At 40.1% G+C, this 72,089-nt stretch overlaps 1 protein-coding gene across 1 annotated transcript; it reads left to right on the top strand.

Annotated features, from left to right (window-relative positions):
- Positions 1-17,412: 17,412 nt before the first annotated feature.
- mmp2 (matrix metallopeptidase 2) lies at positions 17,413-48,137 on the top strand. Its single transcript, XM_043707012.1, has 13 exons — positions 17,413-17,792; positions 18,790-19,016; positions 21,113-21,261; positions 30,455-30,583; positions 31,001-31,174; positions 33,083-33,256; positions 34,697-34,870; positions 38,149-38,304; positions 38,863-38,989; positions 45,475-45,611; positions 46,208-46,367; positions 46,614-46,723; positions 47,180-48,137. The coding sequence occupies exons 1-13, from the start codon at positions 17,640-17,642 to the stop codon at positions 47,281-47,283; spliced, it is 1,974 nt and encodes a 657-aa protein (XP_043562947.1). The 5' UTR covers positions 17,413-17,639; the 3' UTR covers positions 47,284-48,137.
- The last annotated feature ends 23,952 nt before the right edge of the window (positions 48,138-72,089 follow it).

Genomic DNA, 72,089 nt, shown 5'->3' on the forward strand with positions numbered 1-72,089 from the left:
GGCAGTTAAATAGTTGATTTGGAGACTCTTGGCTTTGTAGATTGATTGGTACTTCTTTTGTCCCTAATATTTTTGGTCGTGACTGATTGGCAGCATGATGAGTGAGACAGAGTCGTTTTCACTTTACATGTGTGCCGGGCTGTTTAAATGACTGTGCTCGGAGCTGTACCCTCACAGCACACTGGTGCACATACTAGGGTGTCAGGCCATGAACACATACAGACTAGTGTTGCAGAATATTTTTAACCTCTCTTATGTAATGTTTTGGAAGTGAAACACAAAGGTTCTGTAAGAGGTGGTGTTCTGTGACAGTAGGATGATGAAGCCCCTCATTATCTCTTTCTTTATATTTCTCTCTCTTGTTGAACTTTCCCTGATACTCTACAGGTGTGACATTCTATGGATGCAACATGGGTTTTTGCCAGACAGTGGCTGAATTTATATTAGATTAGATTAGATTAGATTACTTACAGTGTGGAAACAGACCCTTTGGCCCAACAAGTCCACACCGACCCGCTGAAGCGCACCCACCAAGATCTATTCCCCTACATTTACCCCTTTACCTAACACTACCGGCAATGTAGCATGGCCAATTCACCTAACCTGCACATTTTTGGGAGGAAACCGGAGCACCCGGAGGAAACCCACGCAGACACGGGAAGAATGTGCAAACTCCACACAGACAGTCGCCTGAGGCGGGAATTGACCCGGGTCTGGCGCTGTGAGGCAGCAGTGCTAACCACTGTGCCACCATGCCGCCCACCATATCTGTAGTCATTTAAAAAGATATCTTTTTAAAAATAAAAGTTAACAATGTCCACAGTACTTCGGGGGTTCTGAACTTTCGTCATAAGAGGTTTCATATATAGACATATGGCGTATAGGTAGAAAAACCAGAAAGTTATGTTAAACCTACATAAATACATTAAATTGTTGGAAGCATTATGTCCAAATCTGTAGTCCATTAATTCAGTTGATATTTTATTTTCCCGCAGCTAAGCTCTAGCAATCAGTTTCATAGATATACTTACTGTAATACTTAGAATTCATTCTCAACCAGCATGCTGACCACTTAACACAGGGAGATGTATTTTCCTGTTACTATGTCCTAGAATATTGGATCATTTGGGCAGAGGAACAGGAAGAAACTGGTCTCGGGTGAAGCACCAATGTATAAGTTACCCTGCTGATTTTATATCTATCAATTTAAATGGAGGAAAATTGAGTGGATTTCCTTAATGGTTCACCCTAAAGTCACTCTTCTGAGTCCTTGTTCCCACAGTATTATATACTTGGATATAGCATCACATCAATCAGTTAAAGATCTAAGTCTAGTGAAGGGGGTTCCTTGTTCTTCACGATGTGCTCAGCCTTTGAGTTTGGTCAGACGAGCAATCTGTCATAAAGAAGAAAATCAGTGTCAAGATAATTTAAGTTTTGAAGCTGACATACTTGAAGTGTTGGTGGATATTTAATGAAATAACAAAATATCTAATCAAAACTGAAGTCTTCAAATATAATTCAGCTTGAAGGCTGTGTTGCATAACCATTTATACCTTGGAATATGGCTATGCTTATTGTTAATCATTGTCTTTAATTGATTAATTATAAATGAATTTAGAACATTTTGATAACAAACTAAGATCTATTTTCTCTGATAATTGCAGCCTTGAAGCATGTCTTAAGTATAAATGAGAAGGCTCAATACTAACTGATACCATCATGTTTTTTTCTTCCAGTGTAGTTTTCTTTAAAGCTGGTTAATCACCAGTGTATTATTTCTCAACAGAATCAATTAAAAGTTTGAACATGGATAGTAAGTTTCCACACAATCTCAAAGTGTCCACTTACCAATTAAAAGACTGTCATTTGGCATCACATATTATTGTGTAATATTTGCAACTTCCATAAATACTGGGTCATAATGTTCTGTGCCAGGCCATCCAATGGCATCTGCCCCAAGAAATAGAAAGAGGGCATCTGGGAACTCAGTGAAAAGGGTAAACATACCTCCTTCAATAATTATATCAAATGATCATTCCCAGTCTGAGAAGGAAATGAGTGAGAGCAATTTTGAATCAGGTAGTAAAGAGAAATATATGGAAGAAAAGAAGCATTGGATTGATAAATAAAATTAAGCAAAAAGTAAAAGTGACAGTAATTTTTAAAATTTTATATTATAATTTTTTAAATCTCCAGAACTGAGAAAAGTCTGAATGAATGCTTTTAATAGTTAATTTTTAGTGGCAGACTGGTAGTAATCAACTTTTAGCACATTGTTAGCAAAGGATTAATACTGAAATGGACAAGAGTTAACTTTCTGTGGTAGTTCCAACTTGTGCCTACCATGCAAATATAGCAACTTTACACAATTCAATTTCAATGATGATGCAGCAAAAAGATCAACTTTTGCAAAGAGTAGAGCAGTACAACTTGTACGAACAGTTTGGACATTTGAGTTTCATCATACATCTGCCCTCAACTAAAACGTACAATATTGTGTGCATATAAATAATACAGTGCATCATTAGCCTGACTTATTTTTCATAGAAGACTATAGACAATTTCAAAATCATCATTTTTATCATTGTACAAAATTGCAGCAAATCAGAACAGTAGAAGTTGGTAAAATGTAAATTAAATCTGTAATTCCTGGTGTAAAATAGCCCAACTACTCTCAGACACTCAAATTTCATTCTGTAGTGTTCCAAGACTTGAGGATCGTTTACCAGTGAACTGAACTTTTGCACATCCTTCTCTTTGCCTCCTGACAGCCACTGTTTCTTTTAGCTACTCATCCTAAAAACTTCTATTCCACGTATCTTTTTTACTGATTGTATCTCTGTGAAACACTTTGGGATTTTATTCACATGAAAAGCATTGTGTGAATGCAGGTTGTTCTTTGAAAACTGCTACTTTGCATTCTTATCCTGTTACATCTTAAGTAGACCATGCAAGTCAGCAAAGCAAGCCTTCAAAATTAACTGCTACACACGTAGGCTTACTGTTCACATCTCCATCTAATAAGCTTCAGAAGTAACATAAAAATATCTCCATTCATTTACATCTGTGTGATGATGATTCAATCGAGACCCTCACAACACAGTTTACCTCAACAGTATTTTCAAGGGCTCCATTGCATGAACATATAAGTATGCAAAATGAGAACAGAAGGAGAGCATGTGGCCCCATGAGTCTGCTCTGCCATTGAATAAGGTTGTGATTGATCTGTGTGTATTCCAATTTCCACATGCCCATCTACGCACCAATAACTCTTGATTTCCTTGCCTAACAAGAATCTATTCACCTTGGCCTTAAGATTATTTAACAATCCTCTATTTAACAGGCCTCTACTGCCTTCTGAGGCTGAGTTCAAAAGTTGCACTACCCTCAGAGAAATAACACTCTCTGTCCTAAAAGAATGATTCTTAACTTTAAAGCAGTGCCCCCCAGATCTGGATTCACTATAAGAGGAACATACCTTCCATGTCCACCCTGTTAAGATCATTGAGTTCTTATACACTTCAATCATGTCATTTCTCACTGTTCTAAACTCCAGGGAAAATAAGCCCAACTGTCCAACTTATCAGATACTCATTCCAGGTATCATTCTTGCAAACATCCTCTGAACCATTTCCAAAAGATTTACATTTGCCCTTAAATAAGAAGACCAAAACTGGATACAGTAATTCAGCCAAGCACAGAATATGTTCAAGAAACTCAGTAGGTCTGGCAGCATCTATGGAGATTGGAAAAGAGCTAATATTTCGTGTCCAGTAAGACTCTTCTTCAGAACTTCTTACCGGACTCAAACCATTAACTCTGCTTCTCTGTCCAGATGCTGCCAAACCTGCTGAATTTCTTCGACTGTGTTTGTTTCAGATTTTCAGCATCTGCAATATTTTGCTTCTATTCACAATATTTGTGATGCAGTCTCACCAATGTCCTGTATAACTGAAGCACAGTGGGACAGTGGTTAGCACTGCCGCCTCACAGCGCCAGAGACCTGGGTTCAATTCCCGCCTCAGGCGACTGACTGTGTGGAGTTTGCACGTTCTCCCCGTGTCTGCGTGGGTTTCCTCCGGGTGCTCCGGTTTCCTCCCACAGTCACAAAGATGTGCAGGGCCAGGTGAATTGGCCATGCTAAATTGCCCGTAGTGTTAGGTAAGGGGTAAATGTAGGGGTATGTGTGGGTTTCGCTTCGGCGGATCGGTGTGGACTTGTTGGGCCGAAGGGCCTGTTTCCACACTGTAATGTAATGTAATCTAATCTAATCATAATAACTCATAGTAAAGGATCATATTAGCTTCTTGACTCTGTGTTGTACCTGCATGCAGTCTTACGGTCCGTGCACACCAATCAGACTTGGATGCCTGTACAGTGGCTTGGGAAATTAGAGTCAAAATGTGTGGTTTTGTAAAAGCACAGCGGATCAGGCAGCATCCAAGGAGCAGGAGAGTCAACGTTTTGAGCATAGGCCCTTCGTCAGGAATGAAGAGCTTATGCTCGAAACGTCAACTCTCCTGATCCACAGATGCTGCCTCTCCCCGCTTTGCTTTTCTAGCACCATATTTTTTGACTTTGATCTCCAGCATCTGCGGAAAATTAGAGGCAACATAGCCTGCATGCTAATTTACTGTGACTCGAGCACCTGAATACCTTGATCTCTCTGTACCTCAGAATTCTGCAGTCATTCTCCATTTAAGTAATACTTCAATTTTTCATTCTTCCTGCCAATGTGAAAAAGTTGCATTTTACGACATGATGTTCTATCTGCCAGATTTTTGCCCACTCACTCAACTTATCTATATCCATCTGTAACATCTTCTTGACAACATACCTGCCTTGATGTCATCACTCTCCTCATCTAAGTCATTGATATAAATTGTAAAAGGTTGAAGCCTCAGCACAGACACCTGTGGGACCACACTCATCACATCCTGCCAATCAGACACACACCCATACTGTTTTCTGACAACCAGCCAAACTTCCATGTTAGTTTGTTACCCTCATACCAAACATTTTTATTTTTTACTAAAACATTGTTGTGTTGCCTTATGAAATGCCTTCTGGTAATCCAAGTACAGTACATCTACAGGTTCTCTCTTTATCCACAGCACATATTACTCCTTCAAAGAACTCCGATAAATTGGTTAAATTTGATTTCCTTTCGATGAAACCCATTCTGACACTTCATGATTACCTCAGGTTTTTCTTACACACAGCTATAATCTCTTTAATGATCAATTTGAATACCTTCCCCATGACAAATAACTAGATAACTGGCCTATAGTTGCCAATTTTCTGCCCCCTTCTCTTCATGAGTACAGAGATTATGTTTGCTACCTTCCAGTCAGCTATAACCTCGGTCAAAGAGACAATACACAACCACCTGGACAAACAGAGCAGATGACTCAATGAGGAACTAACCAACAAGGACTGCATACTGAAACTATTGGATCTGTGCTTGTTGACGCACTTCATATTCAGCAGCCAGACATATGAACAAATCAATGGGACACCTATGGGCTCATAGCAGAAGCAGTGATACATAGAGTAGAACAATCATTGGATCAGATATGTGGATGACACTTTTGTAATAATTAACAGAACAGAGATTGAGAGCACACACCAGATTATCAACACCATGCTCACAGGGATCAAATTTGCAAGAGAGGAGAAAATTAACAACCAATTCCCATTCCTAGACGTGATGGTAGAAAGAACACAGAACGGGGAATACACAACAAAAGCCACACACGGACCAGATCCTGAATTCCAACAGCAATCCCCTCAAACACACACAAGAGAAGCTGCATTAGAAACCTGTTCAAAAAGGCTACCACACACACAGCATACCCGACTTGCGAAGAGAAGAGGAACACCTCTACAAAGTCTTTGCTCGGAATGAATATCCACACAACTTCTTCCGCAGATGCCTGGCAGATGAACAATGCGACGAGAACATGCCATGATCCAACAGACTAACCACTCTATCTTGCATAAAAAAAGTCTCGGAACTAACAGCTAGACTGCTCCAACCACTCGGATTTATGAGAGCACATAAACCGACAACCACGCTCAGACAACAATTCACCAGAACAAATGACCCACTGAGAGTCAGTTAGACTCAAAACGTCAGCTCTTTTCTCTCCTTACAGATGCTGCCAGATCTGCTGAGATTTTCCAGCATTTTCTCTTTTGGACCCACTACCCACCATGTGCAAGACAAACGTTGTGTACAAGATTTCATATAGAGACAGCACGAAACACTATACAGGACAAACAGACATACAATTAGCAATCCACATTCATAAACATTAACTAGCCACTAAACACCATGACCAGCTGTCCCTAGTATCTATATACACGGGCGACAAGGGCCACAAACTCAACTTGGACACATAACAATAACAGGACAAACCAAACAGAGGATAGCCAGAGAATTCCTAGAAGCTTGGCGTTCATCCAAGGACTCCATCAATAAACATGTTGAGCAATATACTGACCGCTGCAATAAACAACTGGAACCAGCAATCAGAAGCAGTGGGAATGAAACCAAATAAATTCCAACCATCACTGTACATCAGCACTTCAGAGGAGGCTCCACAGTACTGAGGATGTCACCTAGAAAGGGGACGAAATGTCTGCAAACCAAATTCCCAGCTCAGCAAACATACCCAGAACAACTGCAGGTATAACCTCTCCTGAATCTAGAGCATTTTGGAAACTTAACACTGATGCATCAATAACTTCATTAGCAACCTCTTTCACAACTCTAGGCTGAATTCCATCTGGACCCAAAGACTTGTCAGACTGCAGCCCTATCAGTTTGCTTTGTATTACATCCCTGATTATTGTAATTGCATCAAATTTCTCTTTCCTTACCATGTCCTGAACTATAATCATTATTGGAATGCTTTTGTATCCTCTGTAATTAGGACAGGAGAAAGATACATGTTTATTTTACCAGCTATTTTCTCATTCTATTCTATTTACACTCTGTTCTCACTCTCTAGAGGACCAAGACTCAACTTCCTCCTTCTTCTTCCTTATAATACCTGTAGAAGCTCTCTGTGTATATATACACATTCCGAGATAGCTTCCTCTCACATTCTAATGTCTTCCTCCTGGTAGTTTCTACCATCAGCATTCTTTTTATTCAAAAGTTAAAGTGAGTTTGTATTGGAAGAACAGAGGATTCCACAAATGCGAAAATGTGAAAAATTAATAGTTGATGCTTCTTTCTTAAAGTTTTATCTCACTATTGTGGTGGCATGGTGGCTCAGTGGTTAGCACTGCTGCCTCACAGCAGCAGGGTCCCATGTTTGATTCCAGCCTTGGGCGACTGTCTGTGTGGAGTTTGCACATTCTCCCTGTGGCTGCGTGGGTTTCATCCAGGTGCTCCGATTTCCTCCCACAGTCCAAAGATGTGCAGGTCAGGTGAATTGGCCATGCTAAGAATTGGCCATGCTAAATTGCCCATAGTGTTAGGTGCATTAGTCAGAAGGAAATGAGTCTGGGTGAGTTACTCTTCAGAGGGTCGGTTTGGACCTGTTGGGTCAAAGGGCCTCTTTCCACACTGTAGAGAATCTAAATGACAGGGGGTAAATGAGTGGTCTTTGTCAATTCTACTCTGTACACAATGTGAGAAGTTACATGAAGTTATAGCTTTGAAAATTCTTTCGTTGGTAAAAACGAGAGTGTGACTTCCTGTCTCTGTATTCTCTGAATAGCCACCCTGAGACTAGCAAGTCAAAAATAGCAAGTCTAATCATATGCTTTACTACTTCATGGAGCAGTTGGATGTCACTTTTACTGTTGGCTATTCAACACTGGTGATTGTGTCACTTTGTCCATATATTATAAGAACAAATGCCATAGTTGGCAAATTTATAATTGCATATGTTTTTGCAACAAAATTTAACTGTCAATTTTTACCTTGTGTGACATCTGGTAATGAGTTGATTAAATTGTTTTTCTTAAGAAAATCATGAAGTGTCATGTCATTAACTTTCTGAACAGTATTTCAAAATTAGAGGACAGGCAGCAAGATATTAGTGGAGCTTAGGGACCAAAAGGGCATCCAACAAAATGTTACTATCACTTAGATTTTAAAGTTTTACTTGAAAATAACACATTGGAGTATTTAGAATGTTGAATGAATGATTTTGTTGTTGTGTGTACTTTACAGTGAGGGAAACAGTAGGAGTCATAGAGCATGGAAATGGACCGTTCAACCCAACCAGTCCATGCCGACCATAATTCCAAACTAAACTCGTCCCACCTGCCTGCTTTTGGTGCATATCACTCCAAACATTTCTCATTCATATACTTATCCAAATGTCTTTTAAATGTAACTCTAAGTGGTAAATGTAACTGTATCTGCATCCACCACTTCCTCTGTAAATTCATTCACATAAGAACTACTTTCTATATAAAAATGATGCCCCTCATGTCTTTTAAATATGTCTCTTCTCACCTTAAATATGCTGCCTAGTTTTGAAATCACCAACTCCAGGGAAAAGACGGCTGCTATTCATCCTATCTATACCCCTCTTGATTTTATAATCCTCTATAAGATCAAGCCTCAACCTCCTGTACTCCAGTTAAAAAGGTCCCAACCTCTCCGGACTCTCCTTATAACTCAAACGCTCCATATCTGGAACATCTTGGTAAAGCTTTTCTGAGCCTTCACTAGCTTAATAATATCCTTCCTTTAACAGAATGACCGGAACTGGGCACAGTATTCTAGAGCAGGCATCATCAACAAACTGTACATGATAGCTCAATTCCTATACTCAAAGATGTGAGCAATGAAGGCAAGCATGCTAAATGCCTTCTTAACCACATGTCTACAGGTGATGCAAATTTCAAAGAATTATGTACTTAAACTCCTCAATCTCTTTGTTTAACAGTATTTCCCAAGGCCCTGGTTTTAATTGTATAAGTCCTGCCTTTGTTTGTTTTACCAAAATGCAATACCTCATAGTTATGCAAATTAAACTGCATCTGCCACTCCTCAGCCCGTAGATCCAATTGGTCAAGATCTTTTTGTAATCTCAGACATCCTTCTTTACTGTATACTATGTCTTCAATTTAGGTGTCATCCATAAACTTACTAACCATTTTCATCTAAATAACTTATACAAATGGGAAACAAAAGTGGACCCAACACCAATTTGTAGAACATCGTTGGTCACAGGCCTCCAGTCCGAAAAACAACCCTCCACCACCACTCTGTCTCCTGCCACTAAGCCCATTTTGTATCCAATTGGCAAGCTCACCTTGAATTCCATTTGATCTAACTTTACTTATTAGTCTACCAAGTGGTGGTAGATTAGTCTACAATGTGGTCAAGTTATAAACATAAACAAATCCTGGGATCAGCCTTCTGCAGGCTCTTTAAGGGTATGCCTGGTACCTAATAGTGAAGAGTGCACAGCACATATACTATCTATTTGTAACTCTAAATTACTATTTGAGACCTACGTACATCATACAACCATATGCCTGCTGCACATGGCAACTGCTTGAATCAGGTGGACAGATACTTCAGATATATATTTAACTGAGAATCATATACAAGGTGCTTGCACCTAGAGTGCCAGGATGACTAAATGGTCAGTATTGGTCCATAAAAGTTCTAAATTACTTTCTGAGTCATTAATACACTTTTACATCATCAGAACAAGTAACATTAATCCCGATCATTCAACACTTTATACTGAATGTTACGATAAAGTGAGAAAAGTTATTTGTTACTCTATGTGCATATGTGTTAAAACATATTTTCTTTTCCTTTGCTATACTTCCATACACATCGAGACTGTTCAGTCAGGTCTGTTGGTTTACTCACCTATTCATTATTCTGGCTACAATTGATTAACAAAACAGAACTTTGGCTACTAATACAAATCAAACAAAGTAAAGCACAGGGCTCACAGCCTAGCTTCAGTATCACCCAGGAATGGTGAATCCAGCCAAAGGAGTTTCTAATCACTGGGTCCTGGAGACAAGGGCTGGTCACTTTTACAATGATTGTTCTCAGGAGTGGTTACTGCCTGTGCTCACTTTGTTCCCTTCTTTTGTAGGGTTTCAATCAACACAGCATCTGCAGTCATTGTTTTTACCATCAACTAACTGCCAGCTCAAAGTGGAGAGGATCTCCAAGAAAATTGCGCATATTGACACAGACATCTTTATAGGGTGGTTGTTTACTTCTTTTCCTTTGAATACTCTGTAAACCTTGAAGCATTGTATATTATCTCTCCTGTGTCCCTGATGTCTTCACTGCTGACTGCCCATGTGAGCTGCTACTAATTAGCCCACTGTGCAAAGCCTGTCATGTTGCTTATCACTTGAATCCACAGCATCTTGTCAATTGCTACAGTCAGCAAACTTCAAGATTCTTCACTACCAGATTTCATATAGTTTTTCAGAGTCTGGGATCCACACCTTTTTAACACTGAACCATCACATATTAATTAAACTTAGTCACCCCAATCAAAAATAAACAAGAGCCAGTTTCAGGGTTTTCTTGACTGAATGAGAGTGGTGATTTGTTACCAAACATAAGTGACAATAAACACCTGCACAAAACACACGTTTCAAAGAAACTGTTGGGAGAGATATCTGGTGTGGATAGCAAGGTAAAAGCTGATGCAATTTACAGTTTTTTCAAGAGTTGTCGTGTTGAATGACTGACAGCTGAATCCAACTGTTTAGCTGCTATCTTGTTCCCTCTATAATGACAATGCTGCAGATATCCCAAAATTCTCAGTTAACTGCTGCTGTTCTTCCAAGTTGCTGTTCATCAACTAGTTCATCTGAATTTGAGATTGAGAGACAGTGTCTTCCAGTTCTTGTTCACAAATCCATTTTCCTAATCTTTCCTTTACCAGCTGCTGATAAAGGTCCACTTGTATATTCTTATGTCTGCTCATTTTGTTTTCAAATTCTGCAGGTAGCTTTTCATCTCCAACTGTGATATTATCATTCCAAATGTGAGTAAAGCAAGGCATGCAAAATTCTTGACACTTCGTTAAGTTTCAATACCTCTGGTTAAAAATGGCAATTCTCACACAATCCATTTAATATATATTCCATTGAGTTACCTAGACTCGTTAAGGAATCACAGCAGCCATTTTGAATCCTTTTTAAAACCAGTTTCGTCCATTCAAGTTTCAGGTATTGAAATCAAATGATGAATGTTGAGTATTGATAGGCCATTTTCACTATGATCATATCACAAAGTAAGCAACAAATAAGTTGTAGGAGCATCACCTGTGGTTCAATTGTAATACAGCGAAGGAAAAAGAGACTGATTAAGAGAGAAAAAAAAAGACAAAAAGGAACCATAAGAAAGAAAATAAATTTTCAATTTCAGTCATCTCTAACAACAATTCTTTACTGACAGGACTGACTCCTCAGAGGAGTTTGTTCTCTTTCTTGGCTAAATCTCATTTGTTAAAAAAATGTTTTTGCTGTTAGTTCCTAAATTCCTAGAGTTCAGCTGATAATCAAAGTGCAAACAGAGCAGTTTCATGAAACTTGCAAAGAAATACAGATCAAGTTGTAGTTCCTCTCTCTGGAGTGACCATAACAACTGATATGATTCTCGATTCACAGCATCTGTCCTCCTCGTCAAAAGGTATTCCCCACTTTATACATTAATCGTGCCATGTGTGTATTAATTTCACCACTATTTTGACAACAAAATCTGAGCCATTATTTGCTTAAACACAGCAATGTCCTTAAAACTCATAATGGCCCGTTTGTTCTGATGGTCAGATAGTCATAGGAGCAGCACAGGCAGGAGTTGTAAATCCATGCAAGCTCCTGTCTGTGCCTAGAGGAATCCAACATGCAACAGAGTCTGTGAGGATTGTTCAGGAAATTGACAATTCAAATAGACAATTCACCATGTATTTGGAACCTCCAAAAGAAACTATTAAAGACGGAGAATTTGGAGGCTTCCACTTCAGTTAAGAAGCATAGAATCTCTACAGTGTGGAAGCAGGCCATTTTTCCACTTTTAATCCTGCCTACACCTCCAATTCCTCCTTACTCTTCAATCTGCTCAAGAACCTCACCGTTTTAAAAAAAAATTAACTGAGGGATGTGGGTGTCGCTGGATGGCCAGCATTTATTGCCCATCCATAGTTGCTTTTGTGAAGGTGGTGGTGAGCTATCTCTTTTTAATAGAAACCCTACAGTGTGGAAACAGGCCATTCAGCCCAACAAGTCCACACCAATCCTCTGAAGAGCATCCCACCCAGACCCATCCCCTTACCACATCCCTGTAACCCTGCATTTCTATTGGCTAAAACATCTAGCCTACATATCCCTAAACACTATGGGCAATTTAGCATGACCAGTCCATCTAACTTGCACATCTTTGGACTGTGGAAGCTCTGGGGAGTCAGGAGGTGAGTTACTCTCCGTAGTATTCCTTGCATCTGACCTGCTCGTGTAGTCACTGTGTTTTTCCAGTGAGTCCAGTTGAGTTTCTGGTCAATGGTAATCCACAGGATGTTGATAATGGGGGATTTAGTGATGGTAACACCACTGAATGTCAAGGTACAGTGGTTATATTGTCTCTAATTGGTGATTGAACTGAATCATTTATTGTTACATGTATTTAATATACAGTGCAAAGTTAATCCCGAGGCCATGCATTGGCACAGTTCTTTTGACTAAAATCAAACCAAAAATAAAGAAAGACAACTTAAACAGAATCCAGTTTTTCCTTTTCTGCCGCTAGAATCCCACTCCAGCTTCTCCAGCCCACGCCATGTCACTGCCAGTATCCCACTCCGGGTTTCACTCGCCCATGCCATGTCATGCCAGTATCCCACTCCGGCTTCACCAGCCCATGCCATGTCACTGCCAGTATCCCACTCCGGGTTTCACTAGTCCATGCCATGCTGCCGCTAGAATCCTGCTCTGAGCTTTACCAGCCCACACCATGCAATCGCCAATATCCCACTCCAGGTTTCACCAGCTCATGCCATGTCACCACCAGAGTCCCGCTAGAGTCCAGCTTATGCCATTGCTCAGCCAGTATCCCACCCCAGGCTTCTCCAGCTCTTGCCATGCCGCCTCTAGAATCCCACTCTGGGCTTCACCAGCCTACGCCATGTCACTGCCAAAATCCCACTCCTGGCTTCACCAACCTATGCCATGCTGCCGCTCAAATCCTGCTCTGGTCATTACCAGCCCGTGCCATGCCACAGCCAGAGCCCCGCTCTGAGCTTCACCATCTCACGCCATGCCACCAGCAGTATCCCGCTCTGGGCTTCACCAGCCCATGCCATGCCGTCACTAGAATCCCGCTCCAGGCTTCACAGGCCAGCTGACTCTGTAGCTACATTGCCTCTGAAGCCGCCTTCCTACCGAAGAGCTCTCTTTACCAGGTAAATTTAAGTGAAAACTAAAAACAAAGCTGAGAAAAGAAGAAGGGGAAAAAGAGTAAAGATAAAGCAGATGAAGAGGATGAGCCAGGGCACAGGAACCAAAATGATGCCTATTCTGCCACCGCCATCCTGGTTGTGATCATCTTGATGGTCATAGCCCGGCATTTGTATGGCATGAACGGCACTTGTCACTTGTCAGCCCAAGCCAGGATATTATCCAGATCTTGTTGCAATTGAACATGGACTGCTTCAGTATCTGAGGAGTTGCAAATGGTGCTGAATATTTTGCTATCATTGGTGAGCATCCCCGCTTCTAACCTTATGTTGGAGGGAAGATCATTGATGAAGCAGCTGAAGATAGTTGGGCCGAGGTCACTACTTTGAGGAAGTCCTGCACAGATGTCCTGGAGCTGGGATGACTGACCTCCAACATCTATGACCATTTTCCTCTGTCAGGTATGACTCCAACCAGTGGAGAGTTTGTCCACTGATCCCCATTGATTCCAGATTTGCTAGGGCTCCTTGATGCCACATTCGATCGAATGCGGTCTTGATGTCAAGTACTGTCACTCACACCTCACCTCTGGAATTCAGCTCTTTTGTTTATGTTTGAACCAACACTGTAATGAGGTCAGGAGCTGAGTGGCCCCAGCACAGCCCAAAACTGGGCATCACTGAGCAGGTTATTGCTGGGCAGGTGCTGCTTGATAGCACTGTCAATGACCCCTTCCATCACTTTACTGATGATCGACAGTAGACTGATGGGTCAGTAATTGGCCGGGTTTGATTTTTCCTACTATTTTTGTACATGACATACCTGGGCAATATTTCACATTATCAAGTAGATACTAGTGTTGTAGCTGTACTGGAACAGCTTGGCTAGGAGAGCGGCAAGTTCTGGAGCACAAGCCTTCATTGCTATTGCAGGTATGTTGTCAGGGCCCATAGCCTTTGTAGTATCCAGAGTCTCCAACAATTTCTTGATATCATGTGGAGTGAATCAAATTAGCTGAAGACTGGTATCTGTGACATGGGGAGCACTGGAGGAGGCAAAGATATATCATCCAAATGGCGTGTCTGGCTGAAGATTACTGCAAAAGCTTCAGCCTTATAATTTGCACTGATGTGCTGAGCTCTTTCATCATTGAGAATGGGCATATCTGTGAAGTCTCCTCCTCCAGTGAGTCATTTAATAGTTCACCACCATTCATGATGGGATGTGGCAGGATGCAGAGCTTAGATCTGATCTGTTGGTTGTAGGATCCCTTAGCTCTGTGTATCACTTGCTGCTTATGCTGTTTGGTAAGCAAGTAGTCTTATTTAGTGGCTTGACACTTCATCTTCTGGTATGCCTAATGCTGCTATTAGCATTTCCTCCTGCATGCTCCTTTGACCAGGGCCGATCCCCTGGTTTGATGGTAATGGTTGAGTGGGGCATATATCAGGGCATGAGGTTGCAGATTGTGCTGGAGTACAATTCTGCTGCTGTTGTGGCCCTCAGAACCTCACAGTACCCCTTCCTGAATTCTGTATCTACATCCTCCTTCTCCCGAATGAAGATGGATGTGAAGTTCTTATTTAACCCGCTACCAGTGTCTGCCAGTCCCACTTACAAATTGACCCTTTCGTCCCTAATGGGTTGTACTCTTTTCCTGGTTATCCTAATCTGCTTGATATGCTTATACAGTATCTCAGATTCTCCCTAATCTTGCTGACCAGTGCTTTTTCATGCCCCCTCTTTGCTCTCCTAATTGCCTAATTTCCCCACTGCACTTTCTATACTTCACAAGGGCCTCCATTTGTATCTGTTAAAAGTTCCTCTTTGCCTTCTTATCCAGTCCTAAATCTCCAAGCATTCGTTGGGCTTATTACTCCAACATCTCATACTAAAGGGAACATGTTGGGCCTGTACTCACCCCAATCCCTCTTTGAACTTCCCCCTCCCCCACCTCCCATTCTGTAGATTTAGCCAGAAGTAGCTGTTTCCAGTCTACATCTGCCTTATTTTAATAAAGATCTGTCTTCCCCAACTCAAAACTCTTTGATTGCAAACCAATGTTTTCCTTTTCCATCAGAAACGTACACAACGTTGTGGTCACTATCACTAAAATGCTCCCCCATTGTTACCTTAAACATCTTCATTCCATAGAATGAGGTTCAGCACTACACCGTCCCTGTTGGACCTCCCTGATATTAGAGTCTGTCCTGAATATATTTCAAGAATTCTGCCCCCTCTAAATTGTTTATGTAATGACTATTCCAATTAATGCTTGGGAAATTGAAATCTCCTAATATAATTACCTTGTTATTGTTTTTACTCACCTCAGTCAATTGTTTACATATCTGTGCCTCTGATCTCTGCTATGTAAGTCTTAAAAGGTCCCACAAATGCAATATGGATGAATGCTCTCCTTCCGTGTTGTATCATTCTATGATTGTATGTTTGTCTATACTTGAACAGGCAAGGATTAAGCATGCAGTTGGGTTCTATGTGGGACTTTTTTAAAAGATTTCTGTCAATATGCAAAGAATCACCTAAATAAGTTGGGCATCCGTCAATGTTAATGTCAAGTCTAAGCACTTTATATCTGCCTCAGTTACTGTGCTGTCAATGAAGTGCAACGGTTTCAAACTATACAAGGGTGGCACAGTGGCTCATTGGTTAGCACTGCTGCCTTACTGCACTAGGGACCTGGATTCAACTCCACCTTTGGGTGACTGTTGGGGTGGACTTTATACATTCTCCCTGTGCCTGTGTGGATTTCCTCCCACAGTCCAAAGATGTGCAGTTTACATGGATTGCCCACTGCGTTGAGGGTTGTGTAAGCTAGGTGGGTGAGCCACGGGAAATGGAGGGTTACAGGGTGGCGTGGATCTGGGTGGGACGCTCTGTGTGGGCGCGATGAGCCGAATGACCTACTCCCGCACTGAAGTGACTCTATGATTAGAGTGGTGCTGGAAAAGCACAGGAGGTCAGGCAGCATCCGAGGAGCAGGAAAATCGACGATTCGGGCAAAATTCTGTGACTGGATGACTTGTTTACGGTCACTTCTGGGTAAAACACTCGAAGGTTGTAGCACAACCTAACACCAAAACGGCCTCGAATGAACGTTCCTCGAATACACAGTAAAAGTAGCATACTTTCAAAGAACCCCAATTGAAAACGTCGCGTGAGAATTGCATCCTGCTCTGTTGCAGATAGCGGCCCCCACAGGCTGAGCGGTATGGTTAGCGAGCGATTCACTGCAGCAACATCTGGCTGCTGAAACACGGGAAAGGATGTTTCGTCTGGCACACAAAAACACTCAAAGACTATCTGGCGCCTCCGGGCTTGCAATTGTTCCAGTCATGCAATAAGTTTACAACACGCCCTTCAAATTAAAAATAGGCCAGTTTTTCTTTATCACTGCTCTCGAGATTTTCTCAAAAAGGGTGTTAAAAATGTGGGAATATTTTTCATAGGATTTTAACATACCCTTCATGGTGTGAGTGTAAACACAATTAAAGGGCTAGTATTATCCGTGCCTTGAATTAGTTACTAATCATTTTCTGTGAACTGTGCAGTCATAACGTGCTGCTTTATTTCTGCCGGTCTTCATTTTCGTTTGAAAGATGCATTGATGACTGAATGCCCAAAAATGCAATGAAATGCAATCACTGTAAAAAAAATTCGTCTCAAGAAAAAAGGAAAAATATCAATGACGTGTTTTGGGGTCAAACTCCGTTTGCAATCGATGGAATTCTAACGTCTGAACTATAAAATGAACTCAAAACCACTGCAGTTTGTTTCACGTGTAATGTTTTCGGAAATATGGTGGGAACAGTGTTGCTTTCTGACATTCTGGGTATGGTGCATTTAACCCAAGTGATCTTGCCTTAAAAACAAAGTCGTTCATTTTCTAGAGTCCTCTTTCCAAACATATGCTTGTAGCAAGCAGCCTCTGCTCCAGTTGCCAGAGAATGTATTTCCTTCGGTGGGGTTTTTTTCAACTTCCGCCAATCCTCTGCTCCAGCAGACCGATCGCGACTGCGCATCTGGAAGTACAAAGGATTTGAGTCGATAGGGGCCAGTAAGAGTGGTACATAGTTGCCTGAGACTGATACCTACCTGTACTGGCAAAGCAGAGAAACGCGGTATTATGTTTGTACAGTGAAGGATATCACAGACACCACTGGAGCGATATTTCTTTTGGTCAATAGGTGCCTTCTCACTGGAACAAAATGACTATGAAAACAACCAGCAACTTTTATCGCTTAGTCTTAAAAGTAACCTTGCTCCAAATCATCTGGGTCCAGCAGACTTTAGAAGCACCGACTGGCATAGTCAAGTTTCCAGGTGATAACAGCACGAAGACAGACAAGGAAATAGCCGCTGTAAGTGTGGGGAGCCGTTAACTTTATAACGCCTTGCAAATGGCGTTTTATGTTAATTGGTCATTTTCTGTCGCTTACACTACAGCTGCCGAAACGAAGGAAGCGGTTGTTTTTTCCCCCCTCAGTGTCTCCAGGGGAATCAAAAGTTTCTTAAAACTCGAGAGGCGAGATCACAATGGAGCTTGATAACATCTGTTGGTTTTGGCAAGGCAGGGTCCTTGCAAGTAGACAAAACAAAACAATTTATAGATAAGCGGAACCTCATACATTGTTTATGTAAGAGCTATCTAATAGCTTCGTAATAGGATTAATCTTATATTTAAATAAATACATGGGGGCATCAAAAGTTTTTAAAAATGTATAATTTGACACAAAACAAATAGAACAAATGCTATGTTTCCTTATGTGTATAGTGTCTAAAGCATATGTTTCAAAACATGTATTGTCGTTAAATTAACATTGTACTTTGGACGCCAATCTATTGCCGTAAATCAATGAGCTGAAGACCCTGAAAGTTTGTGGGTAATGTAATGGTGTTTGTGCTGAGAAAACGATGGCAGAAGTCCAAGTGCCTCTAGGACTACAGAAACACATTATGTCTTTCTGCAGATTATTAGCCAATGAAGTTGGCTTTTGGAGTATCAAGTTATGAATACGTTTGAAAACATTAGTTTCAATTACAAGACAAGTTTCAAGAAATTAACTCAAGAAAATCAGAACACATGTTTGACTTATTAATTCCTTCCAACACAAAATTAGTGCAAAATGAAATTTGCATTGTAAATGAGAATTATAATCCAGACTGTAGGGGGACTCCATGATATATGGGATAAAACGGTCAACCTTTTGAATCCATATGCTGCATTTCTTAACAAATGACAACAAAGTTTGCTATAAGTACAACAAACCAGAGAATCAGAGCATTTTCAACTAATGTCTGAATCAAATTCTTTAATGTTTTACCCATACAAATGTATTTCTTTATGTTTTATACCAGTTATACTTGAATAAATTCTACGGATGCCCTAAAGAAAGGTGTGATCTTGTGGTGCTGTCAGACACACTGAAGAAGATGCAGAAATTTTTTGGATTGCCACAGACTGGAGAACTGGACAGTGAGACAGTAAATGTGATGAAGAAACCACGATGTGGAGTTCCTGATGTAGCCAATTACAACTTCTTCCCACAGATGCCCAAATGGGAGAATAAGCAAATAACTTACAGGTAGGTGTGTATTAACGTGTGGAGTTTTGTTCAATGGTTTTTTTTATCAAAGTAACCGATTGGTAAGGATTTCTGTTGGAATTATTTTAATATGCTGCAGGGAATCAAAAATGGCTTCTGATTGTTGTATTACTCCATGTTATTCCAAAATTGTTTTTATTAAGTTAGGTACTAATTATTTTATTAAAGGTGTAATGAAAATTATAACAGAAAACAATAATAACATGTTTAAAGCAAGAAATGATCAAATATTATCTGGATTTCTTCCTGAAGTAAGAACAAGAACAATTTTCAGTAAATATCTGAAGTAAACCAGATTATTTACAGGGCTCTGACTGTGAAAGAATGTTCATTTGAAATTTTGCAGAAATATAACACTTATCCAGAGACTATATTGCAAGTAAATAGAATCCCTACAGAGTGGAAGCAGATCATTCAGCCCACTGAGTCCAAATCAGCCCTTCCCACTCAGACTCACCCCATCCCTGTAACCCTAATTTTCCCAAGGTTAATCCACCCAACCTGTATATCTCTGGACAATATGGGCAGTTTTGTATGGCCAATCCACCTAACCTACACATCTTTGGATTGTGGGGGGAAACAGCAGGAGCTGTGGGGGGAAACAGAGGAAACCGAAGCAGACACTGGGAGAATGTGCAAACTCCAAACAAATAGTCATCCGTGGGTGGAATTGAATCTGGGTCCCTGGTGCTATGAGGCAGCAGTGCTAACCACTGAGCCAATGTGAGCATTCCAGCTAGAAGGGAGATAATCAGACATTTTTGAGTGAAAAGAGGTATTACGATGAGTCTGTGCACTGTCACCAATATTATTCACTCTGTACGCATTGAATAAATATACTTCTCAGACAGGGTTATGAATCTGTTGAATTCTCTACTCCAGAGTACACTGAAGGCCAAAGCACTGAATAAATTTAAATTAGAAAGGGGTTATAAGGAGCAAGCAGCAGCGTGGAGTTGAGGCTGTGATGAGATCAGCCATGACCATGCTAAAAGGCAGAACAGCTCAAGGGACTGATTTGCCTACTTCTGTTCTTAGTTCTTAAATAGAGAATTAAATATCCTTCCATGGATAATAAATCTGGCAAAAATATAACATACTGTGGTGTGCTGATTACACAACATATTGCAGAATTGAAAGAGGTCCTACAAAGTATCATGAAGACAGTAAAATTGAAATTTAGGCTATGGATTGTGTATGAGCATCAAAAAGATAAAAGAAACAATGTTACTTAGATGGAGTACAAACATACCAGAGTGAAGATCGAAGTTGATGGTGTCACACTAGAATAAGTAGATACTTGTCTGTATTTGCTAAATGACAGATGTGATGCAGAAGTGACAATACGAATAGGTAGACAGTAATTTTATAAAGGTGAAGGCTTTGTTCACGTCATGAAAACTTGAGTTTGTACCAAGAAAGGAACTCTCAAAATGTTACATTCTATCCTGTTTCCTGTATGCCTAAGAAAGCTGGATAAAGCTCCACATAAAGACCTATGGAGGAAAATGGAGAGTTTGAAATATGACTGCTGAGATATAAGCTAAAAATTGCATGTAAAGACCATAAGATAAATGAAGAGGAAGTTGAAGTTAAAACAGCTGAAAAAACTCTTTAAAAAGTGATATCCAAAAAACAAAATGTTGCTGTTGCAGCCTTTTGGTCAAGGTGAAAAGCTGCAGGGATAATCTTAGAGGGCAAAAGATAAGACAGCGGAAAGAGAAGTCAATGTGGTATTTCAATGATGGATGCCACAGAGCAGTTACAGACAAGTAACAGTAAATTTGTGAGGATGGTGCAAGACAGACAAACATGATGGACCACAACTGGAGCTCTCCTGGCAACAGTGGCCAAGAGCAAAAGTAGCAAGATGAACTCATGAAAAATATCTACCGTTAAGGCAAAAAAAAATTGCAATGAGCAATGTGCCAAAAAGGATTTTATTTTCTTAAAATAGATCATTGTATCACTGTAAGCATGCCTCCAATAGGAGTTATGAGAGAGGTTTCTGCTATTACTCCCTTACATTGAGGCTTATGCATGTCAGCTGAGTTTCTGCTGCTTTTTGCTCACAGGATTTTGGGATACACCTACGATCTGGACTCTGAGACAGTGGATGATGCTTTCGCTCGGGCCTTTCAGGTATGGGCTGCCGTGACGCCACTGAAATTTTCAAGGATCTTTGATGGAGAAGCGGACATCATGATCAACTTTGGTCGTTGGGGTAATAATTGTCTTACTTGAAATGTAACATAGATGACAAATCCATGTTGTATTATATTCAATATGGGTTTAAGCCAGTGGTATCTAAATGGGAGTTTTACAAGATGCTTCCATATAAGAACACTTGATACAAGCATTTGTCAAACACTTTGTATTTAGCGGATGTTTTGGAGCCAAACCTTTTAGAGTATAATCCTTGCATGACCAGTGGAATTGTGACTGCCAATGTCCACCAGCACTGCAGTTTTCAGTATCACAGGAGAGGATCTACACAATATGGATGCAAACACTAATCTGGGTGCCTCTGCAAATGTATCTGGAAGTTTTAGTTTCCATTTTCCATTAGAAAGTGCTGCCCACATCCAACCTCAGTCAAGTTCAAAAGTAAAATTCTGGAGTTGCTGGAAATCTGAAATAAAAACAGAAAATGCTGGGAATGTGCAGCAGGTCAGGCTGCATTTGTGGAGAGAGAAAGAGAGTTAATTTTCAGGTCCAGCCAAATTTTCCATGGTCCCCATGATAAGGAGTTTTTAGATGTATTCTGTGTGACTGCCTGTGTGTGTCTGTTTGGGAAGGGAGGTGGGGTGTATACAAAGGGTGACAAACCTGCTGGCTTAGATTCTAGAGGTGGAGGCCAGTATGTCTGACCTTCCCATGGGTTTTCATTGATATCGTCAGTTGTACTATATCTCGAAGAATAAGCACTACTTCAAACTGATTTTGTTCGTGTGGGGTTGATGTAGGTTTTGTCCAAAATGGAAATGCCAAAAGTTAGTTACACCAGAGTCTTTGCCAGCTATTTAGACATCTCTTGATTGCCATGTTGAATTATGGTGGTAGACGAGCTGGGGCATAAAGAATTTCAGTCTATTCATATTCATCTATAGAACAACAGAAAAATTATAACACGAAGAGTCCACTTAGCCAATTGTGCCTGTACTGGCTGAATAAACTAGCCACCGATTCTAATTCATTTACAATTGCTTGTTCCTTAGACCACCAGATTCAAATGATTGCCTGTTATCCAATCTATGCCAACCTTTCCAAATATTTTTCATTCAGTTTATTGAATTTGCTTGGACTTCTTTTCTCAACAATTTGGTTGCTTTGTGTCATGGTTGATTGAGCCATGATTGAGCCAGCATGAGCAAATACCTCCTCCCACTGCTGTTGGTAACTGGTCCACTAGTGCCAACTTGTTCACTTAGAACATAGAACAGTACAGCACAGGCCCTTCAGTCCTCGATATTGTGACAACCTCTTATCTCACTTAAAGATCAAACTAATCTACATATCCTTCATTTTGCTATCCTCCATGTGCCTATCCAAGAGTCAATTTAAATGTCCCTAATGCATCTGACTCTACTACCACTGCTGGCAGTGCATTCCACACACCCACCACTCTCAGTGCAAAGAACCTGCCTCTGACATCTCCCCTAAATCTCCTTCAATCACATTAAAATTATGCCCCCTCATGATAGCCATTTTCACCCTGGTGAAAAATGTCTGGTTATCCACTCTATGCCTCTCATCATCTTGTACACCTCTTTCAAGTTTCCTCTCATCCTTCTTCCCTCCTATTACAAAAGCCCAAACTCTCTCAACCTCTATTCATTACAGAAATATGGCTCAGGGATGGGCAAGACTGGCAGCTTAATGTTCCAGGATACAAATGCTACAGGAAGAATGGAAAGGGAGCCAAGAGAGGAGGGGGAGTGGCTTTTTTGATAAGGGATAGCATTACAGCTGTGCTGAGGGAGGATATTCCCAGAAATACATCCAAGGAAGTTATTTGGGTGGAACTGAGAAATAAGAAGGGGGTGATAACCTTATTGGGATTGTATTATAGACCTACTAATAGTCAGAGGGAAATTGAGAAACTATTTTGTAAGGAGATCTCAGCTATCTGTAAGAAATAGGGTGGTTATGGTAGGGGATTTTAACTTGCCAAACATAGACTGGGACTGCCGTAGTGTTAAAGATTTAGATGGCGAGGAATTTCTTAAGTGTGTACAAGACAATTTTCTGATTCAGTATGTGGATGTACCTACTAGAGAAGGTGCAAAACTTGACCTACTCTTCGGAAATAAGGCAGAGCAGGTGACTGAGGTGTCAGTGGGGGAGCACTTTGGGGCCAGCGACCATAATTCTATTAGCTTTAAAATAATGATGGAAAAGGATAGACCATATCTAAAAGTTGAAGTTCTAAATTGGAGAAAGGCCAATTTTGACGGTATTAGGCAAGAACTTTCAAAAGCTGATTGGGGGCAGATGTTCGCAGGTAAAAGGACGGCTGGAAAATGGGAAGCCTTCAGAAATGAGATAATGAGAATCCAGAGAAAGTATATTCCTACTGGGGTGAAAGGAAAAGCTGGTAGGTATAGGGAATGCCGGATGACTAAAGAAATTGGGGGTTTGGTTAAGAAAAAGAAGGAAGCATATGTAAGGTATAGACCGAGTGAATCCTTAAGAGTATAAAGGAGTATACTTAAGAGGGAAATCAGGAGGGCAAAAAGGGGATATGAGATAGCTTTTGGCAAATAGAATTAAGGAGAATCCAAAGAGTTTTTACAAATATATTAAGGACAAAAGGGCCCCTCAAAGATTAGCAAGACGGCCTTTGTGTGTGTTTTAAAAAATTCTCAAGGTCAGGTTCGTAGGAGAGTAGTCTGACACAGAACAAACGACCAAGAGGCGAGTCTGCTAGAATATGGGCATTTTATTCCCCGCAGCGTCGCCACAACAAGGTTTCATACAACGGGTCTGGCTTATACTCACTCTACATGTTACCGGAACTGGGAGCCGTCAGTTCTCGTAGAGCGGTTGCAAACAACCCACGCTCGGCGGTTAAACGTAACCCCGGAGCAGACTCACCGAACTGGAGACTTTTCCAGCTGATATACTCTTTTCCAGATATAAACATTCATGTGAACAGCAGAGCAAGGCTAAAAAACACATTCCATTCTGGTTACATACAGATAAGAAGATTCACACGGGGAGGTGTGTAATAAGATTCACACGGGACTAAGCAACACCTCCATTCCGGTTAGATTCACACATGTATTGGGACATAATTTTTAACCGTTTCACCACAGTGTGCAGCCACAGAAAATGGGGGAGATACTAAATGAGTATGTTGCATCAGTATTTACTGTGGAAAAGGATATGGAAGATATAAATGTAGGGAAATAGATGGTGACATCTTGCAAAATGTCCAGATTACAAAGGAGGAAGTGCTGGATGTCTTGAAACGGGTAAAAGTGGATAAATCCCCAGGACCTGATCAGGTGTACCTAGAACTCTGTGAAGCTAGAGAAATGAGTGCTGGGCCTCTTGCTGAGATATTTGTATCATCAATAGTCACAGGTGAAGTGCTGGAAGAGTGGAGGTTGGCAAACGTGGGTGCCACTGTTTAAGAAGGGTGGTAAGGACAAGCCAGGGAACTATAGACCGGTGAGCCTGAGGGACAGGATGTACATGTATTTGGAAAGGCAAGGACTGATCTGGGATAGTCAACATGGCTTTGTGAGTGGGAAATCATGTCTCACTCACTTGATTGAGTTTTTTGAGGAAGTTACAAAGAGGATTGATGAGGGCAGAGCGGTAGATGTGATCTATATGGACTTCAGTAAGGCATTTGACTAGGTTCCCCATGGGAGACTGATTAGCAAGTTTAGATCTCATGGAATACAGGGAGAACTAGCCATTTGGGTACAGAACTGGCTCAAAGTTAGAACACAGAGGGTGGTGGAGGAGGGTTGTTTTTCAAACTGGAGGCCTGTGACCAGTGGAGTGCCACAAGGCTCAGTGCTGGGCCCTCTACGTTTTGTCATTTACTTAAATTTATTTGGATGCGAGCATAAGAAGTACAGTTAGTAATTTGCAGATGACACCAAAATTGGAAGTGTAGTGGACAGTGAAGAGGGTTACCTCAGATTACATCAGGATCTTGACCAGATGGGCCAATGGGCTGAGAAGTGGTAGATGGAGTTTAATTCAGATAAATGCGAGGTACTGCATTTTGGGAAAACAAATCTTAGCAGGTCTTATAATGGTAAGGTCCTCTGGAGTGTTGCTGAACAAAGAGACCTTGGAGTGCAGGTTCATAGCTCCTTGAAAGTAGAGTCACAGGTCGTTAGGATAGTGAAGAAGGCGTTTGGTATGCTTTCCTTTATTGGTCAGAGTATTGAGTACAGGAGTTGGGAGGTCATGTTGCGACTGTACAGGACATTAGTTCGGCCACTGTTGGAATATTGCATGCAAATCTGGTCTCCTTCCTATCAGAAAGATATTGTGAAACTTGGAAGGGTTCAGAAAGGATTTACAAGGATTGTTGCTAGGGTTAGAGGATTTGAGCTATAGGGAGAGGCTGAACAGTCTGGGGCTGTTTTCCCTGGAGCGTCAGAGGCTGAGGGGTGACCTTATAGAAGTTTACTAAATTTAGGGGCATAGATAGGGTAAATAGGCAAAGTCTCTTCCCTGGGATCAGAGAGTCCAGAACTAGAGGGCATAGGGGAAAGATGTAAAAGAGACCTAAGGGGCAGCGTTTTCACACAGAGGGTGGTACGTATATGGAATGAGCTGCTAGAGGAAGTGGTGGAGGCTGGTAAAATTGCAGCATTTAAGAGGCCTTTGGATGGGTATAGGAAGGGTTTGGAGGGATATGGGCCGGGTGCTGGCAAGTGGGACTAGATTGGGTTGGGATATCTGGTTGGCATGGACGGGTTGGACTGAAGGGTCTGTTTCCATGCTGTACACCTCTATGACTCTATGACATGCCCTCCACTCCAAGCAGCATCGTAGTAATCTGCTGTGCACCCTCTTTAAAGCTTCCACATCCTTCCGATAATGAGGTAACCAGAACTGAACACAATATTCCAAATGTAGTTTAACCAGGGTTGTATAGAGCTGCAGCATAGCCTCGTGGCTCCTAAACTCAACCCCCCTGCTAAAGAAAGCCATCATACCACATGCTTTCTTTACAACCCTATCAACTTGGGTGGCAACTTTGAGGGGTCTATGGACAAAGACCCGAAAATCCCTCTGTTCCTCCAAACTGCCAAGAGTCCTGCCTTTAACCCTGTAATTTACATTCAAATTTGACCTTCCAAAATGAATCATTTCAAACTTTTCCAGATTGAACTCCATTTGCCACTTCTCAGCACAACTCTGCATCCTGTCAATATCCCGTTGCAACCAACAACAGTATTCCACACTATCCATAACTCCACCAACCTTTGTGTCATCTGTAAACTTACTATCACCATTCCACTTCCTCATCCAAGTCATTTATAAAAATCACAAAGAGCAGAGGTCCCAGAACAAATCCCTGTGGAACACCACTGGCCACCAATCTCCAGGCTGAATACCTTCCATCTACTACCACCCTCTGTCTTCGATAGGCAAGTCAATTCTGTGTCCAGACAACCAAATTTCCCTGTATCCCATGCCTCCTTACTTTCTGAATGAGCCTGCCATGGGGAACATAATCAAACACCTTGCTAAAATCCATATACACCATATCTACTGTTCGACCTTCATCAATGTGTTTTGTCACATCCTCAATGAATTCAACAAGGCTCTGCACCCTCACAAAGCCATGCTGACTATCTCTAATCAAGCTATGCTTTTTTCAAATAATTATAAATCTTGTATCTCAGAGTCTTCTCCAAGAATTTGCCCACCACCAATATAAGACTGACTGGCATTTTCTGCAGCACAAAACCTATCCTTTTCCACTCTCTGTTAAGTTCTGAGGAAGAGATATAAAGAACTCGAAATGTCATCTCTGTTTCTTTCTCTACAGATGCTGCCAGAAACGCTGAGTTCCTTCAACACTTTCTGTTTGTATGAGTTGGCAAACTGTTCCACTAATTCACTATTCTTCTGGAAAAGCAAAGTTCATTAACATCTAACCTAGCTTTGTACTTATGCAAAATACAACTGGCCTTCCTATCTATCCAACTAAAAACAATGACCCAGGGAAACACAAACTATTCCTCACGTTATTTTATCAATCAAATCACCTCTGAGTCTATAATATTCTAAAGCAAAGCTTATCTAGCCAACTCAACTCTTTTATCTTGGAATTAATCTGGCACTTTCTCTGCACAGTTTCCAAAGCTGCAATATTCTCATTTTATGAAGAGGCCAAAATGGAGCACTGTCTTCTCAAACTCTAACCAGGTCTTACGCTCTGAAAGATCGTGCTTCCAAATAAACGTGGTGTGATTTTTAACTTTGTACATCCCAGTCCAACACTGGCACCTCCAAATAAAGACAAGATTGTATGCTTGGTGCAAATTGTACCATGATACAACCTAGAACCTTGTTTGCTTCAGCTATAGTTTCACAAAACTGATCATGAACCTTTCAAAAGTGTGTACAATATCTCGCTCTTTTTCAATTACCATTGGCTGGAATGTTGTTTCCTGTAATGAAGCCTCTCATGCATAACATTTTATTTTTCTAAGTTGAGCATCGTTTGCCAAATGTGGACCTATTTCAATGAGATTGAAATCTTCTTGAAGCTGCTAAGATCCTTTAGAAATCTAACATTCACACATAGCTTTATGTCATCCACAAATTTGCACACCATGCTAAATTGCCCACAGTGTTCAGAAATGTGTAGGTTAGGTGTATTAGGAGGGGTACATGTAGAGGTAGGGTAGGGGAATGGATCTTGGGGATGGGGATACTTTTCAGAGGGTCGGCATGGACTTGTTGGGCCAAATGACCTGTTTCGACACTGTAGGGATTCTAAGATTCTGTGATATCCCGAACACTTACACAACACAACATTGTAAGGGATACAATCATTCAATCTAACATGGACAAATACAGAATGAAATTCAATTGTTTGCATATTACATTCCCATTCTAAGTTTACTATTGTAATTTCTTATGCATCTTCCTTAGGTCACAGAGTCATGGAAATGTACAGCACGGAATCAGATTCTTCGGTCCAACTTGTCCATGCTGACCAGATATCCTAACCTAATCTGATTCCATTTGCCAGCACTAGACCCGTTTCCCTGTAAACCTTTCCGATTGATATACACATTCAGACACCTTTTAAATGTTGTAATTGAAGCAGCCTTCACCACTTCCGCTGGCAGCTCATTTCACAAATGTACCACCCTCTGTTTGAAAACGTTGCCCCTTAGATTTCTTTTATATCTTTCCCCTCTCACCCTAAACCTATGCCCTCTAGTTCTTGACTCGCCCACCACAGGGAAAATACTTTGTCTACTTATCCTATCCATGCCTCTCATCATTTTATAAACCTCTAAAACGTCACCCCTTAGCCTCCGACGCTCCAGAGAAAACAGCCCCAGCCTATTCAGCCTCTCCCTATAGCTCAAATTCTCCAACCCTGGCAACATCCTTGTAAATCTTTTCTGAACCCTTTCAAGTTTCACACATCTTTCCGATAGGAAGGAGACCAGAACTGCATGCAATATTCCAAATGTGGTCGAACCAATATCCTGTCCAGCAGAAACATGACCTCTCAACTCCTATACTCAATACACTGACCAATAAAGGAAAGCATAACCAACGTCTTCTTCACTATCCTATCTATCTGCGACTCTATTTTCAAGGAACTATGAACCTGCACTCCAAGGTCTCTTTATTCACCAACACTTCCTTACTATTAAGTGTATAAATCCTGCAATGATTTGCTTTTCCACCTCACATTTATCTAAATTAAACTTCATCTGCCACTCCTCAGCCCGTTGGCCCAGCTGATCAAGATCCCATTGTATTCTGAGGCAACCTTCTTCGCTGTCCTCTACACCACCAATTTTGGTGTCATCTGTAAACTTACTAACTATACCTCCTATCTTCACATCCAAATCATTTAGATAAATGACGAAAAGTAATGGACCCAACACCGATCGTTGTGGTACTCCATTGGTTACGGGCCTCCAGTCTGAAAAGCAATCCTCCGCCACCACCCTCTGTCTTCTACCTTCAAGCTAGTTCTGTATCCAAATGGCTAGTTCTCCTTGCATTCGATGAGATCTAACCTTGCTAACCAGTCTCCTATGGGAACCTTGTTGAGCACTTTACTGAAGTTCGTATAGATCACGTCTACTGCTCTGCCCTCATCAATCCTTTGTTATTTGTTCAAAAAACTCCATCAAATTTGTGAGATAACATTTCCCAGGCACAAAGCCATGCTGACTATCCCTAATCAGTCCTTGCCTTTCCAAATACATGGGAATCCTGAGGGACAGGATTTACTGCAACAACTTGCCCACCACGAACGTCAGGCTCACCAGTCTATAGTTCCCTGGCTTTTCCTTACCACCTTTCTTAAATAATGGTACCACGTTAGCCAACCTCCAGTCTTCTGGCATCACACCTGTGACTATTGATGATACAAATATCTCAGCAAGGGGCCCAGCAATCATTTCTCTGGCTTCCCACAAGAGTTCTCGGGTACACCTGATCAGGTCCTGGGGAATTATCCAGTTTTATGAATTTCAAGACATCCAGCACTTCCTCTTCTGTAATATGGACATTTTTCAGGATGTCACCATCTATTTCCCCACATTCTCTATCTTCCATGCCCTCCTCCACAGTAAACACTGATGCAAAATACTCGTTTCGTATCTCCTCCACCTCCTGTGGCTCCACACATAGGCTGCCTTGCTGATCTTTGAGGGGCTCTAATCTCTCCCTGACTACCCATTTGTCCTTTGTGTATTTATAAAAACCCTTTGGATTCTCCTTCACCCTATTTGCCCAAACTATCTCATTTTCGCCTTTTTGCTCTCCGGATTTCCATCTTAAGTATACTCGTACTGCCATTATGCTCTTCTAAAGATTCTGTCAATCTCTCCATATACCTGATATATACTTCCTTTTTTTTTAAGCAAAACCTCAATTTCTCTAGTCCTCCTGCATTCTCTACACCTATTAGCCTTTCCTTGCACTCTAACAGGAATATACTGTCTCTTGCTCTATGCAATTCTGTATTACAATAGCACTGGAAATTGAAAAGATTAAGTCTACCTGTCTAGCTTCTGGAACAAACCACCAGTGAGGTTGTAACGTGTTCTAATTACAGACTACAATATCACCAAAATAATAAAGCATTTTTGAGATTGTTAAAGATAACTGTAATTAATTTCAGATAGTAATGTGTATGAAATCTAACCAGGCAGTGTTACTTTAACTTTTTTAAGAGCATGGTGATGGATATCCATTTGATGGGAAGGATGGGCTACTTGCACATGCTTTTGCCCCAGCAACAGGAATTGGTGGTGATTCTCATTTTGATGATGATGAGTTCTGGACGTTGGGTGAAGGACGAGGTACATATCTATAGTAGATTAACTTTAGTTGCATATTTACTGTTTTATTTGTAATTTGAAACCAGTCATCAAATATTAAACTTATCTAGTAGCAATGTATTTCACATGCTGCCGCATATACTATACTTGTTATAACACAATAAGAGATGACTTTTAATGTTGCTCGGTTTTGGACATTGTTTCATGATCATGAGGTGTCCTCAAATCCCAAGCTGTAATTAAGTGTCCACATATTTAATCTACACAAAAACTTCTATTACAATTAATATTATTATCTACTCTTTGACCAATGCAATACTAGCTAACATTAGTCAAATGATACTAAATTTATTAGATTTTGTAATCATAATTGTGAAATATTAGTGTAAATAGATTGTAATTACTGATTTGGAGTCTTTCAACATTTGTATTTCACAGTTGTTAAGACAAGGTTTGGGAATGCAGAAGGGGAATTTTGCAAATTTCCTTTTCTGTTTAATGGTAAGGAATACCATAGTTGCACCACAGAAGGCCGTAGCGATGGCTTCCCATGGTGTTCCACAACTTATAATTTTGATGCAGACGCAAAATATGGATTCTGTCCTCATGAATGTAAGTTTTCAGTCTTAACCTGTGTTTTCTATTCATCAACACAAGCTATTGTATTTTGTGACATAGGAAAGTAAGTGCCAGTTTCATCAAACCATGTTTGAACAAAAATAGATGCAGATGAGTAATCAAAGCTTGATCAAAGAGACTTTAACTGAGATGGAGAGATGTAAAATTTAGGAAGGGACCTTCTCAGCTTGGGACCTAGGGAGTTCATGTTATTACTGTCAGAGGGGTGGGTGTAGATAAAAGATAGATGCCTAAAAAGCCAAATTTAGAGTAATAGAATTTAATATGGGAGTTGTCAGCTTGGAGAATATTTGAGAGGGTAGAGGCCATGTAAGAATTTATTCATGGAATGAAAATTTGACATTGGAGAAGTTTTAGCCCCTGAAGACATGAATTGTGGATGAGCAAGGCCATAAACAACAGAAAATGCTGAAAATACTCAGCAGGTCCAACACCACGTGTGAAGAGAGAATCAGGGTTAATGTTTGCAAGCTCCTGTCTCGAAAATCAGGGACTCATGCTGAAGCACAGTGCAACAGACCCATAATGCTGTTGCATAGTCAATAATTCAAATAAGCTGATTTTCTTCATAACCAAGTCCCTAATTATTGAGGCATGTTTTAACAGCCTACTGGTATAATCCAACTCATCATTGCCTCTTGACTGAAAACCAGACTTTTCCTGGACGTTGTGGCTCATAACCATATTAGATGAGACTTCTATCCACTGAAGTACAGTAAGTAAAGATGATGTCCCCATCATCTTCCCAAACCATGCAGTTTGGAAGATGGCAGGTGCCTGTCCACCTGGAGCCCAATTGAGCCACCTATGTAGCCAGTTAAGGACCTCTTTTTAACCTCTGCTGACATTTGACCATCACTTGATTTTTCCATCACATGAGATGGTTGTGAGGTAAACTCTTGGGGCTATTTGGTGGGCACTGGGGAAGGGCAGAACCTTCTTTTCAGGTGCTCTTTAGTACAATAAAGGTAACCTTTGGTAATAATGATTATCTTGGTGAACATAGCACTGTCTACCCGTAGAAAAACCACACTGCCTCCTCGCCAGTTCCTGCCTGACTGTTCCCAGTGCTCCCACATCCCATTCCCCAGAGGTTTTGGAACACATAGCTATCAATGCTCAATCATTCTTAGGGTCTTGGGCCACCATCCTAAGTAGTGACAGTGAACCCAGCAGGAGACACTTTATGGTCACTGTTGACAAGATCCAACCCTATCAGTCCTGCTGACTACCCCATGAAATATTGTTACCAACATAACAGATCAATGCATTTATGGTGTATGTAATATAACATTAGATAGCACAGATGTTTAATTGTTCTGATGGGCACCATGTTTGAATGCTGCGTAAAGATATTCTGACCTTTTTACTGGAAGAAATGTTGCAAGCTTTTCTGGCTGAGAGCAGCACTTTTATCAACCCGAACATTTCCATTTATGGTGTTGTTGTTTTTGTGCTTTTGTCTAGCACTGTAGACATGTGATTTCACTCAGGCCCAAAAGAAGTGTTTTTGTACTTCATGTTACTGCATATTTACATGAGTCAGCAGCATGCTGAAATCTATTATAACCATAATTGATCTTATGCTCCATGTTTAACCAGCAGCTTGTATCCGTAATAATCTATGGTTCAACCAATTTACTGCAGCTGGAGAAGGCTAATGTTGAATATGAGTCATTGAAACAGATGTTCTTTAACAGCAACAACAATGAAATAATTTTTTTTAAGTTCTTCATTTTAAACAAAAAAAAACAAGTCAGGAATATTCTTCTTCACATCTGTTTGATCAATTTTGGAACTAAATTGTTATCAGTCTGATTTTGTTGTTTCCTCCAAAACTCAAACTCTGATACCCTATGTGATTGTTTTGGGTCCTTACAGTGCTTTTTACAATGGGAGGAAATGCTGGTGGAGAGCCATGCTCATTTCCTTTCACCTTTGAAAACAGGCAGTACGATAGCTGCACAACAGAAGGAAGATCGGATGGCTACCGGTGGTGTAGCACAACGAGCAATTATGACACAGACAGAAAATATGGATTCTGTCCAGACCAAGGTATTAACCGTTTGTGCGTGATGCATGAACAGAAGGTGGGCTCCACTGTTTGTGAGATATTCTTCATCTATTAATCAACAATGTAATTCCTTGAAAACACACTTGACCTTAAGTTTTCCCAAGTTGCAAAGCTGAGTGCCAGGAATGCTAAAAAAGTTGATGAAATGCCAGGCCAGCAGTGCTGGATCATTACATGGGTGGAACATTTGGAACATTTGGTGTTTTATTGACTGTAAGAACTATCACACTAATCAACCAGCAAGTTTCTATTCATCCTCCTAGTACAAAAGCAACAGGGAGTAAAACTCGAAGGTTGGTCACTGCAATGGTTCATTTCTGTCTTCAAGGCAGTTCTGTTTGTCATGTAGCAAAGTTTGGTCCTTCAGTTGCATTTACACTTGGCAAAATGTGCTTTGTTTTAAAGGGATTTGAGCATTCCAGGTAGCACCATATGACTTCAGTATTACTGTAAAACAACCAAATATGCATCCCATTCAGAAAAGGATCTTCCAACACTCCAGAAAACTCATTGCTATCAAGAACTACATTATCTGTAGTGTTTCAGAATGTAATGACAGAAGTCGGCAATTATGTAAAATGATGTGTCAAAACTTTTGTCAGCAACATGTGCACAATGAACATTTCTGTATTGTGCTATGATGATTCTGAATCAAGTAAACCATTCAAATGACCAAACCTGAATTTCTGTCACCAAAGGGGAACAGCATGGAGATAGGAAGGCTCATAAATTAGGGAAAGCACATCAGGACAGCTCACTGATGTATTCCTACTTCCCAAGGGCTTCTCCAGAGATTGCCTGCCTGATCTAAAGAGGGGGCCAGCAAATGGATGAACTTAGAAGTCATGTTTCCATGGAAGCAGTATTTTTCTATTGTTTGAGCAAATTTGTCACAGCCTGCCTCATCATCTCCCACCAAGTGAGGATGTTCCACTTTGAGGTGCCCTCATATTCACCTTCCTGCTTTGGCAGCATCCACCTCTCCTTGAGGGAGGCTACCAGCCTAGCATTGCTGTGGGCCCTCTGACTGGAACTCTATCCTTAAATTCTGCAGACAGTTCACAGTAGAGTAGGGAGCACGGAGGCAGCCGATTACCAGGCTGGCTCTTGAAACGTTGCACTACGGGTACGTTGACTATATGAATGGCCTAGGCGTCCCTTATGGACCTATCATTATATCCTTGATGCCCATTGGAAAATGCTTCCATAATAAATCCATGCTGACTGTCCTTGATTACTCCATCTCTTTTTAAGGTCGGTTTATCCTGTTTTTCAGAACTGATTCAAGTAATTTCTCCAGTGAATAAATAGAGTTTGACAAATATTACTTTTTAAGTCAATATCTTATAGTAATTTCTTTATTTGAAAACTTTTTCAAACGTCTACTGTGTTGCTCATATACCTGATTTCCCGCATTTCAGCCATGTCAACAATTGGAGGAAACTCAGATGGTTCACCTTGTGTATTTCCTTTCACTTTCCTTCGGAAAACATATGATTCCTGCACAAGCAGCGGGCGTAATGATGGCCTATTGTGGTGTTCAACCACTGGAAACTATGATGTGGACAGCAAGTGGGGCTTCTGCCCTGACAGTGGTAAGTTATAGATGGCATTAGGACAGTATTGAGAAGGGAGTGGAGCACTTTTCACACAGAGGACTCCTAACACTTTGGAAGTCTCGAGTTTGAAGCTCCGGGTTTCTCCTACCCCAAGAGCTGACGCCAGGGAAGGTGCAGACAAAATGCAGATAATAGGTTAATTGCCCCTCAAATAAAAGCAAAATATTGCAGATGTTGGAAAACAGAGAATGCTGGAGAATTTCAGCAGATCTAGCAACAACTGTGGGGAGAGAAGCAAATTTAGAGCGTAGAAGGCTCTTCTTGATTGTTACTTGCAATAAATACCAAGTGAGAGAGAGTCTTGGTCTTAACAATGTGGATATTTTGAATGCTGGTGGTGTGTCGCAGATCATTTGGAGCTCAGTCCATGGTGACAATTGTTATGGACCAGATCAACCTCCTCAAAATATTTTGAGAAAGTAACATAGACCCTAATTTTTTCATATTTTAAACAATAATGTGAAGTGCCGTGTTCCTGATGCAGTGCGACAGGTCAAACTGCTTGATGTTAAGCAAAACACAATTTATTCAAACACCATAGTTTAAATACAAACAAAACAAAGGAGAACTTAGAATAACTTAACACTATTGGAAAATTCAACAGACTAGTAGATCCATTAACTATTACTAATTAACTGTTCCAATATTGTAGCGTCTCATCAATCTACCCCTTGGCAAAAAGGCAAATTCAGAAAAATAGATTTGTCTCAAAGGTCACACAGCAGCACACAACAACCCCAGCTTCTAGAACGTAGAATGTTACAGAACAGTACAGGCCCTTCGGCCCTTGATGTTGCACCAACGTGTGAAATTAATCTGATGCCTATCTATCCTACACCATTCCACTATTTTCCACATGTATGTCCAATGCCCATTTAAATGCCCTTAATGTCAGCGGGTCTACTACTGTTGCAAGCAGGCCATTCCACCCCCGACTATTTGAGTAAAGAAACTACCCCTGATATCTGTCCTAAATCTATCACTCCTCAGTTTAAATCTATGTCCCTTCATGTTAGCCTTCATCATCTGAGGAAAAAGGCTCTCACTGTCCATCCTACCTAACTCTCTGATTATCTTATACATCTCAATTAAGTCACCTCTCAAACTTTTTCTCTCCAGTGAAAACAGCCTTCGTTCTCGCAGCCTTTCCTAGTAATACCTTTCTTCCATACCAGGCAACATCTTAGTAAATCTCTGCTGAACCCTTTCCAAAGCTTCCATATCCTTCCTATAATACAGTGACCAAAAATGCACGCAATATTCCAGGTGCGGCCTTATCAGTGTCTTGGCTCTGAAACTCAATCCCTCTACCAATAAACACCAACACATCATATGCCTTCTTAACAACCCTATTAACCTGGGTGGCAACTTTCAGGGATTTATGCAGCTGGACACTGAAATCTCTGTTCATCTACACTGCCAAGACATTTACCATTAGCCCAGTACTCTGCATTCCTGTTACTTCTTCCGAAGTGAACTACCTCTCACTTTTCCACATTAAACTCCATTCGCCACTTCGCAGCCCAGCTCTGCATCTTATCTATATCCCCCTGTAACCCTCAACATCATTCAGCACGATTGACAATTCTGCCTACCTTAATGTCATTACAGCTTCTAGCTGTAACCGAGGAGCGGGAAAAGATAGCTTCTACATCATCAAGCCCACAACAGCAGCTGCTTAAAGCTAAATCTAAAACGAAAAAGAAAACCAGAAATCCTGGTCATACCCATCCAGGCTGCCTCCATTGTTCCAACGTTTTAAAAAAATAACCCAAAGCCTCACAAGTTGTTTATTCTCCTGGTTTTGATAGACTACTCAGAACCTCTGTCTTACAACCTGTCTTCAAAACAAAAAGCAGGAAAAAATACACCCCTTAAATCCACAGCATTATCTCACAATATGCTCTATAACATGCCTATTGTAGTTTGGGAGCAATGGAAAGAGATGGTGAAGGCTCCTACATTCTTGAGATGACATTGCTGACCAGGAGTCTTTTCACCGCCTATCACCTGCCTTTGGTAGAATTTATAGGTTCATATTCAATGCATTGGCCACATTAATAACACAACTTCCTTGGTCATCAAGACCTAGAGATGAACCAAGAGCTTCTGGCTCAGAGGCACTACGAGACATCCTGAAAGGTAATGCACTTGTTCAAATCATTTTGAGAGTGCTTGTGAATTTACTAATTATACCTGCAGCAGCATTTGGTCTCCACAGCCTGGATTTTGCAGAATCAGCTGGAGATCAGAGCTGTATTCCTGAAGAAGGACTTATGCCCGAAACGTCGATTCTCCTGTCCCCTGGATGCTGCCTGACCTGCTGCGCTGTTCCAGCAACACATTTTCAGCTCTGATCTCCAGCATCTGCAGACCTCACTTTCTCCTATAAAAGTAGGAAAGTCCTGCTACAACTGTGCAGAACATTGATGAGACCATAACAAGAGCACTGTGTACAGTTTTAGTATTTAAGGATGAGTATACTTGCATTGGAGACTGTTCAGAGAGGATCCACTAGATTCCTAGGATAAATGGGTTTTCTTTTGTTGAATGTTTGAGCAGATTTTTTAAAATTCATTTATGGGATGAGGGCATCGCTGGCTAGACAGTATTTATTGCCCATTCCTATTACCCAGAAAAAGTCAACCTCATTGCTGTGGGTCAGGAGTCACATGTAGACCAGACAGGGTAAGGATGGCAGTTTCCTTCCCTGAAGGACATTAGTGAACCAGATGGGATTTTACAACAATAGATTTGGGAGTAAGACGAATTAGATGGTTTTGGGCAGGAGTTTCTTTGCAACATTATGGTGGCTCATAAGGTGTGGAGGAGGTGGGTTTCAAAATACCCACGGATCACAAGGAAGAGGGCAAAGGGCAGTACCCGCAAAGATAGCACACGCATCTTGCCCACAATCTTAAACACTTTTGAAAACAAAGAGGATTCCTCACCCACCTGCCCCCACAGTAACTGTATAATGGAGTTAACAGCATAATATTTGTATCAATTGAGCTTTAAACAAACTCTTAATTATTCACTGAACATAAGGATGAGCTGTTGAGTTTGATGATGTATTATGGGGATGACCTTGAAAGTTGTTGGGGGAACTGGTAGTCTAGCCACTGGATCTATTTTACAAGAACACCCCTCACCCTCCCCATCAAAACTACTGCAAGAAAAAATGCAATATCCAACATGATGTGTCTGCCGTTTTCTTTAACAATAAACATCATCTCTCCTTGTTACTTTTGTAGGCTACAGTCTTTTCCTTGTTGCTGCTCATGAATTTGGTCATGCGCTTGGTTTGGAGCATTCCCAAGATCCTGGAGCTTTAATGGCCCCAATCTACACCTACACCAAAAACTTCAGGCTTTCAAACGATGACATTCTCGGCATTCAAAAACTTTATGGTAAAGCGACAATATAAATAATAATAGAAATAATAATAGAAATTTTCATATTTGTTTTGTATGTTGCAAATCTCGATTGTGCTTAAAATCCCCTTAAGACAATATTAATTAACGTGACTGCTCGGATTGTGCTACTTCAAGGAGAAGAATCATGAGAGCAGTCATCTAAATATAGTTTTGATATTCTCCACCACCATTTCTATAATACAAAATGCGCAGTGTCAATAAATTTCCTTTGTTGTGGAAGAGGTTGGAATTTTATTCCAATTCTCAGTTACCAGCATCGTCAATGAATGATAAAATACTGAATTATTTATTAGGGATTAATGTGGTTATCAGACCGAAGGCAGCTCAGATGGAACAAGTGGCTAGAAAGTCTGGAAAAATTCCAGATAAACATGGCCAGGATATAGTACTTAACTGATTCATTGGCATGTTATACTATTGACTCAGTGTTGTTGTCTAGTCAAAAGAGCTGAACAGTCATCCACAAAATGAATTGAATTGTGTGTTTCCTGTCAACTGAAAACAAATCTTGTCTATTCTGGGTTCATTCAGGTGCACCAACTGATAAACCCTTGCCACCAACACAGGGTCCTGTCACTCCTATGAACCTTTGTGAGGAGACCTTGATTTTTGATGGAATTACACATATCAGAGGAGAAATTTTCTTCTTTAAAGATCGGTAAGAAAATTTCCCATTTTAAACCCGCAGTTAAATAAGTCAACAGAAATAAAAATTGATCAAAATATGAAAAGGGCTGTTCGTTTTTCTGTCAATGATTTTCATGACCATAAAAGGCAAGCTTTCCTCTCGAGTTTGTTCAAGTTTTTCTCTTTAAACTGACTTCACAAACTACAACTGGATTATTGTCATTGTTTCTCCTGTCTGTTGTTTCTGGCAGAGATAGTGGAACATTTGAGGTATACCATGTTATCTTTGAGATTGTTGAGACGTCAAGAAAATAATATGGAATTAGATGGACTGTGAGCTGCTCAGAACCTGACTTTATTAACGTTTAGCTTTTTATGTTGTGGGTACAGTGTTTCAAATCTGGCTATTGGAAAGCTGGAGTTGTCTAAAATTGGAAATCTTTAAAAGTTACCATATATCAATTTTAATTGTCTTTAAAGGAGCCGAGTATCATTTTGGCTGGGCATGGCATGGCATGGTGACATGCTAAACTAGTTACCAGTTCTCTCCTCGGGTCTTGCACTTTGTTCCAAATGGGCCATACCCCCACTAACTTAGCTTAGACCAATTCACATCGATCTGCCTAACCTGAACAGTTTTAATTACTGTATTATCTATTTGTTTTTAAACATTCTTTCTTCACTGATATGCTTTATTTTGCAAATGTTGATTGAAAGAAGTTTATATATTTGATTTCCGGTGTTACTAATTAATTGCATTAAGCTTCTGTGTTCTGTAAAAACCGGCAAGATCCAAAATCTGCCTCAGACTGACCCAAGGGTTTGTGACATTGTACCTGCAGTCAGCTGTCAAGGTGTTAAATATACCTCTGAGACTTCTAGAAAAGTGTGAGACCTCAAGAGAAAATTGGCTGCATTTATTATCCTTGGCTGTTTCAACATCTGTGTAGCCTGTATAGTAATGGGATGCTGCAAAGCGGGAAACTTTGGCAAGCTGCTAAGAAACCAGACTTCTTGTTCTGGGAATAAACACGGCATAAAGTTAAACAGTTCAGTGGGCTGATGGGACATTCCAAACTAGCATTGAACTAGTACAGTAATGAATCGTAGCCGAACCATCAGCCCTTTATGAAGTTAGGATCGCTTCAAAAGAATTACTAGCGATCAAGCTAGAAATAGCTGCTTCTCCCACAAAAGGTTCTTAAAATCACAAATGCATCCTCTGTGACAGTGGTAAACTATCCCTGCCCTTAGTTTTAGATATGGTTTTCCACATCATCCTTATCAAAAGGTCTCCACCTGCAGTCAACTAATTGAGATCCAATATGCAACAACATATAAATTAAGGGCATGAAAAGGCCATTCAGCCCCTCAGACTTGATGTGCCAATTATCAAGATCGTGGGGCTGATCGGATTGTATTCAAACAACCCCTGATAACATGTCCCCTCTTGCTTGAGAAGAATCTATCTACATCGGTATAAAAGAATGTTCAAGGACAGTGTTTCCAATGTTTTCACCTATTTTAGGAAGAGTTCCAAAGACTGTCAACCCTCTGAGGGAATGTTTTTGCCTAATCTCTGCCACAAGTTTTAAACAGTATCTGCTAGTTCTAGATTGTCCCATAAGCGAATACATCATCTCCAAATCTACCCTGTCAAGATCCTTCAGGATCTTGGATATTTCAATCAAGCTATTCCTTACTCTTCTAAACTCCAGTGGATACTAGACCTAGTCTATCCAGCCTCTCCTCATAAGACAACCTGGTCTTTCCAGGTATTAATCTAGTAAGCCCTCTCTGAACTATATCCAACGCAGTTACATCATTCCTGAAATAAGGTGACCAGTTCTGTGTATGATCCAGAAGTAGTTGCACCAATAACTGAGTAAAACCTCTCTACGTTTGAAGTTAGTTACCCTCCTGGTAAATAATAATATTGTACTAGTTTTCCAAATTAATTGCTGTACCTGCATACTAACTTTTGTCATCCATGCATGAGGACACCAGGATTCATCTGCATTTCTGAGCTCTGCAATCTCTTGCCATTTAAATAAAATGATTTTTAAATTATTTCTGCTAAAATAGACAATTTCACATTTTCCCACAGGATACTCCATTTGCCACATCTTTGCACACTCACTTAAGCTACTCATTTTTTTTTATGTAGCCTCCTTATGTCTTCTTCACAGCTTAGTTCCAGTCTGTCTTTGTGTCATTAGTACATTTGGCAACCATACGTCGTGTCCCTTCAACTCAGTCATTTATATAAATTGTAATTGGTTGAGGTCCCAAGACTGATCCCTGTGGAACACCACTCGTTACATCTTTCCGACGTGAAAAAGACTCCTTTTGCCTAATCTCTTCTTCAACCTAACTAAGTAATCCTCTATCCTTGCCAATAAGCTACCACCCATACCACAAGCTTTTATTTTCTGCAGTCATGCTTCATGTGGCACATTACCAAATGCCTTCTGGAATTCCACTGATTTCCTATTTATCCATAGCATGTATTATCTCCTGAAACAACTTCAACTGATTAGTTAAACAGGATTTTTCTTTCACAAAATCATGTTCATTCTGCCTGATTTCTTTGAATTTTTCCAAGTGCCCTGCTATACCTTCTTTAATAATGGCTTCTAATAATTTCCCTATAGCAAATGTTAGGGTAACAGTCCTGTAACTTCTTGCTTTCTGTCTAACCTTGCTGAATAAATAGTTGCAATTGTTATCATACAATCTAATAGGAATGTCTCAAATCAAGAGGATTTTAGAAAATGAAAACAATCCATCAATCTTCTCACTAGCCATTTCTTTTAGAACCCTAGGATGAAGTCCATCAGCACCTGAGCAATTCTCAGCCTGCACCTTCGATAGTTTACCCAGTAGCACTTCTGTCTTGATTGTGACTTTCTTGAGCTATTCCCTTCCTTCCATTTCGTTACTTGTTACTGTTTCTGAAATGTTACTTCTATCCTTTTATAGTGAAAACTGGAATAAATATTTGTTTGATTCATCTGTCATCTCCTTAATTTCTGTTATTAATTCTCCTATCTCACTCTCTATAGGACCAACTTGTTTATTTTGTTATGCTTCTAAGGAGCGTAGAGTCATACAACATGGAAACAGATCCTTTGGTCCAACTAGTCCACATTGACCAAGTCCCATTTGCCTGCATTTGGTCATAACACTCCAAACCTATTCATGTACTTATCTGAATGCTGTAAATGTATTTTTAAATGGTATAACTGTACCAGCATCCATCACTTCCTCCGACAGTTCATTCCACATACGAACCACTCTTGGTAAAAAAAAATTGCTCCTCATGTTCCTTTTTAAAACTTTCTCCTCTCACCTTAAAAATATAGCTCCTAGTTTTGATGTCCCCCCCTTATCTATGCCCGCCATGATTTTGTATATTTCTATAGGGTCCCACTTCGACATTCTATGCTCCCATGAAGGAAGTTCCAGTCTATCCAGTCTATCTTTTATAACTCAAACCTTCCATTCCTGGCAACATCCTGGTAAATCTTTTCTTAACCCTCTCCAATTTAATAATATCCTTTCTATAGCATGGCAACCAGAACTGTCCGGCTGTACACTTCACTCTTGTCTTTCACCTCGTGAAATGCATCACCTCACATTTGTCCAGATTAAACTCTATCTGCCATTTTCTCAGTACAACTTTCCAACTGATCTATACCCTGCTGTATTCTTTAACAAACATGTTCATTCCACCAATTTGTGTTATCTGCAAACTTACTAATCGGACCACGTATATCTTCATCCAAATTACTTATCTAAATTAGAAGCAGCAAAGGTCGCAGATTTCCAGTCAGATATACATCCCTCAACAACTACTCTCTGACGTCTATGACCAAATCAATTTACCAACTCATCATGAATCCCATGTGACTTAATCTTTTGAATCAGCCTACCATGAGAGACCTTGTCAAATACTTCAGTAAAGTCCATGTAAACAACATCCAGTAATGTTTGGGTAGAATGCTCTTTGGAAGGTTGATGCAGATGCAAGGGGCTGAATGGCCTCTGTCTGCCATGTAGCAATTCTATGATTCTAAGTACCTTGGAGATTGAGACCATCCCAACTGTACAAATGTTTCTTTCCCCAGTACTAGTACCAATATCCCATAAACCAGAACCAACTTCATCCACATGAGTCTTGAGCCACACATTCATCTCTCTAATCTGATTTGCCCATTTTGCAATAGGCTCATGACATATAGAGACAATGACCTTTGGGTTTTTGGTTCTTAATTTGGTGCCAAACTCTTCATACTGACTATACAGAACCTCTTCCTTTTATCTTGCTTTGTCAGTAGTACCTACATGGACCATGATGATTGGATCCTCCCCCTCCTGTTGCAAGGTCTTCTATCTCTGAGGAGATCTCCTAAACTCTGGTACCAGGCAGGCAGTGCAGTTTTTTTAACTTAACCTCCTTGCTGCAGAGAGTAGTGGCAATCCTCTTCATTATACTGTTCTACATTACCACTGTATTCTTTCTTATTCTTCTCTAACAAATAGTTTCCTGTGTAACTGTTCCATGGTCCATCCTGCAGCCTTCAAGTTTATTCAGACTACCTGAAAGAACCTCGCATTTGATGGACCATTGCAAAGGCTCATATTCCTATGCTCATGATCCCTGGATCCCCTCACTTGCAATTAAAACATTCTGTCTCTGAATCAGACAAATTACCCCTACGAAATATAGAATCCCTACAGTGTAGAAAGAGAGTCCATTCAGCCCTGAGAGTCTGCACTGACCTTACAAAGAGCACTCTACTCAGACTTAGCCTCCTACCCTGACCGCATAACTCCACCTAGACACACACAATGGGACAATTCAGCATGACCAATCTACCTAACCTGCACATCTTTGGACTGTGGGTGGAAACCGGAGCACCTGGAGGAAACCCATACAGACGGGGAGAAAGGTGCAAACTCCATACAGACAATCACCCGAGGCTGGAATCAAACCCAGGTCACTGGTGCTATGAGGCAACAGTGCTCGCCACTGTGCCAGTGTGACTGCCTCCTGGTACAAAGAATCCTGCTAACTTTGTCACCCCCCTGAGGTGTCGCAATGTCTGTATTTCAGTCTCCAGCTGATCAACTCTGAGCCAAAACTGCTCGACACACTTATTGTGGACCAAACTGGCAATCAGGAATTCCCACCTGCTACACCTATAATACATCACTTCTCCTTCCATTGGTAATTCCTTCCAAGCAATGGTTTAATTATTCCGTTCAATTTTTTAAATATATCTTAGTAACCATATTATCAGTTGCAGTACTCTGTGAACCTTAGGAGTAGAACAGATCTTAGTCACTTACCAGATGCCAAACTACAATCTTCTTCTCCTGTAGTAGACTAAGAATCAATTCTTTGGTTATAACACAATTCTGGCCCCATTACGTGATTTTCTTATAACATGGGATTGCACAAGAACAGAACTACCACGTTATAGCAGAAGCGACTGTAAATATGAAATTGTAACAATGATGCTGTAATGCAGATTGAAACCGTGCAGTTATGCTAATGCTTTATAACACCAGCCAGATTTTCTGCTGTCGAGACTTCTAAGATTTCACTCTTGGGAACAAACCTTGTACAGTATGTCTATTTGTTAGACATGCTCATAGAATAATCTCACAAGGTTGTGGAGCTGGTGGAGATTAAAGGGATAGAGAGCTTTAAAACAATGGATACATTTGAAATAAGGATGATATTTAAATCAAGATGTTGCTTGACCAGGAGTCAGTCAATGAGTGAGCACAGTGGTGGTGGGGTAGGACATGCTATGCGTTAAGACACAGACAGCAGAGGTTTTGATGACTTCACATTTATAGAGGGCAGCATGTGGAAGATCAGCAATGAAGTGCTGTGGAATAGAGATAACAAAGGTATGACTCAGGGTTTCAGCTACCAATGAGTGAGATAATCTACCCAATAAATAATACACGTGCTGGTTGCTGGACAAGTATACTATTGACAGTTTTGCAACAGTGACGTGTTTGAGTGAGGTGTTGTATGTATGTGTGAAAGCTAATGCTGTACCTTTGGATAATTCTGCCAAGGAACAGCATGTAGATGAAAAATAATAAGGACCAAGGATAGATGATTAGGTGACACCAAGGTTTCATTACAAATTCATTGTTATTTAATTTCTTTATCACTGCATTGGAGAAGTTTGGTTAACTTTTTATGATCTTCCACATTAGCTTATTTTCATTAATAGAATCAGCCGTTTACAGATGGCCAAGGTATTCTCTAAAGTTGTCAAGTAGACTTTTTGCACTTTCCTTTTATTAAATTTATAGAAGCATCTTGTTATTTAGATTTAAAAAAACGTAATCTTTTAATGAGCATCCTCTTGCAGATGCTGAAATAAGGAACTTCTGCAGCTGGTATTCACTTTGCTGATGATAATTAGAAACAGATGTACTGATGAATAGGTCTATTGTACATTTCCTAAAGTCTTTTGTGCTGCTTAGATTCTTGTGGAGAACCAGAAATCCCCGGTCAAAACCCCTGGGACCAATGCTAGTTGCTACTTACTGGACTGATCTGCCTGAAAAGATTGATGCTGCCTATCAGGAGCCTTTAACTGACAAAGCTGTATTCTTTGCAGGTATTAATTTCAATATTAAATATTTGGATTCAGTTAAAAAAACTTTCTTTTGTCAAAAAAAGCTTGTGAATACATATTCAAACTTGGTCAAAATGATTTGATCGATCACATCATTTTCCTTTTAAGACCACTTATCTCATTAGTACATCCTGGTTGTGATATCAAAATATGCCCATGTACATAGCAAACATTTGACATTACTTTTGTAAAACTACTTCTAAATTCTGCCATACACTCTACATGCGCGTAGTGGAATAGATTAAAGGAAATTTCAAAAATAAACATTTTTCATGCTTTGACCTTTCACTGTCACAAGGTCACAAATAGAAGAAATAATGATCAAGAATTATGTAAAATGTGAAAGAGAATTCAACACTTGCACTGCATGAAGAAATAGCCTGAGACCAAAGTTGGATAAATCTATTTATCAATCTTTTTATTCAGAACTTGGATCCAGCTCTTACAAGACAAAAATGACACCTTACTCAAATTTACATGAGTCTGATGAATTATTTGTTTTGCAGAGCACATGTATATTAAGATTAAGAATAGTTAATTACCGTACTTACTAGTATTCAATGGCTGTGCTTATTTAGGAGATCAGCACTGGCTTTACACTGCCAGTGACCTGGAGAGTGGATATCCCAAGAAAATCTCCACACTGGGGCTACCAGATGATTTGCCACATATTGATGCAGTTTTTAACTGGAAGAAAAACAAGAAGACTTACATCTTTGCAGGTGACAAGTTTTGGAGGTAGGCTAATACTCCACATATTAATTGAGTTTTATTTATTTCAGTTCATACTTTGAGTAGTGGAATTATGCTTTGCTTTTATAAATGTGTCAATGTTGATGCTTTAGATTTCCCAAACTGCGTGCAGATGATGTATGTTCTTATATTGACAATGTCATGAAGCTTTTGAAAAAAGATGTTCCTTCATAACTTAATATGATGAACTTATACACTCATCAACTGTGACAAAATGTTTCATCCTAACAGATACAATGAAGTGAAGAAAAAGATGGATCCTGGATTCCCTAAGCTAATTGCAGATGCCTGGAATGGCATTCCTGATAATTTGGATGGTGCCCTTGAGTCTCTTGAGAATGGTAATCCTAATGTCCTTGAAATAGAATGAAAGCATGAAGTTAGACAGGAATCATTGTAATGACAGTGGTTTGTTTTGACAAATTGTGAATATGAAGAGTAGCGACAGTGTTCCAAATTAATATGCCATGCCATAAATTAGAGGAATCATTATCTAGGTCAGCATTTCCTGTACAAGCTCTTAACCTTTGACACTGAGAGATGACGCATTTTTGAGCCACCTCTTCTACCTGCTATCCTATGCCTCCCTTTATCATACTCAATAACTCTGCCTAACTAATTTTAAGATGTTGAGGATATCCCAAAAGTAAGCCCCCTTCTTCACCCCTCCAACTACAACCCCTGCTTTGTTCACAACATAAGTTTTAGATAGAAATCATTAACTGGAAAGAAACTTTATAAAATGCTTATTTGCGAATGTGTATCAAATATGCAACGTTGTTTCTCATTTTGTACAGGACACACCTACTTTTTCAAGGATTGGTACTACCTCCAAATGGAAGACCAGAGCTTGAAGATTATTAAAGTAGGAAATGTGAAAACTGACTGGCTCGGTTGTTAGAATAAACATGTTTTTATCACTTATATATTTTTTTGCCAAATAGTCATGTGTCTTACCTGTAAGTTATTGTTAAAGTGACAAATATAACATTGTCTCATGATTGTACCATTAAGCTTGGAATTTTATACCAAGACCAAATACAACAGTATTATACCCAGCTTTGCTATTGAAACAATATTTTTAGGTCAATCTTTTCATTATTCTGTGAGAACTAAAGAAAAAGTGGTGAAGGCACAGGTTGCCTGAAGTAATGATTTGTGTAGTGCGATGGAATTATAATGAAAACCAATTATTTAAATATTTGAAAATGCTTTCTGAACTTGACTGGTATAATTTTTAAACATGGGCCACATTTATTTCTTTTAAAACACAGGAAATGCTTTAAACAAATCTCAATTAGTTTTTGCAGCTTTGTGTTCTATGCAGTGATATTGTTAATCACTTGTGTGTCATTATCAGTAAATCTGCTTTCTCCACACTGACAGTATCGAAACATTATCATAACCAATAAAGTGAAATAATCAGCTATCAAAAATAGGTCATGGTTAGTACTTTTTAGAAAAAAAAAATGTCATGGATTGCTGAAAATAACCAAAATCAGAATACTGGTGCTAACTGTTATTTCTCAACAGTACCATTGTGGAGGAGAATACTTAGCAATACAGCAGTTTCTGTACTACAAAATATTATTAAAACATTGACAACTTTCAAGAAGCACTGGTGTTTCAACTTCAGATTTTCAAATTTTACAGTGTTAACTACAAAGCTACAAAGCTTGTGATATTTTGAAGCAATCTTGTACTAATTTTAGTTTTCTTCTTAAATTTGATATTCAATAAATTTGTCTTAATGAACTTGGAGTTCATTTTTGTGATTATTTAAATATCAGTGAAAGGGCAGTAAGAGCAGATAAAGTCATCTTACGATTCACTTTGTCCAGAAACTATTTAACTCCTACAACAAAATAAATAACAATATGGATAATCCTTGCCTGGAGCAAGACACTTTGATGAAAATTCTCTCTTTAATAACATTTAATAGCAATTCAAGGAGGCATACTAAATTTAATTGCATAGCCATGAACTTCCAATATTTGTTATGAATGCCATAAATTAGGCCAGTATGAACTCTGGTCCTCCAGTGCTGAATTTATGCCAAACAATTCCTGGAGAATGAATGAGAATATTCCACCACTAAGTGAATCAAAATCTGCGCAGCCAAAGTTTAATTCTGAGACATTGCAGTAAAATGGATTTGACCTTTCAAAACTCTTTATTGTACTTCAGTAAAAGCCAATCTTCAACATGCTAATCTCAGATTTCCTAAACCATGTTTACTGAACGTAGTGTAGGTTGAGTTGAAAGGTGTGGCGCTGGAAAAGCACAGCAGGTCAGGCAGCATAAGCCCTTCAACGTCGACTTTCCTGCTCCTCGGATGCTGCCTGACTTGCTGTGCTTTTCCAGTGCCACACCTTTTGACTCTGACTCTCCAGCATTTGCAGTCCTCACTTTCTCCACTGTGTAGATTGTTCAAGATTGACTTCACAAGGGGCATGGATGTGAAATGTAGGACCATGTGTAGGCTATTCATCCCCTCAAGTTTGTTCCACCATTTAATGAGGTCATGGCTGATCCGTGACGTAATGCCATCTATCTGCTCTTGACCTATATCCCTTCATATCTTTGCTCAACAAAAAGATTATCCTATTCAAAATTAATAACTGCTTCAGCATCCTTTGCTGTTTGTGGAAGAGAAGTCCACACGTCTTCCATCCTTTGTGTGCAAAAATGCTCCCTAACAGGGATCTTGATCAGATAGACCAATGGGCTGAGAAGTGGCAGATGGAATTTAGATAAATGTGAGGTGCTGCATTTTGGGAAAACAAAGCTTAGCAGGACTTGTACACTTAATAGTAATGTCCTCAGGAGTGTTGCTGAACAAAGAGACTTTGGAGTGCAGGTTCATAGCTCCTTGAAAGTAGAGTCGCAGGTAGATAGGATAGTGAAGAAGTTTGATTTGCTTTCCTTTATTGGTCAGAGTACTGAGTACAGGGATTGGGAGGTCATGTTGCAGCTGTGTAGGACATTAGTTAGGCAACTTTTGCAATGTTGCATGCAATTCTGTTCTTCTTATCGGAAAGATATTGTGAAACTTGAAAGGGTTCAGAAAAGATTTAGAAGGATGTTGCCAGGGTTGGAGGATTTGTGCTATAGGGAGAGGCTGAACAGGCTGGGACTGTTTTCCCTGGAGCGTCAGAGTCTGAGAGGTGACCTTATAGGGGTTTATAAAATCCTGAGGGGCATGGATAGGGTAAATGGGCAAAGTCTCTTCCCTGTGGTGCAGGAGTCCAGAACTAGAGGGCATGGGTTTAGGGTGAGAAGGGAAAGATATAAAAGAGACCTAAGGGTAACTTTTCCACGCATGGTATGTGTATGGAATGAGCTGCCAGAGGAAGTGGTGGAGGCTGGTACAATTGCAACATTTAAAAGGCATCTGGATAGGTATATAAATAGGAAGAGTTTGGAGGGATATGGGCCGGGTGCTGGTAGTTCGGACTAGATTGGTTTGGGATATCTGGTCGGCATGGACGAATCAGACTGAAGGGTCTGTTTCCGTGCTGTGCATCTCTATGACTCAATGACTTTATCTCTTCTGAGCAGTCTGGACCTAATTCTCAGACTAAGTGTGCGCCCCACACCAGTTCGATAACCTCAAACCAGTGAAAAAATTTGTCTTTGTCTGGCCTGCCTTTTCCTGTTAATATCCTGAAGGATTTAATCAGATCACCCCGAATCTTCTAAATTCTACATAAAGCAGGCCTAATTTGTATAATGTCTCCTCGTAACTCCTGAAGTCCAAGTATCAGTCTTGTAAGCCTCCAAGGCCAATATATCCTTCCTAAGGTGTAGTGTCCAGATCTGCTCACAGTACTCCAAATGGGGTTTAACAAGAGTTTTGTATAACTGCAGCAGAACTTCTGCATTCTTGTACTTTTTTCCTCTAGATATAAAGCATTGCATTCCATTCTTGATTATATTCTCCCTGTTTGTGTCATTTTTAAAGCTCTATGCACCTGAACACCACCCACTCCCCCCCCCCCCGCAACCTCACCCAACAAGTCTCTCAGGATATCCACTCTATTTAACTTCACACCATCCAGAAAGTATCCTAACCTATTCTGGTCCAAACTGGAGAACCTGTCACTAGCTTACATTGAGCTCTATCTGCCCCAGTTTTGCCCATTCACCTTGTCTACCAATATTTACACTGTCTGCCATGTCACCTATCTGAAGATTCTTGTATTGTATTATAATCAATAATGGCTTGTGCCAAGAGCAGGAACACCAACATTTAGGAATGCTAAGCTCATTCCATTTGTAAAGAGTCTGTTCTAATTTCAATAAGCAAAATGTGGCTTCAATATTCCTGCTTAAAGGAAAGTTAAAATTGCTTCTGTACAATACAGCATACAGGTAGGACAAAGAAAAAGTGATTCAATTGCTTATTTGTAACTCAATCATAACAAAAATTTGATTTTCTTATGGTTGTTGGTTGATAAACTAATGGTGCCCTCCTTATCCAATTGTTAAGGAAAAAGTAATAAGTTATTTAATTCTACCAATGACATTTATGTTTATTTCCCCAGGAAATACAGCACTCCAACAGTCAAGACAATCAATTGCACATTTAGACTTGTAAATTGTTCCTCTTGATTCACAGCTTAAAAATGTGTTGCTGGAAAAGCGCAGCAGGTCAAGCAGCATCAAAGGAACAGGAGAATTGATGTTTCGAGTATAAGACCTTCTTCAGGAATCTTTTCCTGAATTTTTTTCCCTCTTGATTCACAGTGGACAATATTTTGAGGTGAAAGAAAGAGTTAGGCCTCCCTCCATCCCACTATGACAGTATAACATTCCTGACCAGTTTAGAATCCAATGAAAATGGGTCAGTTATTGGATCTTGAGCTCTGTCAGCATTTTCCTTTTGACCTATTAAAAACAGTTGCAGCAGTGTATGGTTCATTGATTTTAGAATCTCTTAAAAGACTTTGCCTTAAGGTTCAAATGTTAGTTTCTTTCTAGCTAATTTACTATTGTCACACTCATTCTTGTTTGTATTTGAGTTGGTGCCACTTTTCACTGAAAAGTGCCTTTGAACATTTGTCAAAATTTAAGACAATCCAAGCACTGGCTTATTCTGGAACATGCCTGTGCCATGTTTGTTAGTCGACTCTCTCACAAGATGACCTTCAGAACTGCAGTGGATGTGGCTTGTCATTCAGTATTGCCTCCAAGTTACGCTGATAATTAACATGGTGCCAATCAAAGAAATGTGGAGTAGATTATATTGCCTTGACCCCAATTTTTGAGAGGGTTTAAACACCAGATTATCTGTTTTATTAGCATTGGTAGATGAATAAATGTCAGCCAGAACACCAAGAATTTCCCTCCTATTCATCAAATAATGCAATGGAATCTTTTACCTCCAAACCGAGAAGGCAAACAGAGCCTCAGTTTAACTGAAAAGCTGTAACCTTCAAGAGTTCAGCACTTCTTTTGCACTGCAATGGAGTGCCAGTAGATGTGCTCAGGCCTCTGGAATGAAGCTTGAACCCACAACCCATGATTCAGTGAAAGTGCTGAGCCAAGATTGAAATTTATACCAGTTTAGCAGGACCAAAATAATTAAGCCCTTTTGTGTTTGAAATCCATGAATTATTCAACCATTGAACTAATCAATGTAAGTAAAACGGTAACATAGAAGTACAAAAAAATGATACCGATCAGATAATAGAATTAAATTATTAGGGTTTAAAATCTGTAACAGCTCCAGCACTTGGAAGGCATCTTGGTTTGGTGGTTTAACATCACTGAAGAGTAATGTAGAAGGCCAAGGACAAAGTAGAAATAAGACAGAGAATTAAAGTGGCAAGCTAGTCAAAATCAGGCTTACTCATATAGATGGAATGAAGATTTCAGCAAAGTGGATCATCTCATCTAAATTTGGTCTTGCCATCTGGAGGAGGGAGGAAAAGGAAGGAGATGGTGGTCTCATTGTAATGTCTCTGAACTGGTCAGTGAGAGATTGAAGCTACTTCTCTGGGGAAACGATCAAATCCCAACACAGTAGCTAGTTTAAATTCAAATGTTAACAAAAAAAAAGGAATTAAAAGCTATTCTTGATAATGGTGACCATGAAACCATCGTCAATTGCTGAAAGAAACCCCATCTGGTTCACTGATACCCTATAGATAAGGACATTTGCCTACTTTCCTGGATAATATGTGACTCAAGACCCGCAGCAGTGTGGTTGACTCTTAATTACTCTCCAAAATGGCCCAGCGAACCAATAATTTCAAGGGCAATTAGGTATGAGCAATAAATACTGGCCTTGACATCAATGCCCACTTCTCATGAATGAATAAAAAAGTGCAAATTACAAGATTGAAACTTCAAAAAGACAGACAAGTTGGTAGAATGAGTGAACAAGTGGCAGATAAACTTCAGTGTGAAGTGATTCGTTTTGGTAGGAAGAAAATTAAGAAACATTTTGAAGTACAGGGCAAAATTCAACAGGGGCTGCAGGAGTAGAGGGACCTATGTATATAGGTGTTTTTGTTATTGGAGGTGGCAGGGTGACTGAGACTCAATTTCTATAGTTTACTAGTAAGGACACAGAGTACAAGAACAAGGAGGTTATTTTAAACCTATACAGTACACTAATTCAGACTGAGGTGGAAGTTTGTGCCCAGTTCTGGAAGCCACACTTTAGGAAGACTGTGAAGACATTGGCAAAGTTACATAAAATATTCACAAGAACAGTTCTAGGGGTGAGGAACCTCAGTTATGGGGACAGATAGAATAAGTTAAGATTGTTTTCAGTGGAAAAACAAAGGTTGAGAGGACATTTAATACAGATATTCAAAATGATGAGGGATCTTTACAGAGTCTCCTGCACTTTAACAATTCTGTAAAGAAATAGAACATAGAACAGTACAGCACAACATGGTTCATTTAGGGTTTTTCAAATGCCCAGAATATTCAAAAGCAGTTCAGTTAATTAAACAATTCTTAAGGTCTTGAATTCAAGTAAATGTGACAGCCATCTCAATGCAAAGACAGCAATGAGATATATAACCAGTCAATACATGTTGATGTTGTTTGAGAAATGAAGATTGCTATGATTGGTCCTGCAGGTTCAACTGAACCATTCTGGGTTTCACAGTAGATCAGTGGGGGAGCTGCACAGATATCAGTCAGGAGTCTGGTCACACAACAGTTGGGGCTGTTTCTCCCAGTTGGTCTGTTGGTTGAACCACTGTCATTCCAGTCAGTGTGTTCATTGAAGGTCAAAGGAGATTATCAGTGACCAATGTTGTGGCAGGTAGGTTGAGGAAACCATTGTGGGGACTGGAGACAATATGCTGGGATGCAGAGGGGATACTAATTATAAAGGGAAGTAGGTCAACATGAAGATCAAGATTCCACGAGGGACCTCTCGGTTTCACGATCGGTCAAAAGAATCAACAGAATGTGGTCTGTATAAAGCAGGCATTTTCTGGGTTGAATCAATGTTGTCAATAGAAGCTAATATCTTAGCAATAATACACTTAACCATAACAATACCAATAAAAACACCAACTAAAATAATAGCAGCATATATAGACATGTTGATTAACCAGTTGTACCATGAGCCAAAACCCCAATCTCCCCATCCTGCACCTTCATTCATTTGAATGACAAAGGTACGGAAGTTATCTATATGCCTAGTAATGTTTTCCATGAGGTCAGTGACCCCCATGATGCATTTACCCTTAACTATGGCACAAATGGCACCTTCCTTTGCAAGTATGTAATCGAGGGCATATCGGTTTTGTTGGGTAAATAGGTGCAATTCTGAAAGCATGTCCCTAATTTCTGATAGGGCAGCAGTTGTCTGTTGAAGACAATGGGGCATGGGAGAACAAGGGGTTATTATGGGAGATGTCATCAAATTCACTACTGCTCAGGCTTCAACAGGAAGGCAGTACGTGACTGATTACATTGGATGTCTGGGGTTTAGGGAATAAAGTGGGGAGATAAGCAGTTTACTAAATGGGTTGGGTGGAAATGTGGTGAAAATGAAGCCAATAGGCAAAGAAGACAAAAATATGAAGGTTTGAGGAGACTAACAGGCTGAGCATATGACTCAGTCCACGAATCATGATCTGAATTACAAATGCACAATGGAAATGCAGAGGGCTACCACAAATCCAGAGCGGGTGGAGTAAGTGCTTTTTCTCTGAGGGAGGGGTGTCCACTTTTATGTGATGTGAGGTCCTTCAAAGGACAGTAACTTTTAAACATTGTCATCCAAACATTGAGTCATTGAGGCCTCCTACAGGGGGATCAGTGGATGTTTCTACATGGACATTGTACACTGATTCAGACAGAAGCCCTTTGGTGCACACATAGTAGGAGATTTTATAAGTGGCAGCAATAATGAGGACCAATCTCTCATACCCAAACTGCACAGTATCTATTATAAATGGATGGGTTGTAAGTGAGTGAGTTTGAGTGAGAATGTGTGTTTGTCTTAAGTAATATCTTATGGCCTGGTAAGATGCCCTCTTGTGGCTAAAATGATAATCACCTTCCAAGTTCCCATAACTTACAGGAGCTGCTCACTTCACACCTTGGATGATAAAACATCCACACCATTCTCCTATCTGCAGTGCTGCTTTTCTTGGACTAGTTGGCCAATTGCTAAATTGGACCCTAGTTGTGCTGATCCACAAAAAAAAACATGCCACCCACCCATCCACACACACACAAACAAGCACATATTCACTCAGAATCCATCCATTTATATAGATACGATACAGGTTTCGTATGGGAATGGGTTCATATTAATGCTGCCAATCTCCCTGTGCAGGCTATGGGAACGTGGAAGCTGATTGCTAATTTGGCAATGATGGGGAATCTTTCCAGGCCATAAGGCATTGCTAAAGACACACACACAGAGTCACTCACTCACAAACACAAGTATGCACTCACTCACAACCTCTCCATTTATAATAGATGCTGTGCAGGTTGGGTGTTGGAGATTGTACAAGTTGCAGCAATAATGAGGACCAATCTCCTACGATACACACATGAAATGTTTGAGCAGTAGATATTTGTTTGAATCAGGGAAATTGAGTTCCATGTCCATATAGAGGCATCCCACTCGCCTTGTAGGAGGCCTCTATGACTCAATGACAATGTTAAAGGTTATTTGTGGTGCTGCAACTGCTGACTGATCATATCACTGAGGAACTGCTTTGTTTCTGATATTGTCCACATACACTCAATGGAATCACCCTAAGGCACAGAAGTTACATGGTCAACCCTGTGACTGCACTAATGGCTATTAAATGAATGGTTGAGAAACATATGCATACTCAAGCCCAGGACCAGCATCAACCCCTATCAGATGTCAGAGAGTCATTGTGGTCGAAACCTTTGGTGGGAGGTGTGTGCAGTAACATAGTTGAAGCATGTGTGAAAGAAGATTGCTACTTTGGCGATCTAGCACAGAAGGTCTTACCTGTCTTTCTGCACTGCTGGCCTGAAGATATGGCATTCCCATAGATAACCTGACCTTGTCCCAGAAGAACACTACCTTGACTTGGTGATAGATACCTTACTGTTTTTATACCCAGGTACAAGTTGTAAATTGTTAATTTTCTGAATAAGCTACACGAACATTATCAAATATCTACAGATCTTGGAATTGTAATTGAATAACTTGTAGATACACCAGACAATGTGCTGTGAAGATTGCATTGTGTGCTTTTGAGAACATAAGAACTAATGGGTGATAAGGCTGAATAAGGCCAGAGATCAACAGGTGACGAAGTTTAAGATGACAAACCTGGCTCTCTTCTTTGAACATATCTTGTAAATTCATTCAAAGGTTACAAATGTTTCACTCCTGTTTTAAATGACTGCATTTGTTTATGAATCATAAATTGGTAAAATTGTTGAGACCTTAAACAGATAAATAAATATAGGTTTCCTTATAGATTTCTTTGAGTTTTGGATTGATCAACTTTGACATTGAGATACAGTGAAAACTGTTGTCTTGTGTGCTATACAGACGGTTCGTACCATACAAAGTGTATCAGGGCTGCAGAACAGAGTGGAGAATACAGTGTTACAGCCACAGAGAAAGTGCAGAGAGGGCAACCAACATTAACATTGAAGAGGTCCATTCAAAAACCTTGACCTTTGAATTTGACATGAAGGAGAAGTGAAGAACCGTGATACAAAAGAAATATGTAAGTTTTTAAAACAATACTGCTCATCAGTGTTCACATTACAAGTGGAAAATTCAGATCAGATATAGCTTTATGGTGGAGCAGGTATAAAAAATAGGGACATTGCAGCAGGAACCAGAAATAGTTCATTTCCCATTTTAACGTCATACATGCTTTCCATACATTTGTTTAAAATTCTGCTGACATTATTAATTTGAATATATTAAAATTAGAGGGCATGGGTTTAAGGTGAAATGGGAAAGATTTAAAATGGATCTGAGGTGCAACTTGTTCACACACAAAGTTGTGCATATATTGGAATGAATTGCTGGAGGAAGTGGTAGATGCAGATGTAGTTACAACATTTAAAAGAAATTTGGACTAGTAGGAATTTGAAAGGTTAAGAGGGATATGGGCCAAATGCAGGCAAGTGGGTCAAGTTTAGTTTGGGAAACCTGGTCAGCATGGACTGGTTGGACCCAAGGGTCTATTTCCGTGCTGTCTGACTCTATGACTAAAATTCTTATACTTATGTGCACGTCTGTGTCATTTGTGCTCTTAGAACAGTTAGTGGCAAACCCTAAAACTGAATTTAAAATACATTTTCAACACAAGTATCAACTGCATACTGAAGGTCTATGACTGAGACTGGACTGATTTCGGATTTTGTTTGAAGACTTTGTTGATTGAACAGTTTAGTGTCTGTGCTGCAGATCCTAAGGGCAATTTAATGGAGGTGAGGTGCAATTTTACATAAAGAAGAACGGTGAAGAGGATTGGTTGACTCCAGCTTTCACTGACATAAGTTTTTTCAGTGATTTTCTTTGTGAGGACTACCATCTGCAAGTCATCATAGAGTTCATAGAACTCCGAGAGTGCGGAACCAAGTCTTTTGGCTCATTGAGTCCACACCAATTCTCTGAACAGCAGCCCACCCAGACTCACCCCCCTATGCTATCCCTGACCCTGCATTTTCGATGGTTAACCCACCTAACCTATACATCCCTGGACTCTATGGCAAGTTAACATGGCGAATCCATTTAACTTGCACATCTTTTGACTGTGGGAGGAAACCTGAGCACCCAGAGGAAACCCATGCAGACAAAGGAGAACGTGCAAACTCCACAGGCAGTCAGCTGTGGTGGAATTGAATCCTGGTCCCTGGCACTGTGAGGCAACAGTGCTAACCACTGACTCATCATGCTGATGAACAAAGCTCCGAAGGCAGCAATATTTGAGGACGGTACTCCATAATCCTTTATGGTTGGCAGAGTTAATGGCTTTTGTGAGGTCAAAAAAGGCCATGTACAGCAATCGGTGACTTTCTCGCCCTTTCTTGTATTTTCTGCACCATGAAGATAATGTTTGTGGTGCCTCTCAATGAATAAAAACAACATTGCTGCTCTGGAGAAAGTTACTCAGCTACATGAAGGAGGCAGTTCAGAATGAATGTTGCAATGGCCTTCTCTGTGGCAGAAAGCAAGAAGACACCTTTGGAGATATTGCAATAGGATTTGTTTGCTTTTTGAATGTAATTACAATCGGAGAATTCCTGAGATGTACAGACATTTGCTGTTCTTCCAAGATGAACGATGTATGGCTGTACTGCCTTGCTGCAATTGTATCTCTGCTGTGTTTCAAAATCTCATCGGGGATTCAACCTGCTCCAGAGACCTTTTGGTTTCTTAGCTGGAGATTGGCTTTTTTCCATTTTGCTCCTGATGGGGACAGTATTGAGGCTGACCAAATGGAATACTGAAGAATGCCACTGAAGATATTGAAGGTGAAGTCTCAGTTGAAGAGTTCTTCAAAGCGTTCATTGCAGCAACCACTGACAGCCCTTGAGGAACAAAGAAGAGTACAGCACAGGAACATGCCCTCCGGCCCTCCAAGTCTGTACTGCCACATTTTGCCCTTCCATACTAAAACTATCTTCACTTACAGGATTCGTATCCCTTTATTCCCATCCTATTCATGTATTTGTTCAGGTGTAGTGTAATGCTGCTATTGTGTCTGCTTCCATCACCTCCTCCAGGCACTCACCACCATTTGTGTGAAAAACTTGCCTGTCACATCCCTTTTAAATTTCCCCTCCTCACACCTTGAACTTGAGTCCGCTAGTCTGGGAAAAGGCCACATACTTTCCACTCTATCCATGCCATTCACAATCTCCCAAACTGCTACTCGGTTGCCCCTCAACCTCCAGTGTTCCAGTGAAAACAAACCCAGTCTAGCCAACCTTTCTTGAATGCTAAAATCCCCCAGCCTGGTAAACCTTTTCTGTACCCTCTCCAAAGCATCAACAACCTTCTGCTTGATTTGCTTGTACAAAACAAAAACTTTTCATTGTACCTAGGTACATGTGACAATAATAAATCAAACCAAAAATCAAATCAATGCATCCCTGATAAGGTCATACTCTGCTACTTATGGGTGACTCGGGACTGACCAAAATGGACAAGTATCATTCAAGAGTACACAAAATGCATCAAAAAGCTTCACTGGAAATATGCAGCTGGAGGAAGTACAAAACCTTTTTCCAATTCAAGCACCAGCTGCCCACGTGGTAATGTCTGCAGATTGTATATCCTTAATACTGGGTGACAGACTAAGAAGATATTTTCAACTCAAATAAATTGAAAATAGCACTATATTTAAATAGGACCATAAGGTCAAAGACCACTAATGTTATGAGAAACCACTGAGGAAGAGATGGACAGGTGGCAATATTATCAGTGGGCAAAAAATATTGCTCTGTCTGCCACCTGGTGGCATAGTTGCATAATTACATAGGACTAGTTTCGATGAGTGGAAATCTTTTTGTTTGTTTTTTGATGATGGCAAAACTGTTAGCGTTCACTTTCGTTATTCAATCGAAACTGACAGAAATTTCAGGAGCTCAAAAATGCTCAGGTTACTGCAGAAATCCAGAATATTTTTGCCAGTAAGTCAAGCTTCAATGTAAAAATACTTGGACAAGTTGCTACATTTTGAATGTGGTGGAATTGTGTATTTTACTAAGTTCTAACATCAGCTAAACACTCATGCTTAACCAGAGATGTATTGTTCTTTGTGGAATGTTAAATTTCTCCACACAATGATCAAAAATATTATCTTTATTTTCACGTCAACCTTAATAAGGCAATATATTTATTTTGCAACCTGAAAATTTCAGGTAAAAGTGAGCCATATAAAGTGCTACTCAAATCTCAATTTCCTATACAGATACTTCAGTTTCATTCTCACTCTCACTGCAGGCTGCACCTTTGATTTGTCACCAATCAGAAAATCCCAGCCATTACAAATGTGATCATAAGAACGTATAAAGCTAAAATTAGAAAATTTCAATTGGGATTTATCACAGAATCTGTTAATTCGTTATTGGCTTCAGCCAGGCCTTTCAACTCTACTCTGAAGGAGCCCAAAACCTACCACGGTGGCACAGTGGTTAGTACTGATGCCTCACAGCGCCAGAGACCCAGGTTCAATTCCCGTCTCGGGCAACTGTCTGTGTGAAGTTTGCACATTCATCCTATGTCTGCGTGGTGCTCCGGTTTCCTCCCACAGTCCAAAGATGTGCAGGTTAGGTGAATTGGCCATGCTAAATTGCCTGTAGTGTTAGGTGAAGGGGTAAATGTAGGGGAACGGGTCTGGGTGGGTTGCTCTTCGGAGGGTCGGTGTGGATTTGTTGGGCCGAAGGGCCTGTATCCACACTGTAAGTGATCTAATCTAAATAGTTTAGCAGTTCTCTGTCTTAATGGCGCCACCCAGAACAGTGGCCACTTCTGGGACTGCATTCAGTCCTGAAGAAGGCATTCTACAGGAGTTGGATGTGAAAGTAAGTGGGTGGGAGAAGCCGGGAGGTTTTCCTGAGGTCAGGCTAGAAGCAGGATGAAGAAAGTGGAGGATGAGGATGAATGATGTGGGAGGTGAATCACAGAAGTGGGAAGTTTTTGGGAAGACTTGCTATGGGCAGAGGGAGACCTTAAAGGAGATTCTCCTCCCTGGGCCCAGCCACAACCTAAGCAGGAAAAGCGGCCAGGCTGAATAGTTAGTAGGAGACAGATTATACAGATAGAATAGATAGATGAATTAGATACAAAGATAGATTAGATAGATAAATAAATTAGGTTGATAGATAGATGGATAGCTAATGTAGATACATACATAGTTAGATAGATAAGTTTGACGCAATTTTGTCTCTTTCTAATCCAATATTTGTTTGTTTTATTTTCTAGCCATTATATGGGAAAGCAGATTTTATTCATAGATTAAATGTTAAAATATAACAAATGGTAGAAGAATGATTTGTGACATTATTCTATTATCGGAACAGTGCTATCAACATGATCATCTTTCCTGATGTCTGCTTCAGAACTTTTCTTAGTTCTCTCCAAATGTTATACAACAAAGTTCAAGGGAGATTATTATTAGTTACAGCTGACACCACAGTTTAACTGTAATCTTATTAAAAATCAAAGAGCATTGACAATTTTTCGGAGTTTGCAAGAGACACCTTGGTAATGGAAAAGAGAGACCTTGCATTTAAAACAGTCTGTCATATTAGAGTCATAGAGATATACAGCACAGAAATAAATCCTTCAGTCCAACTCATCCATGCCAACCAGATATCCTAACCTAATTTGGTCCCATTTGCCGGCACTTGGCCCATATCGCTCTAAACCTTTCCTATTGATATTCCCATCCAGTTGCCTTCTAAATGTTGTAATTGTACCAGCCTCCACCACTTCCTCTGGCAGCTCATTCCATATACACACCACTCTCTGTGTGAAAACATTGCCCCTTAGGTCTCTTTGGTATCTTCCCTCTCTCACTCTAAAGCTATGCCCTCTAGTTCTGGACTCCACCACCCCAGGGAAAAGACCTTGTCTATTTACCCTATCCATGCCCTTCGTGATTTTATAAACCTCTATAATGTCACCCCTCAGCCTCCAATGCTCCAGATAAAACATCCCAGCCTATTCAGCCTCTCCCTATAGCTCAAATCCTCCAACCCTGGAAACATCCTTGTAAATCTTTTCAGAACTCTTTCAAGTTTCACAGCATCCTTCTGATAGGAAGGAGACTAGAACTTCACGCAGTATTCCAAAATTGGCCTAACCAATGTCCTGTACAGCCGCAACATGAGCTCTAAACTTCTATACTCAATGTTCTGACCAATAAGGTAAAGCATACCAAATGCCTTCTTCACTATCCTATCTACCTGCGATTCTACTTTCAAGGAACTATGAACCTGCTCTCCAAAGTCTCTTCATTCAGCAACACTCCCCAGGACCTTACAATTAAGTGTACACTCTGATTTGCTTTTCCAAAATGCAGTACCTCGCATTTATCTAAATTAAACTCCATTTGCCACTCCTCAGCCCATTGGCCCATCAGATCAAGATCGCATTGTACTCTGAGGTAACCTTCTTCGCTGTCCACTACACCTCCAATTTTGGTGTCATCTGCAAACTTACTAACTATATCTCCTCTGTTTACATCCAACTCATTTATATAAATGACAAGATGCAGTGGACCCAGCACCAACACTTGTGGCACTCCACTGGTCACAGGCCTCCAGTCTGAAAAGCAACCTTCCACCACCACTCTTTGTCTTCTACCTTTGAGCCAGTTCTGTATCCAAATGGCTAGTTCTCCGTGTATTCCGTGAGATCTAACCTTGCTAACCAGTCTCTCATGGGGAACCTTGTCGAATGCCTTACTGAAGTCCATATAGATCACATCTACCACTCTGCCTTCATCAATCCTCTTTGTTACTTCTTCAAAAAAACTCAATCAAGTTTATGAGACATGATTTCCCATGCACAAAGCCATGTTGAAGCAGATGGGTTTTCATTTACTATCTCAAAGGAAGACAGATAACTTATTCATCACAGTAGAGTCACATTCACACTTTGGACAGTACAAGGTAGTGAGCAAATCTTTTATACCTTTAACAATTCCACCCAATGGTATGTGGAAACAATTGCAGTGTTCTCAAAATGAACCTAAATAGAAATTTAGCATGTAATGTTCTCTCCTTGAATTGCTCAAAAACTACTATTCGAGTAACATGAAAACTCTTGACAATTGCAAACACTTATTTTCTGAATAAAAATCTCAAAATTTGCATTGAAATGGTTACATGAATCTTCTTGAGTGCTGTACTCAATAAGAATACATAGATCCTGGCAATCATAATAAGATAGAGAAAGTGAGGACTGCAGATGCTGGAGATCAGAGCTGAAAGTGTGTTGCTGGAAAAGCACAGCAGGTCAGGCAGCATCCAAGGAACAGGAGAATCGATGTTTCGGGCATAAGCCCTTCTTCAGGAATCATAATAAGATGACTATTCTGACTTTTTTACCTTACAGTTAGACAATATTGATGTTTACTCCATAATTATGAGGTATTGCATCATGATAAGTTTGTTAATAAAACTGACAAGCCTTTATACATTGCTCCACTGAAACTTCTGTTAAATTGATGTTAAAGGCTAACACATTATTAACTCTAAACTTAATAATTACAGAAAAATTAACTATTTGAACTCCAGTTGCTCAAGAAATAGAAGCTGAAAATAAGTTCATTGTTTGCACTACCACAACACTTGTAAATCTTTTCAGACCGAATTTGGAATATTGTGATTTCAATTTCTACAAAAGGAGCAGCACTCCGAAGGCTAGTGTGCTTCCAATTAAACCTGTTGGACTATAACCTGGTGTTGTGTGATTTTTAACTATGAAAGGATATGCTTTCTTAGGCATTGGAGGGATTCCAGACGAGGTTTACAAGAATAATCCTGGGGATAAAGAGCTTATCATAGGAAAAGTGGTTGAGGACTCTGGGTCTGTACTCTATGGAGTTTAGAAGGATAACAAGCGTAGGGCTTATACAACTAATGGTAGGGCCTTGGGTAGTATTGTAGAACAGAGGCACTGAGGGATGCAGGTACATAATTCTTTGAAGTTTGCAGTACATGTCGACATGATAGTTTAAAAGGCTTTTGGCACACTTGCCTTCATTGTTCAGCCCTTTGTGGACAGGAGTTGGGAAGTCATGTTGAGGTTGTACAGAACATTGGTGAGGCCTCTTTTGCAGTCCTGTGCCCAGTTCTGGTCGCCCAGTTATAGGAAGGATATTATCAAGCTGGAGAGTGTTCAGAAGAGATTTATCAGCATGTTGCTGGGTATATAAGGTTTGAGTGTAAAGAAAGACTGGATAGGCTAGGACTTTTTTCATTGGAGCCGTGGGAAGTTGCGAGGCAACATGATAGAAGTTTATGAAATAATGAGAGGTATAGACAGAGTTAATGGTAGTTGTCTTTTCCCTAGGATGGGAAATTTCAAGACTAGAGGGCATATTTTTAAGATGAGAGGAGACAGATTTAAAAAACATGACAGGCAAATCTTTACACAGAGGATGGTTCATGTGTGGAATGAACTTCCTGAGGAAGTGGTGGATGTGAGTACAATTTCAACATTTAAGAGACATTTGGATTGATACATGGATAAGAACGGTTTGGAGGGGTATGGACCAGGAGGAGGCAGGTGGGACTAGTTTAGCTTGGGATTATGTTGAGCATGGACTGGCTGGACCAAAGGGTCTGTTTCCATGCTGTACGATTCAACGGCTCTATAAGGAGGAATCTGATTTAAACTAACAGAATACTGACAGGCCTGCATAGAGAGGATGTGGAGAAGATGTTTCAACCAGTAGAAGAGACGAGGGCCTGGGGCACAGCCTCAGGGTGATGGAATGACACTTCAGAATTGAGATGAGGAGGAATTTCTTCAACTAGAGTGTAGTCACTCTGTGGAATACCTGACGCAGACGGCTGTGGAGACCAAAGTCATTGACTGTATTTAAGACAGAGACAGATAGGTTCTTGATTAGTAAGGGGTTTGAGGGTTCAGGAGAAGGCAGGAGAATGGAGTTGAGAAACATATCCGCCATGATTGAATGGCGCAGCAAACTTGATTAGCTGAATGGCCAATCTTTTAGTCTTAAAACTGGGACATTCTGGATTATGAGGTCTTTTTGCAAGACAGTGACCTAAAGTTTCCAACTGGCAATATTCCATTGACTATTTTAAGATTCATTTTCTAAGTCCACCATTAAATTGCACATGTTCTATTTAAAACACTGCAATAACAATAATAACCAGGGCATACTGCAAATATAATATTGCTCCAACAGGGGGAGAAAATAAAATCAAACGGTTTCTGTGATTAAACTGTTTATGCCCACAAGGTGGCAGAACAACTCCACAGTATGTACAAAACATTTATTGTTCAAACTCTAGCACCTCTATTCCACAAAGAATGTGCTGCTCTGAGGAGTTTGTACAGAGATAAGTATTAACAAAGGTGCTTCTCCCAATGGGGTCATTCATAAAATGTTCTAACAATCTCCACTCACAGAAACAAATGACAAAATTGCAAGAAGCAAAAAAATACAATGCAGTGAGCCCCATCTACTGCATCACAGTTGTCAATGTTTGTGATTCTCTACTTTTTAATTAACCACATATAAATTTATTAACACTCTCAAAATAGCATAAAATTAATGCAATTATTTATATGCCAGATAATAATGAGTGTAACTTATTCCTTGCCTTCCACAATCTTCCCTATGAGTGTGGGTCAGAATTGATGCAGAGTATATTTGGCCTGTTAACATTGATGGAATAATCAAAGGGCAAACATTTCAGACTTGCTGGTCCTGTGAGAGCTGCTTCTCACTGGGAATGTTGATTATAAAATGAGGCGTCAAGCATTCAGTGTCTTTTAGTTCTTGAACCTATTGCATGCTGACGATGAAAGGTCAACAGGGAAATCATCAGAAAAGCAAGAAGTGCTCTTCCAGCTATTACTCGCAAAGTAATGTTTGAGCAAAAAAAAAAGCTCTTGTAGGCTATGATTCACCAAACAGACGTGCAAAATGTCAAAGCAAAGGGAACTGCAGTAAAATTGCAATCAACCCCAACTGTCCTTTCAGAGTCCTGCAGAGAACATATTTGCAATCTCTTTCAATCAAGTGTGCACAGATTCAACCAGAAGCTTTTATCATCAGGAAAGATACCTTCACCCAGACAACTCAACATTTTCAGGATTCCCAAAATATATATTGAATGCTAAAAACACTGACTCAGGTTTCGAAGTGAGATGTTAAAGGGTTCATAATTCTTTAGGAGTTCCATTATGTCTAAAATCAGGATGCAGATAGCCAGTTAAACAGGATCAGATAGGTCAGTATTGAAACAAACATGATTCATTTATGTTCAAAGCTGGAAATGGGGAATTGCTTCTCGCAGACAAAGAGTAGTCTTCAAATATATTGGTGCTTGTTTGATCATACACCAGGAAATCGGATCTACACAGCCTAAAGAAATACATGCCTAAACTAGTAACATATGGAGAAACTCAAATGAGCTGCTGCACTTCTATATTATAACCTTTACTGCTGTATGAAACTGTTTCATTTGCTTTCAACCACATTGTGATATTCTTATAAAAGCAAAATAATGTGCTTGATGGAAATCTGAAATAAATTCTTGAGGAACTTAGCAGGTCTGGCAAGATTGGTGATGTGAGAGAAATGTTTTTAAGAAGGCTCATTGGGCTTGGAAAATAACTGTTTCTCTCTAGAGATGCTGCCAGGCATGCTAGGTTTCTCCAGCACTTATTGTTTTTCTTTGTGACAGTCTTAATTGTACAAGATGCTGTATAAAAATGTAACAATGCATTTTTCTCTGATGCAACCTGCAGTTGAGAAGTGAATACAATAACAGTGACACTTTTTCTGAGTGACAACATAGCGCATTATAAACATCTTGAAACATTGTTTCACTTGTCTAATCGATAAGATTTAACAAGGTAAACATGGAGAGGATGTTTCCTCTTATGCGAGAATACAGAATTAGCAATCACTGTTTAAACCTCAGGGACTTCCCATTTCAAACAGAAAGGAGGCAAAACATTTTCTCCCAGAGGGTCATGGTTTGTCGGAACTCTCTGCTTGAAAAGGTGGTGGAAGCAGAGTCAATTAGTATTTTGTTAAGACAGAGGTGAATAAATTCTTGTTAACAAGGGGGTGAAAGGTAGTCAGGTTTAAATGGGAATGTGAATTTGAGTTTACAACCAGGTCAGCAATGATCTTATTGATGGCGGAGTAAGCTCGACAGCCTTCTCCTGCTGCAATATTTGTATATTTGCATGAACTGATCAGAGGCATTATTGTAAACTCATTACATGCTGCTAAATAATCCAAAATTCAGTCATCCTTAGACGGTTGGTTCAGGGTGACATAGTTGAGGACACTCAACTGAAGCCACCAGCAAAACATAATGTTCATATTTACCCTGAGAATGCTATGGGCCACCAATAATAGCATGTTTGGAAAACAGTCTCAACTACAAGGCAAGAAAGTGTTGTTTTAATTTTCATTAATTAAGGTAAGACTTTCTTGCTCTATATTGAGGTCCAGTACATCAAAAATGCACACATTTTGAATATCCCAAAAAATTGGTACACAGCTAAAAATAGGACTGCTGCACTTGAGAGACCCTCACAAGATGCAAACTACGAAGTAGATAGAAAAAGACTAATTCACACATTGCTTATAGAAAAAAAAATCAGAGATTGAGTAACTATAAATCAATAAGATCCAAAATAGTTGCAGATTACCAAAATGTGCGTAAGCTTTTGAGAATAATTATTAAACTAACACTGAAATGCCTTATAACCCGTTGGTGTGGCTGATCAGATTAAATAATCATTTTGAACAAATCTCAACTCTAATACAACCGAAGTCAACATATCATTTGGCTGCTTCGCGCATTCTGACCAGAAATTCCTAAAAGTAAACAATAACACACTTATTTATACTTGACTCCAAGCACCTTCCAGCCTAACAAACTAGGACCATTTCACCACTCATCCATAAATAATCGAACAAACATCTAACTCCTAATTTCCCAGAACAAAGATAATGCTTTGTCACTTTTAAGGAGAGAAATAACAAATATCTTTTTAATTGTTCTTTGAGAAGAATACAATTAATATACTAAAAGTAAATAAAAACGTGACAGCTGCAAGGGAAATCTGATCATCATGATGAGAAACAACAGGAAGTGTAAAACTAATTCTCAGTGTTGAAGTACTATAATAATACTATAACTACAGTGAAAGCTTACTTCTGAGGAATTAAAACAAAGTTTAGAGAATGCTGAAGATCAGAAATATAAGCAGTCAGTGCTGGAGAAACTCAGCAGTTCTGGCAGCATAGAGTCATAAAGGTGTACAGCACAGAAACAGACCCTTCAGTCCAACTCACCCATGCCAAACAGATATCCTAAATTAATCTAGTCCAATTCACCAGCATTTTGCCCATATCCCTCTAAACCCTTGTGATACATATACCCATCCAGATACCTTTTAAATGTTTTAATTATAACAGCCTCCACCACTTCCTCTGGCAACTCATTCCATACACACACTACCCTCTGTGTGAAAAAGTTGCCCATAGGTCGCTTTTAATTCTTTCCCCTCTCACCTTAAACCTATGCCCTCTAGTTTTGGAATCCGCTACGCTGGGTAAAAGATGTTGGCTATTTTTAAAACTTCTATAAGTAAACCCCTCAGCCTCTGATGCTCCAGGGAAAATAACCCCAGCCTATTCAGCCTCTCCTTATAACTCAAACCCTCCAATCCTGGCAACGTCTTGTATATCTTTTCTGAACCCTTTCAAGTTTCACAATGTTTGTCCTATAGCAGAGAGACCAGAATTGAATGCAGAATTCCAAAAATGGCCTAATCATTGTCCTGTACAGCCGCAACATGACCACCCAACTCCTATACTCAATCCACTTACCAAAAAAGGCAAGCATACCAACTGCCTTCTCCACTAACCTATCTACCTGCAACTCTACTTTCAAGGAACTATTAACCTATATTCAAAGGTCTCTTTGTTCAGCAACACTCCTCAGGACCTTATCAATAAGTATATAAGTCCTGCCCTGATTTGCCTTTCCAAAATGCAGCACTTCATATTTATCTAAATTAAACTCCATCTGCCACTCCTCAGCCCACCTGCCCATCTGATCAAGGTTTATTGTAATCTGAGGTAACTTTCTTCGCTGTCCACTACAATACTAATTTTGATATCATCTACAAACTTGCGAAATATACCTCCTATGTTCATACCCAAATCATTCATATAAATGACAAAAAGCAGTGGACCCAGCACTGATCCTTGTGTCACAGGCCTCCAGTCTGAAAAGCAACCCTCTACCTCTACCCTCTGTCTCCTACCTTCAAGCCAATTCTGTATCCAAATGGCTCGTTCTCCCTGTATCCCATGTGATCTTACCTTGCTCATCAGTCTACCATGAGGAACCTTGTTGAATATCTTACTGAAGTCCATATAGATCATATCCTGCTCTGCCTTCATCAATCCTCTGTTATTTCTTAAAAAAAAACAATTAGATTAGTGAGACACGATTTCTCACACTCAAAGTCATGTTGACTACCCCTAATCAGTCCTTGCCCTTCCTGTAAATCCTATCCCTCAGGATTCCCTCCAACAACTTGCCCACCACCAGTGCCAGGTTTACCAGGAGAGCCCTGACTTTTCCTTATCACCTTTCTTAAATAGCGGCACCATGTTAGCCAACATCCAGTCTTCCGGCACCTCACCTGTGCTATCCTAGCTTCCCACAAGGTTCTAGGGTACACTTGACCAAGTCCTGGGGTTATCCATCTTAATTTGTTTTAAGACGTCCAGCACTTCCTCCTCTGTAATATGAACATTTTTAAAGATTTCACTATTTATTTCTCAAGTCTTCTCGCTCCCATATATTTCTCCACAGTAAACACTAATGCAAAATACTCCCCCATTTCCTGTGGTTCCACACATATGCAGCCTTGCTGATCTTTAAGTGGCCCTATTCTCTCCCTAGTTATCCTTTTGTCCTTAAAGTACTTGTAGAATCCCTTTGCATTCTCCTAAACACTGTTTGCCAAAGAATCTCATGTCCCCTTCTTTGCCCTCTTGAATTTCCTCTTCACTATACTTCTACTGCCTTTATACTTTTGCAGGGATTCACTTGATCCCTGCTGTCTACCTCAATTTCTCCAGTCATCCAGCATGTTCCTGCACATACCAACCTGACCCTTCATGCTAGGAAAATCATGCTGTCCCTGGACTCTCATCATCTCATTTTTGATGTCTCTATGAGGAGAGAAGAAAGGGTTAACATTTCGAGTTGAGTATGACTCTGGTTTGGATTCATGACTAATTAATTGAGATTACTAGTGGAAGGATGATGACCTAAAGAAAACATTTTCTCAGGCAAAATGGAAGATCTGTGACAGTGCACTGAACCAACTCAGTCATATTAAAATGAAGGTAGTTCATGTATCAGGAAGTTTTTTGTCAAATTAGAATGTACCTGAGTTGAACTGGAAATGCAAATGAAACAGTGAAAGCTATGAATAGTTCAAAAATTTTTATCTGCTGATCCAATGTTGGATCATTTCCAGTATTAGCTGGAAAACCTGTTCCACAAGGTAATCGTTCTGAAGAGTTTAATGTTCATGTTACAGTGGTTCTACCCATTCTACTGATCTGGAGATAAGGAGTTTGGCTCTAGCATTTGGGCAGGGCATATGTTTCTGCATGAGCTCAGATGAGTTAACTTTCTGAGATAGAGTGGGGTGGAGGTTTATGGTTGTTTGGTGGTTCACAGACATGACAGGCAACAGTGTAGTTGTTCACTTGCTAATGTATTGCCTGCAAGACGTCTCCCAGATGGAATATGTGCTTTCTCCTCAAAATCTCCATGGTTTCTTTTCAAAGGTATTTTTGGTTGGGGTAGTCAGTTTCAGTCAAGATTAGAGTGGTGCTGGAAAAGCAAAGCAAATCAGGCAGCATCCGAGGAGCAGGAAAATCGATGTTTCGCGCAGGAGCCCTTCATCTGGAATGACCCTCAAACCTAATGAAGGCCTCCTGCCTGAAACGTCGATTTTCCTGCTCCTCAGATAGGCAAGTGGGCTGAGGAGTGGCAGATGGAGTTTAATTTAGATAAATGTGAGATGCTGCATTTTGGAAAGGTAAATCAAGGCAGGACTTATATACTTACTGATAAGGTCCTGGGGAGTGTTGCTGAACAAAGAGACCTTTGAGTATGGGTTAATAGTTCCTTGAAAGTAGAGTTGCAGGTAGATAGGTTAGTGGAGAAGGCAGTTGGTATGCTTGCCCTTATTGGTAAGTGGATTGAGGCAAGGTGTTGGGAGGTCATGTTGGGGCTGTACAGGACAATGATTAGGCCATTTTTGGAATTCTGCATTCAATTCTGGTCTTCCTGCTATAGGATGAATGTTGTGAAACTTGAAAAGGTTCAGAAAAGATATACAAGACGTTGCTAGGATTGGAGGGTTTGAGTTACAAGGAGAGGTTGAATAGGCTGGGGTTTTTTTCCCTGCAGCATCAGAGGCTGATGGGTGAACTTATAGAAGTTTTAAAAATAGCAAATATATTTTACCCAGGGTAGCAGATTCCAAAACTAGAGGGCATAGGTTTAAGGTGAGAGGGGAAAGATTTAAAAGTGGCCAATGTGCAACCATTTCACACAGAGGGTAGTGTGTGTATGGAATGAGCTGCCAGAGGAAGTGGAGGAGGCTGGTATAATTAAAACAGTTAAAAGTATCTGGATGGGTATATGTATCACTCTACTTTCCACTTCACTGCTACAAATTGCAATATAGCTACTAGGCAACCTCCATGACAGTTATTTACATGTATGTTTCTAAAACAGTGAACCTTTTCTCAATCACAGGATATGGGCATGAGTGGCAGAATTAGCACTTAATCCTCCTGCATCTCTTACTTCAATTTACCCAACGCACTTGATCGACATTCATCAACGGCTCTGCTTATCCTTGTTTGTTCTAACCTCTCGAGACCTAAATTAGTTCATGATGCCTGCCTAAGGTACAGCACTGAAAATGACTAGGAAAAGCGAGGACTGCAGATGCTGGAGATTAGAGTCAAGATTAGAGTGGTGCTGGAAAAGCACAGCAGGTCAGGCAACATCCGAGGAGCAGGAAAATCGACGTTTCAGGCAGGAGGCCTTCATTAGGAATGAGGGTCATTCCTGATGAAGGGGTCCTGCCCAAAACATTGATTTTCCTGCTCCTGGGATGCTGCCTGACTTGCTTTGCTTTTCCAGCACCAACTCTAATCTTGACTGAAACTGACTACGAGGAGAAAGTGAGGGCTGCAGATGCTGGAGATCAGAGCTGAAAATGTGTTGCTGGAAAAGCGCAGCAGGTCAGGCAGCATCCAAGGAACAGGAGAATCGACGTTTCGGGCATAAGCAAACTGACTACCCCAACCATAAATACCTTTGAGAAGAAACCATGGAGATCTTGAGGAGAGATTAGCATGGGGATAAAGATCATTGGCTTGAGACCTACAGCAAGCTGCAGAAGTGACAGCATCAGTGGAAGTCAGAATTTGG

The sequence above is a fragment of the Chiloscyllium plagiosum genome, chromosome 17 (genome assembly GCF_004010195.1).
Source record: "Chiloscyllium plagiosum isolate BGI_BamShark_2017 chromosome 17, ASM401019v2, whole genome shotgun sequence".
Lineage (NCBI taxonomy): Eukaryota > Metazoa > Chordata > Chondrichthyes > Orectolobiformes > Hemiscylliidae > Chiloscyllium > Chiloscyllium plagiosum.

What these genes read in the sequence shown, in the direction of transcription:
- mmp2 (XM_043707012.1), top strand. Translation starts at nt 17,640, where the DNA reads ATGACTATGAAAACAACCAGCAACTTTTATCGCTTAGTCTTAAAAGTA. An exon ending in GGGCTTCTGCCCTGACAGTG is followed by an intron (nt 34,871 to 38,148) that starts GTAAGTTATAGA and finishes TTACTTTTGTAG; the next exon opens with GCTACAGTCTTTTCCTTGTT. An exon ending in ATTTTCTTCTTTAAAGATCG is followed by an intron (nt 38,990 to 45,474) that starts GTAAGAAAATTT and finishes TGTGCTGCTTAG; the next exon opens with ATTCTTGTGGAGAACCAGAA.